The 72,089-nt window shown below is 35.5% G+C and overlaps 1 protein-coding gene across 1 annotated transcript; it reads right to left on the reverse strand.

The window, feature by feature from the left end:
• Window positions 1-5,750: 5,750 nt before the first annotated feature.
• Window positions 5,751-47,963, reverse strand: LOC145668812 (methylmalonyl-CoA mutase, mitochondrial-like). Its single transcript, XM_081736983.1, has 15 exons — window positions 47,783-47,963; window positions 40,646-40,821; window positions 39,496-39,690; window positions 38,907-39,090; window positions 36,843-36,977; window positions 36,231-36,428; window positions 35,013-35,144; window positions 33,800-33,976; window positions 28,618-28,807; window positions 24,516-24,625; window positions 22,311-22,463; window positions 18,607-18,702; window positions 13,554-13,700; window positions 6,736-6,952; window positions 5,751-6,063 (listed from the first exon to the last, which is right to left on the reverse strand). Exons 1-15 carry the CDS (start codon window positions 47,834-47,836, stop codon window positions 5,984-5,986), a joined length of 2,244 nt encoding a protein of 747 aa, XP_081593109.1. The 5' UTR covers window positions 47,837-47,963; the 3' UTR covers window positions 5,751-5,983.
• Between the last annotated feature and the right edge of the window lie 24,126 nt (window positions 47,964-72,089).

Consider the following 72,089-nt stretch of genomic DNA (forward strand, 5'->3'; position numbering starts at 1 on the left):
GTAACAAAATATATCGAATCCATACCCAGAGGTCCGCCGCATAATTTTTTGTATGGCTGTTTTATCGTGTATTCTTTCTATCCAAAATCGCTAGTTTTTCGCCCATAAAATTTAAAAAGATCGATCGTCCTGAGTTTCGAAATTTTGATTCTGTGTGTAACAAAATACATCGAATCCACATCCTGGAGTCCAATGCATTGGGGAGGGGGGGGGGGGGTTGTGTTATTATGTTTGTCAAGAGATTAACAATTCCAGCGCATATATCTCTGATTGAAAAGTAAAACTGCTTTTTAAAAATCTGATCTTTCCTACTAAAAAGTAGAGCATATTGATTATATGTATAAATTATGGAAGTGACAGCCGACAAGTCTCGCAGCAATGTAGCGTGTTCTGAGAGTTGGTTCAAGAGCTTTGTGGGTAGTTGGTCCCATTTCTTACGAAAAGCAGTGTTCAAGTCTGTAATTGTTTTTGGTGTTGCAGTTTGTTTCCCTGATGAATACTTTATCAGTCCGTGCAGCGAATAGCTTCACGTTCAAGAAATTGGTTAGCTCAATGCGGGCGTGAATTATCTATAGAAATCAAATTTAGATCGACTGCACCTTTGAAAAGCAGCCCATGCGGTTATTCACTTCATCCTTGGAAATTACCACCAGTAGTTTAGCTGTGTATCCATACACCCAGTAACCTGTGCCTTTTCACGCTATATCTTAATTTTCTTTTCACTAGATCAGTGATGGCCAAACAGCGGTCCATGAAAAAAATAAAAAGTGTATAAGTATTTTTTTAATTCTATGCGTAACAGGAAGAGTGTAGCTGGACACCATAATATACTTGAATCGAGATCTAATTTTTAATGGTTACCAAGCAATTCTGCAAGATAAGGTGGTTGGCAGGGATAAATTTTGCAAAAATACAATTTCATGGTCTTACTTTCAGATGTTCGTAGCTCAGCCCCTAATTGCCCTAGACACATGAAGCAAGAAGCAGGAAACCTAGAAAAGGAGAAAGGTTCAGAAATTGTATTAGTTGCATACATTCAGCAGTATCGCCTCAGGAGGAAACGGCACTCAAGTATGGTTCTTATTTTATCGTGGCCCGCAGTGTTATAAATTGGCCATCACTCTTTCAGAGTATTGTGTGACAAGAAATGGTTTGCAAACGAAATCTAGACTTTCTGTGAAGAGTGTATGTCTCCATTTGTTTAGAATCTAATTTCAATCTTTACTGGCTCCACTGTAAACGAGATTGGACGTTAGAGGAATACTACCACGTATTTCTGGATATCTAGCATTTGAACCTGCTCTCTGTCGTGAAACTTAATTCTTGAGATGATTGCAACTTCGAGAGAGAGTTGTGCAGTTAAGGACATATATCGGTCTTATAGCCAGCAGTGTTCTGCTAGGCTGCGATGAACATCAATCAAAGCATACGCCAAAACCTGAAGTAGCTGTATCACATTCATGGCTGTAAAACTTTTTTTTTTTTTTTTTTTTTTTACTCTTCCAGGTGTGTGTGTGTCCAAGAATTAAGTATAATCAGAAAAAAAGGAGGGGAGGGGGGAGTGGTGAATGCACGTATTCTAACTTTAACGTTTTGGTTCATATGTCTCTCATATTCAATTTTTAACGAGTTGTGTGCTCGTTTTCTTATACAAAGTATATAGTGTTACTTGTAATATTTGTATGTAATGTGTTAAATAGTATTTGTATATATGTTACATAAATTTATTGTCAAATTCCATGAAGCAAAACACGGTGCAAATCATGGAGATTCTTGTTCGTTGAAAATAAATTATATTGTTTAAAACGTTTTATTCATTCTTTTAAATAATTGTTTTACTTCAATTTTTATGACAGTTTGCCTTAAGACTTGTTTATGGCAGTATACACTAACACATTTCGTTTATTACTGATACATTAAATGTATGTCACTTTATGAAAAATGAAATGAAATTTTAGTTTAATGTCCTATGACTATGATCTGTAGGCTACAGGGGACGGGAAAGTAATGAAAGTGAATGGTGTGAAATTTCGTGTTCTTCCACCGAAAATTATACCCAAAGGCACACGCGCTAGCCACTAGACCAACAGAGCTGACTCTGTCACCTCATGGAACATACACTTTCAATATATTCAGTCTGCTATTGATACATTTTTATATTAACAAGCAAATCTCAAAAATTGCTGTTTTGAGTTAACCTGGTAACTTTTATGATTTTACGAGATCTATCTATCGCTCGGCTTTCTTTTAAACTCGTTATCTCAGGAATGAAGTCTCCGTCGTGTATGATTCTTACAGATCCTTACAGCAATCAGTAGATATCATAAGATCATATAATGTACAAGTGTTAATTAAAAATAGCAATTTTTGAGATTCGCTTATTGGTTATTCCGACGATGTCATTGTATTTGTTACTAACGGAATCAGAGAGTTCTTTTCAAGTCAGCATCACGTTGGTTTACGTGGATATACTGTACATGGTGGAATACCTGGAATAACAGGGTAAAAATTAACTTACATCTGTAATATCTGGCATGCGACATCTATTTACCTGAAACTTTAAAGTTAACTTAATAGCTTTTGAAAGTCTAACAACACCGAAAACGTTGGGGAGGTGATTCCTCACGCCAAGATAAGACAAAAAGTATAGACCAACCTGGGTGCACAAACGCTTCCTTTCCGAGTTATAGGCTGCCGAAAACATGAAAAAATGAACTTGTAAAGGCCCATTCATCCCAAAACTGTAAATTCGACACTGATAGTGGCCATTTTCCATCTTTATATATATTTCTCCCCCTCTCCCAAGTTGCGGGGTTGAATTTGAACGGGATCGAAAGTATCACTGTTCATTTAAGCGACCCAGAAAACTGTAAATTCGACACTGATAGTGGCCATTTTCCATCTTTATATACATTTCTCCCCCTCTCCCAAGTGGCGGGGCTGATTTTGGATTTAAACCAGATCGGAAATGTCACTGTTCATTTGAATGATCCCAAAAAGTATGGATTAGACAATAATATTGGTCATTTTCGATCATTATTATATATAGCTCCCCCAGCGTGCTGCGGCACACGGCATCATAATTACCACTGTTAATCTCAGCTACTCCTAAAACCATGGATTCGACACTAATATTAAGTCATTTTCGACCATTTTTAAATGTTTATTCCCCTCCCCAACTATCAGGGCTGAACTTGGATTGAAACAGCATCAGAAGTGTCACTGTTTCTCTCATCGACCCCGAAAACTATGGATTCAACACTAATATCGGTCATTTTTGATCGTTTTTAAATTTCTCTTCCCCTCCCCTATGTTGCATCATCAAAGTAATTTCTGACCCCAAAACTCATGTATGTTGAAAATTTGATTGAGATCTGTCGGGTAGTTCAAAAGTTATGAAATTACAAAAATAGTCACTTTCAGTCTTATATAAATTGATTTTTTTAATATATCTCCCCCTCCTTCTCCTCCCCTACGTTGTTCCTTCAAATTTAAATCTTAAAAACGATCCCAGGCCTGAACCTTATCTATGTGAAAAACTTGATCAAGATCGGTCGAGTGGTTCAGGAGTTAAGTTTTATTTATTTTTTATACGCCCTCCCCAGCTCTCAGTTCTACCATCAAAGTGAATAGCCTAAAATCAGCCCAGCCTCGATTCTCATCCATGTTACAAGTTTGATCGAGATCGGTCGGACGGTTCAGGAGCTGTAGTCACAAACATAGTGATTTTCAATTTTATATATATGTCAATGTCAAATACTCAAATGTCAGTGACATTATAATGAGAGCACTCATTTCAATAGGTATACCGACAATAAGGGAGCCAAATGGATGTAGTAGAACGGATGGTAAAAGACCAGATGGGATGACCTTAATACCTTGAAAGGGGCAAATCATTGATTTGGGATTTTACATGCAGATACTTTCGCCCCTTCCAACCTTCCTTTTCTCCTCACTTCAAGCGGGCAATGTAGCCAGTCGAAAGGAAACAAAAAAATACAGAACCTAACACACAAGTACCAATTTGTGCCCATTGCCATTGAATCCTGGGGCAAAGAAGGCCTCAGCTTTATAAAGGAAGTAGGTAAACGCATCACTCAATTATCTGGTGATGATAGAGCAAGCACCTTCCTAATTCAGAGAATAAGAATGGCAGTGTAGATAATTGAGTGATGCGTTTACCTACTTCCTGTATAAAGCTGAGGCCTTATTTGCCCCAGGATTCAATGGCAATGGGCACAAATTGGTACTTGTGTGTTAGGTTCTGTATTTTTTTAACAGCTGAGATTAACAGTGGTAATTATGATGCCGTGTGCCGCAGCACGCTGGGGGAGCTATATATAATAATGATCGAAAATGACCAATATTATTGTCTAATCCATATTTTTTGGGATCATTCAAATGAACAGTGACATTTCCGATCTGGTTTAAATCCAAAATCAGCCCCGCCACTTGGGAGAGGGGGAGAAATGTATATAAAGATGGAAAATGGCCACTATCAGTGTCGAATTTACAGTTTTCTGGGTCGCTTAAATGAACAGTGATACTTTCGATCCCGTTCAAATTCAACCCCGCAACTTGGGAGAGGGGGAGAAATATATATAAAGATGGAAAATGACCATTATCAGTGTCGAATTTACAGTTTTCTGGGTCGCTTAAATGAACAGTGGTACTTTCGATCCCGTTCAAATTCAACCCCGCAACTTGGGAGAGGGGGAGAAATATATATAAAGATGGAAAATGGCCACTATCAGTGTCGAATTTACAGTTTTCTGGGTCGCTTAAATGAACAGTGATACTTTCGATCCCGTTCAAATTCAACCCCGCAACTTGGGAGAGGGGGAGAAATATATATAAAGATGGAAAATGACCATTATCAGTGTCGAATTTACAGTTTTCTGGGTCGCTTAAATGAACAGTGGTACTTTCGATCCCGTTCAAATTCAACCCCGCAACTTGGGAGAGGGGGAGAAATATATATAAAGATGGAAAATGGCCACTATCAGTGTCGAATTTACAGTTATCTGGGTCGCCAAGATGATCAATGATCTTTCCGATGCCATTGAAAACGAAAACAGCATATTTCACGGGTACTAAACACATGAGATACGGAGTTGTGTATTTAAATTTTCAATTCAACCCAGCGAAGCGGGTAATATATGCTAGTATATATATATATATATATATATATATATATATATATATATATATATATATATATATATATATACGGTATTCTGTCAGGCTTAAGTAGTTTTGACCGTTTAGTGCTGCTTCAAAAATATCACAGTTACAGACACGATAAATATTTGAAAATACAAATATTACAATCTTTGATACATAAATATAACTTTTTGTGTACAGGTTTTATTATGGAATTATTTTTACCCATCTGAACTCATTTTATTTTATTTTATTTTAGTTATTAAGTTTCTATGCGATATCTCATTCTTATAGCGAGTAAAGAAGTTTTTTCTTTCTGCCTTAAGTTCACCCATAGAACGCGATCGATTTTTCCTTCAACCTTGACCATTACACTTTTTTAAAACAATATTATTCACACATAAAAATCTGATAAATATAGTTCGAAAGTATAACTGTCTAAAATTTTGTAACTGATTCTCTTACAACACCTGAATATCAAAACCGCACCTCGGGACACTTCATGATTTACTATTCCAGTATTTATAACTTTTTTTAATTTTCCGCATTGATTAGTGGGGTGTAAGCAGGTTTTTATAAAATAAATATTTATTTAGTTGTTATAGAAAAATATATTCATTTTAAGATATACACAAAATTTAACGTCATAATTTCATCATTCAAGCTATTCACAAATAAAATAAAATGTTAGGAGATTTATTATACATACATAAAATTGTATATATAATTGTTCACATACATGTACCAAAACAAGTATTTAAACCTGCAGAATGAGATTCCAGGTTTATGCCGTACATGCTTTCTTCAGATGATGATGTCTTTAAATTGCAGCTTGCTTTTTCTCCAAGGTATTAGTAATAAGATTTAATAATTCCAACGCAGCAACAGGGATTTTTGTTCCTGGAAAGATACATATTTTGCAAGATGAGTACTCTGTAGAATAACGTTGACTGCTATTTTTAAAAAAAATAGTAATTAATATAAATTTGACTTCTTGTTTGGAACTTTTATATTGCTCACAAGATAATCATACAAATAAATGTGTAGTTCAGAAACCACTGACCTCAATTATTTCTAGTTACTGGAGCAGAGAAAGACCTGAGTTAAAAGGTAATGTTAATAGCATCTAGAAACCGGGTCAAGTGATATCAAAGAGTTGAGATGGTGGCCAAAATGCTGGTAACAGAAAAAGATCCAATATGGAAAGGACAAGCAAAGATAATGTGATCACCGATATTGTAAGATGCTCTTTAGTTGTCAAACAGATAGTTCTCCCACATGTCGTAAGCTGGAAGTAGGGAGTATAGTCTATAGTAAGGCGAAATTTCTTGCAGTAATAACATGTCTGGCTGGAATATGTCTATCAGGGATCGTATCGTTAGCGCCATGTTACGAAAAATTGCTAGTTGGTGGATTAGTTCCTTCGTAAGATTGGTTTACCTTGCGTGCTTTCATATTGCAAGTTCAGTTTGGGTATGCTCAATATATATATTTTTTCTGGTTAAGTTCATTTGTACACAATCTACACACAATGTAGTAGTATTACTGCTAGGATTTATTTCTATGACGTACCTGGGCCAAAAATTGCGCTCACTCCAAAACCATAAAGAAGATCATAATCTTGAGGAGGAATAACTCCTCCACACACAACCAAAATGTCAGGTCTTCCCAATTCCTTTAAAGCTTTCAGCAGTTCAGGAACCAAAGTCCTGTGACCTGCTGCTAGTGAAGAAACGCCAACTGCATGTACGTCTGCATCAACAGCTTGCTGAGCCACTTCAGCAGGAGTCTAGGAACAAAGGAGTATGCAAGATTTAACGTTAACAGAAGCACTGAAATAAACACATTTGGTGAGATGTAATCTAATACATAAATCCCTCGTATTCTATTGAAGTGTACCTCATTGAACGAATACAAACTACTAACTTATTAGAGGAAACTGCAGCAAGAAAATACTAATTTCTGTTCAACCACGTCTACTTATAGACCAAATAAAAATCCATTAAAAGAAATACATCAGCAACATGCATACTTATGAAATGTTGATATTATATATATATATATATATATATATATATAGAGAGAGAGAGAGAGAGAGAGAGAGATCCATATTGATAATTCGAAACTTTGGAAATTCTTTGAGTCAGTTCTTACGGAAATGGAATAAAATTTCTTCCAAAATTTAAATAATATTTATCAATGGGTTAAGACATCAGTAAATCTATAATAAGTACCGGAAAAAAATTGTTCTTTGGTATCAATTAAGAAAATAAATAAAAATTATGTTGCAGTACTCTCCAAAGAATTGTTCGCGAAAACATATTAACATAGAATAAGATGTCTCACATCCTCAACGAACACTAAAGACACGGTGATTATAAATGATTCATCGGTTTTAAAAGATGTACAGCTCATATAATAACGAATGAAACATGAAAATATGCAGAAATTTTCAAGTTTCAGACATACTATTACAAATGTTAGGTGTAGCTTGCTTTCGTCACACGATACAAGTCTATGCGGTAGTCTAGTTCGCTCCACACGCGATCAAGCATATCTTTACTAACATGGGCGCCAGAAGGGGGATCCACCCCTCCCCTGGCCCACAAAAATGTATACGTAATATAGCAAACCACGTATATTAAATACCAGACGCAATAAAGCAACCATGGAGATGCCCCCCTCCCCTACAAAATTTTCTTCGGGTGCTTCTATTTACTAAGGATCATAAATGCAGTATAAATTCTGGAGCTCACCCCAAATTGTTGGAAGTCAAGGACAGTGGCGTAACTAACGGACCGGCAATCCGAAAGGAGGAGGGGGGCACGGCAAAAATGGACCCACTTCAGTTTCGAAGATTAACCTTTTGATTTTACGACGTTAAAATCCACTTTTAAGGTTTTATATTATTTCACGTTTCCTCAATATTATTGTATAATTTTATAATATTTTTAGACTAGTACTTAAAAAGCCGTTTAATTTACAGCGAACACACTGTACAGAAACAGGAAACATTCCGCAATATTTTAGCGTTTAACGGGAAAAAAAAATGTGAAGAGATCAATCCTATACCAGTCGAAAGATCTTAATGACAAGGACAAAAAACTAGTATAAGAGCTCATGTGTAGTTTTTGAGAAAATTAAGAGAAACAAAATAATTTGTAAAACTATAAATTGATGCTGAAGTATACCCTTATGAAACCTTTCATTCTGACGCTAGCAAAATGAGAAAACGTAGTATGCTTAACGAAATGTAACCCAAAACTATTATTAATTCTTCAACTCTATTCTTTATTTAACAGAAATATTCTCTAAAGATAACACATACGTCAATTGATAGATCACATTAAGCTTAACAAAATGACATACTTATGGATAAATTCTGATGCGTGCTTTCTGAGAAAATCAACAAAAAATGAACTTTTATGGTGCTACAAAGTTGTCATTTCCTGCCAATAATAATTACTAATTCTGCTGGAACACATTGTTTATAGCTATATTTATGTAATGTATACGTAAAAAAAAATGTTAAATATCAGATCGTGTCGTCTTCCAACACTGACATACAGACATTACTAACTGTGACATACACTCACACTCCTAACAGTTACGAACATGTTTAATATCTTGAAACATTTCATAATATTAAATCGATATTTTGTATCTTTTCCAAAACTAGAAAACAATGAATAAAAGTTTACAGTGTAATGAGAATTTTGAAATGTAGGTACTTAGAATTCCACAATACTCAGTATTTTGGTTAGTTCAAAAATACACAGCTTAAAATGTAATACTGTATAGGTATACTACAAAAATGACAACAAATTTCATAACCAGTGTATTCAAAGCAGGTTTGACAAAAACCATGGCTTTTATTGAAAAAAAAAAAAACTTTGGGGGGGGGGGGTTAAACCAGGTTTTTGGTTTACATAATTTGCTCTATGTATTTATATCACATATGGACAAAAATAAGTTTGTTTCGCCTTGGTGTTGTTAAAGCGGAATCCAAACCGCTTCTCGGCTTACATTCGAGAGAAATTGTCCTCCATTTGAACTCGGAACCGGGACTAATTGGCCACAAGTGCGATACGTCTGCCGACTCACTCACGAAGGACTCCTGATAAAAATATGTTGTACTGATCTTTACATACTTGTTAATATAATTGTCAAGAGTCATTTCAGGACAAAAGGATAAACAGTTGCACAAGTGAAACCATATACAGAATTACATATGGACAATTTCAAAATACTGCAGAGTACAGAAGAACTAATTTAGTCCAATTTAGTTCACTACGACTTTTATTAGTTCAAGTTAAAGAAATACAACGACCTAATTTGCATATCAGTAAGAAAAGTGAATAAAGATACGAATTATTTGAGTCCACTTTGGCTCTGACCCATTTACACATAAACAGATACCAAAGATACTTCTGATTTTAATAAATGTCTCTCGTGGGGTTTGTATGACCTCCTTCCCTTAAAAAAAAAAAAAAAGAAAGAAAAAAGAGAGAAAAGAAGAAAAGTACGTCATTTCGATGTATTTTATCAATAGTAAACATTATTAAAATGAAACAATATTTAGAATTTTTCTTTGATTGCAATTGCATAACAATAACAATAAACTATAACAAATCACAAAAGAAAGTTTCATAAACTTTAAAAAAAAACAAAAGTTGCTTTTGTAGTACAATAACGAATGGGAATTTAGGTCTGAACTGAACATAATACGAATAATATATGAGAGTGAAACTTGATAACCCACAAATATGTGTTTATCAAGATTTTACGAACACTTACACTTTTAGTAACATTTTTCGTTTTTTGGTTTAAACCAGCTGATAACCGATCACAATAGTTTACCATGTGTAAAAGTCAGAAATTAGACGCTTTATAGTGTATTTTTTATTCAATTACTCCAGTTTCTAAGCTGTACTGTAGAAATATTATTTTATTCTTTGAATCTGATTCACGAGATAAGTAATGACGAAGTGAGGTTTTTTCGGAATAGTTTACGACCCCTAACTGTTTGATACGGTATTTGAGCGAATATAGGCAGCACTATTTTTCCTAAATTTTGGCTTCAAAAATCACGGTGCGGCCTATAATCGAGATTTTCTTCCTCAGATCGTCAATTTTAAAACGACATGCACACGTATCTTGTGAGTTGAAATGAATACCATTTTAAGTTACTGCAGTACTTTTGTAAACTATCCATGACTTAAGAAGAAAATAGGAGAAAAATATATGTTGTTCACAAAAATTGCCACCTTCATTGGGTACGGTAACACCTTACACTGGCACAAAAATCATTTGTTCACTTAATACTTTTATTAACAGGAATACATATCTTTATTATAAGGTATATATAGTTACGGTAATTGCATGTACAGTACCTGTTCTTGAAAAAGAAAAAGCAACTTTGTTTCGCAAAATAGTGCCCTCTTGTTTGTACCCACCCAAATCAAGTACAATCACTTCCCATTATCTCAGCATCATCAGCGTCTGATTCTTCACCCTCGCTAGACGATCCAAAATGCTGCTCAGAATCACTATCACAAAGTAGGTCATCTCCACTCCCATCAAGACCATTGGAAATTCCATTTCTTTTCTTTTCTGTTTTCTTTCTCATAACAAGTTCTTCTGATATTGACCGCCAAGCAATCAAAATCCAATGGCACACTTCTGACATAAATGCACGTCGCAAACGATCTCCTTGAGTCAAAGTTGCTTTGTTCATGATGTAATTTCTATAGAACTGTCTTACACTAGCTTTGAATGGATGACTGATACACATATCCAGAACTGCAACACAAAACTTTCTTGTAAATTTAGTGTAGTGCGGCCTATATTCGAGATTTACTTTTTCCATAATCTTGTGTCAAATGTTTAGGTGCGGCCTATATTCACACGCGGCTTATACTCGCGCAAATACGGTATTTACAAGAAAAGGAAAATTCTGTGTTAATGAAACCATCGTACAGTTAGCAAGAAAACAAATTTCATTGACCTGAACATAATAATATGGGTGAGTATAAATCCTCATGCTTAGTTTTCGAGTTTTTTTTTTTTTTTTTTTCATAATACAAGACACGGGCCACCGTACTAAACTTTCTCGATCTAAATCATGTACTGCACTTATTAATGAAATATTTTCTTGTGAAATACGAACAAAATTATAAGGCGTTCGGAAAACTGAAAACTCATCCCTAAAAGTAAATTGCTTCTTGAAGATTTTTCCATAAGAAATGTCTTATGCCGTATGTTAAGGTTATTTATGAAATATCTGTTGAATAATATATGTATGAATAAAGTACCAAAATCGCATGAGTGATATTTTACTAAGTTCTCAAAAACAGCTCACCCCAAGACTAAACTATCACTACACACAAATTCTCATATTATAAGGTGAAACAAACGAGACAAATTACAGTATAATCTAGTACAAAATAAAGTCATTCAAATGAGACTAAATCGTGATGGAGACCCCAGGTTTACACAGTCTCCTGATTTTGTTTCTTTAATTTCTCATAGTGACCCCGCGTAGAGTAGTCGCTAACGCTCTCGCCTTCGGTGCGAGCGGCCCCGGGTTCGATTCCCGGTGCGAAAAAGTGTAAAAAGCTTTTTCAGGCCAGCCATCCTGAATGAGGTTTTCCTGGGTTCCCCTCATTCACACCAGGCAAATGCCGGGGTGATACCTAACTTATAGGTCCCAGGCCGCTTCCTTCCTTCCCTTTCCCCGGATAGTGTGCTCGCCGAGGGACGTCATCCCTCAAACGTGACGGGCTAAATGACCTTAGACGCCGAAAGCCCAGAAATCTAAAATCCTAAATCCTTAATTTCTCATAATCTAGTACGGTTCAAACAAAACTCATTGCAGCAGAATCCGGTACAAGTCAAATACTTACACATGATATACAAAAATTAATGTGTTATCAGGTGTACTGACACCCATTTTTAGGGTCTTCCTGAACTGGGCGCTCAGTTTGTTACGTAAAATTCTTATATTCTAAGGTGGTAGAAAGGAAACAAATTATGGTACTATTCGGTATAAACAAGTCTTTCAAATGTGCCAATTAAATCGTTTGTACGATGTAGTGGGTTTGCCAGGTTAATGCAGTCCCCCAATTTTGTTTTCTTAATTTCTCATAATCTAGTATGGTTCAAATAAAACTAATTACAGTACAATCCGGTGCAAACAAAAGTCTTTCAAATGAGCTGATTAAATTGTTTGCACAACGTGGTCGGGGAACAGGTTTACGCACCACCCCCTCTCCAATTTTGTTTTCTTAATTTCCCGTAATACAATATGGTTCAACTAAAACTAGTTGCGGTACAATCTGATACTAACCAAGTACTTACATATGATGTACAAAAGTCATGTGCTTGGTGTTTTAATACTTGATTTGAGTGTCTGCTTGAATTTCCCCCCTCCCCCAGTTTGTTCTGTTTATTTATCAATCTAAGGCGGTACAATAAACAAATTACGGTACAATCCGGTAGAAACAAGTCTTCCAAATGAGCCAACTGAATCGGTCGTACGACGTAGTGGTTGGGGGGGGAGGGAAGGCTGCGTGAACCTGCTACCCCACCTTTTTCTTAATTTCTCATACCATAATACAGTACAAACGAAAGTAATTGTGGTGCAAATCGGTATAGACGAAGCACTTTTTATTGATATGTGAAAATAGTTTGTATCGGTAAGTGTGTGTGTGGGGGGGGGGGAGGTTCAGAAATGTCTAAGTAGCGGTACTATCGTTCGTGAAAATCATCACTATAGATCGGAAACATCCTCTGTGTTCTTTCCATTGTTTATTTAGTTGGTTGAGGATCTTGAGCCTCATAGTCTGCTCTACGTATGCGACAGATATATATATATCTTGTTTACTAGCTTCAAGATCAAATATTGTAGTTCACATTTGTACTCTAGGTTCCATTCCCGGTGGGAGCTCACGTCATCCAAATCCCACATTACGCAGTAGGTCTACATCTCATAACTTCGGCGCTGAAGAGACACGCTAAACTTCAAAACTGTAACAATTTGTAATAAAAAAATTACGTTATAAAAGAAAAGTTAGTAAACAAATGGGTTAAAGCTATTATTAGTAGATGTGATCCTACAATTAGAAAACTGGACAGTAAAACACAGCACACAATACTTTTACAACAGAGGAAACTACGGACATTTAGAAAACAGTTTTAATTAAAATAATCTCTTCTAGTGGGAGGGGGGGGGTAGGTGATTAGGACTGTATTCACTGGACTACAGAAATGACATTTTTCTAATGGGAATTCTGATTGGTGATGATAATGTGCTTCTTTCCGACAAGTACTGTCATACCAGTGTATATTCTCATTTAACGTGAGATCAAGATTGTGTACGTTAGCCTTACCTGGAAAAGCGGGCCAATGTCAACATCGAATCCCAAGTCAGCAAAACCAGTTGCTATAACTTTGGCACCTCGATCATGGCCATCCTGCCCCATTTTAGCGACCAGAATTCGAGGCCTCCTGCCTTCAAGCTCAACGAATTCTTCGACCTGTAATTGAGGCATACGATAAAATCAATTGTGATAACACACTGATATAATGTTCATGAAAGTTGTTGAAAAGTATTATCATGAAACAGTGAAATAAAGGAATTTCGCAGATAGTAAGGATTATTCCAGCCATATTTTCACGATAGTCAATTAATTATCACCTTGTTATAGATCCAATCTACGGAATATTCATTTCATTGTTTTAACTTAAGTTTACAATAGAATAACCAGTCATTTGCGTTCTTAAATCTACTATAAACAGGAACTTGAAACTAAGTCGGGTTTTATCTTCATAATGCCCTTCTGTTCTTTTATTGCCCAATCGACAATGTGATTCTATACTATATCATTTCACTTAATTTTATTTTTCGGAATTTTCTTTTCCCAGTTTGCTGCAGTTTATCAAATACAAATATCCGTGTTCGTATCTGAAACTGACTAAGGAGTCGTCTCGTGATGTGTGGAAACCAAAGATTGTTTGTTTTTAGATAGATCGCGAAGAATCTTAAGGAGGGTTGTGCGATTGAATTATCGGACGTAATGTTTCAAAAGTCTGATCAATAGACTGTTGTTACATTTTTTTTGGAGAAATGAAGTTTAATATAGTGATCATTTTTTAACCTTGTGTAAGTTTACTGGTTGTTTTATACATATGTTTATATACAGGGTGTCCAGAATGGGATTGACGGTTTTTAAAAGTGTATAGTTTTAATATGGTCAGAGATACAGAAGAAAAAAACATTCATATTGAAGGAAAACTCAAAAAGTTTTGTTTAGAAGATTTTTCATACTTGAATTACCGGTGACGGCGCTAGTATCGCCGATAAACAGAAATGGCGTCGGCAGTCGAAAAGGCGCAATGCGTGTGGTGGTATGCAGAGACAAAAAGTGTTGTTCAAGTTCAACGAAACTTTCGACGTGTTTACCACAAGGAACCTCCATCATGCAACAGTATCTAGGCGTGGAAGGATCAATTTTTATCAACGAGGAGTGTAGTGAAACAACACAGCGGTGGTAAATCGCGTGTGTCAGAAGAAAATGTCGAAACAATAACGGAGTGCTTCTCACGTAGCCCGAGGAAGTCAATTTGCGCAGCGAGCACGCAATTGGCAATTCCAAAAATCAACAGTGCACGATGTGGTACGCAAACGATTACGTTTGTGCACGTACGAAGTGCAATTGTTGCAAGAAATTAAGCCCAACGATAAGCCACAGAGAGCAGCATTTGATACTGAAATTCTGGACAGGATTGATTATGACCATAATTTCCTATTGAACGTTATTTCCTCTGATGAGGCAACTTTTCACTTGTCTTGCTGTATTAACAGACACAATGTTAGGATATGGGGATCTGAGAATCCGCATGCGTACATAGAACATTCTAGAGACAGTCCCAAATTGAATGTTTGGTGTGCTTTAACACATAATGCAGTTATAGGCCCCTTCTTTTCACAAAGCAAACCATAACAGGAAATGTGTTCTTAGACATGCTTCAATACTTTGCTGTTCCCAGTTACATTTGCAACCTCAAGTGATATTCCAATTGGATGGTGTCCCTACAAGTGAGGGAGTACCTTGATACTGAATTTCCTGGCCGTTGGATAGGCCGTGATGTGCCAATTAGGTGGCCTCCACGCTCTCCTGAAGCTACCCCTAGACTTCTTCCTGTGAGGGTATGTGAAATACCTTGTGTATTCTGGTGAAAAGGTGTGTAACCTTGATGAACTGGAGAACCGTACTAGGAATGCGACTGCTTCAGTAACACCTCAGATGTTACAGAATACGTGGAGAGAGATTGAGTTCAGGCTAGATATTTTAAGAGTTACAAGTGGAGTTACGCTGAGTTAGAATGACTTGTAAGTAAGACCAAATAAACTTTTTGAGTTCTCCCTGTATCTCTGACCATATTAAAACTATACACTTTTAAAAACCGTCAATCCCATTCCAGACACCCTGTATATTAGACTTTGATGTACGTTTTGAGGGAAGAAAAGTTAAATATTGAAAAAAAAAAAGTGTCTGGAAGCTTTTGGAAGAAAGTTTAAAAGATAATTTAGCTATATTTGATCACGACCTGACATATTTTAAACATCTGTCAAAAGCTACAACTTTTCTTGATCTACCCCAACGATTTCAGCCACCTTTCTGTGGTCCTCGTCTCGCTTCGTGGAGATAAGTTGATATTTTGAATAGAAGATTTCTTCTCACATTATATAATATTAAAGAAGAATCCATTCTCTCTGAATCACCATTTTTAATCGGTAGAGACAAATATAATTACACAAAATGTCACTTCTATCTACAAATATTAAGTTATAATCATTTGTACACAATATAGTTTCCATCGCTTTTGCTTAAGGAAGTTCACTTTTTATGTAAGATCAATAATCGCGTTGTATCCGACCGGTGTATGTGACAATGTTGGAGCTTCGTTGTATTTGGTAACTTGAATCTAAAAGAAGATTTTGAAAATACCAAATAAAACGATCCTCAGTCTTTTCAAAGCACCTGAAAGATACCAAATATAGCATCGATAAATTGAAACTATAGAAATAATCTTCATCATTCACAAAAAGTGAAGCACAAAAGGTTATTATTATTATTATTATTATTATTATTATTATTATTATTATTATTATTATTATTATTATTATTATTATTATTCGGACGAGATCAAAAATAAATTCGAACATGGGCACTTTGGACAAGAGTTGGAATAACATCCTTGATACTTAAACATGAAGATTTAAGATGAGTATAGATGTAGATGTGAACCAGCAAAATATTTTTATTTACTAGTGTAAACATTTAATTCCCATACACCTTATTCCCACACAAAGCCTAAATAATGCTGATAAGTGTCTTGATAATGCTGATAGCAGTCAGTGCAAATTTGACTTTAAACGTTATTTTTGAAAATAATGTAAAACAAAATGATATATAAAGTGAAAGTGTTCATGTAAATATTGACTGTCTCAGTTGTGAATATCTTCTTATATCTACAACATGTTAATTATTAATATTTCCTATATAAAAAAGTGAAATGTAAAAATTATATAAAAAGCATCTTGTGTGGCTATAACTGATCCAAGTGACTATCACTAAATATTTGTAGATACAAGTAACATTTTGTGTAATTATATTTGTGTTTACCAATTACGAAATCGATCCTTCAATATTAAGATATGTAAAAAGAAGCCTTTTCTTCATCTTAGCTCCCAAGATGCAAAGCACACACACTGGTGACTGAAATCACTAAGCTGAATTAAGACGACTTGCACCTTCAAAAATAGGAACATGGATTGATTGAACTTACGAATGTCCATAGCACACATGTATTCCATGTGTACTATATCCCATTTAAAGTCTTACGTTTCTCGATCTACTGATATGTTCGAGCTGATACAGGTTTCTGCAACTCTGTTCTTAGGTAGTTCGAGAAAGATATGGAACGCAATACTCGTCGAATACAGGACGACGTAAAAGTCATTTTACCACTCCCCCTAACAGTAATTTTTTTTTTAATATGATTACACCGTGTGCTAAATGATATGTTGGAGCAGGGGCGGATCCAGGACCGAGTTCGGGGGGGGGGGCGGTGGGCTGTCATAATGCTACTTTTAAGGGCTCTAAACTCTGGGATGGATTTTATCTATATACATAAAACAAGAAAGTTTCCACTTCTGGGGGGAGCGATCGCCCCGATCGCCCCCCCCCCCTGGATCCGCCCCTGTGTTGGAGCAATGATGATTAGTTATATTGTCGTATGACCTTGGCAACAGTGAAGTTCACGCAAGTGTCTCGTTGTGTGACGTACTGAAAACTGCAATGGTACATAAATACAGAACAAGACAGTGTGTAAAAATGTTTCAATGTGGTGGAAACATAATAAAGATACTACCGAAGTCCAGAAAAGTTTTTTTGTGTAAATTTCTTAATGAGCCCTCACTAACACAACAACAATTGTGGTAGTTGTGGAAACTGAATAAAAAATCTGAAACAAAGGAAGTGTTGTAGATCCATCGAAATCTGAACGGCAAATAGTTGGTCGCCAAAGTATTTGTAAAAATTCTCTGTCTCGCAAAGAATTGAAGACAGTTGGAACAATACGACTGAAACTAGCAGTTTGTGTATGGATCCACAATGTAACTGACTTTTACAATTAGACCTGAATTTTGTGATACTCATCGCTGGTCTAGTGTTCAGTGCGCGCGCTTTTGGTGCACGGGGCCCCGGGTTCGATTTCCGGTGAAAAAGCCTTAAAATTTGAACGCATTATGGTACTTCGGATTCCACCTTAAACTGTAGGGTCCACGTCTTCTCCAATCCAATCAACTATTGACTGGATTATGAGTAAACTGACTTTTGCACCACCCTATATATTGATTACATTACACAAGTTTTTCTTGATTTCTGAAAAATTACTTTATATGAATAAGGCAAGTTTTGCATTCGGTGGACTTACTTTTGAATTTACGTTTATTTTATGCAAAGTTGCGACGCGCCCTGTTCATTTTGTTATTTTAAAAATCTTTAAGGAACTTAAAATGTTTATTGAAGAGAGAAAAACATGAAAATGAAATCTTTGTTTTACGTCCCACGGTTATGCCAGTTAGGCTAAAGGAGACGGTAATGATGAGAAATGGAGGAAATGGTGGAATGAAGAAATTGGGAGGAAACGGAAGAACCCCGACAAAACCCACGCACACGGTGTTTGTCCACCACAAAGTTCACTTGGTGCGAGCTGGAATCGAACCAAGGACCCCATGCACCAGAGGTGAACGCTCTATCACTGAGCCACCGCGGTCTCTATTGAACAGACGACTATTACTGGTAATCTGTATATATATATATATATATATATATATTGCATAACAGTTGATTTTATATTGACAGAAATCCTTACCTTACGAATCACAACCTCAAGTTCGTCTTGCTTTGCGTATTCTTTTTGGTAGGCTCCGGACACCATTTTATCTGAAGCGACGTGTCTTCCAAATACCTACAACATAAAATACGTTAGTACAATACATTATTCGTTACTACACCATAATGAAATAACGACTGTCTCCTAAAATCACTATCTAGTTTGAGTTTTCAAAGAAGATTACAAAAAAGTTCTGGCTCTATCCAATACCATTCTCTCCAAAGGACGTCATTCTTAAGATATGTAATAAATTATGGCTTCAAAGCCAGTTACTCACAAGGTGAAATTAAATTAATTTATTTAAGTTTTAAATAAAGCTTGTTTAGTCATTTTACACAAAATCAAATAATATGTACATGCACATATATATATATATATATTCTCAAAAATCAAGTATGCTACCAAACTTGCTCCACAAACTAGCATAGAAACTGTACACAACTTACCGTTACATAGACTTTTTTTATTACTTCTCTGTAACTATATCCTCTACATTACTTAAAAGTTTTAATCATTAATTAACTTCTCGCAATTAATCTATTTATTCTTTTTACCCATATCTTATGATCTTCTTGTAAAATCATAATGTCATTCTTTGTATATTTTGTTATGTCGATTGTCTTCTGTTAACACAAACTCTCTTCTTCCCAACCGCGCTAATGGCATGTGCATTTCATTACACTTTCAATCCGATTCATATCCTAACATATATATCGATCCCGGGTGTTCGGAAACAACACCTTTTCGGGAGTGAATCCTGACACCAAAATAAGACAAAAAGTATACACCAACCTAAGTGCAGAAGTGTCTTCTTTTGGCTCTATGGCCAGTGGAAAGTTTGTCGGAAAATGCGAAAAACGGAATGTCGTATTGAAGCCGGACAGAAAGAAATATTCATTATTTTTAGTCGAAGACATCATTAATGCACAACTGGATGTGGTGCAGGGTCGGTGTAAGGGTAGCCCCCAAAGAAATTAGGAAATTCCGGTATTCTACGAAAAGCGAATGCAGAAAGAGCACTCCCATCTATGAGAAGCCATATGAGGCTCAATTTTTGGCACGTACAGGAGCTGCTGTTTAGAGATAATATCATAGAACTTTGGAGAATAATTCCTTACACGAAGATATGGAAAAAAAAAAAAAGTACACAAAGACCATCATACGTACACAAAGTGCACAAGCGTAAAACCTAACCTCAAAGAAAAGAAAGAAATCTATGAAATCATTATCTTCAATGGGATCACCATTGGTGACCACTGCTGGATAACTGTGGATAATTTGCAGTGCATTAACGGATTCAGTACTGTAACGTTTCGGATCAGCATCATCATCATTTGTGGGTGGAGTGATGGTTTTGGGAGACGTCCTGTTAGTTGATCACGAACAATCACTGGCCAAACCATTTCAATTGCCGTAGCCGATCGATTTTTTCATCAAAAGTGACACTTCGATGCAGGAATCTTTGCTGGTTATTCCGTATACTCAGAAAACCGCGCACCTTCAAACGCCGATCCTTATTGGCGGGTGTAACTCATGTGGCGCCTATGAGTCCAACTATGTCACCTTATCAATTGCGCAGAGCCGCTGAACAACAGTGGTATGGTATATACCTAACTCGTCTGTAACTGCAAGAACAATTTTCCAAGTCATTAGAACATGCCGTTGGTTGGTGGCCACAGAGCTCATTTATCACTGTTGTGTCAACGAAACTAAATTTCACAAACCAACGAGGTATGATGCGTTTCATTCATTATTCACCACCGTATCATATATCCAGAATGTCCCAGATTGAACTCGTAAAGGAAACTGGCTAGCGATTGTGGTTCTCTATGCTATGCCTTCACACACCTTGTTAAAAAAAAAAAAAAAAAAAAACCTGCTTCCTGAGTTACTGGGCACCTCAATTGTTTTCTGAACGTGTAAGAAGTTGAAATTTATAAGCGCATCTCAGTCCATTCATTGGTTGCGTAAAGTCTTAATAGCTAAGGCTTCCTTTAGGTCTTAAGAGTAAGCGATCCTGGGTTCCAATTGTTATATTTTCCCGGAGTATTGATCAACTATAATTTCCGGAGTATTAATTTCAGTAATTTTCTGAACTACACAGTAAATAAGAAAACTGCTAACATAGTTTAACTTAAGAAGACACATTAAAATAAAAAAGAACTTTATTTCCCCGGTTTCTAAGAGTAAGTAAATATTGTTAAAAAAAATAATAAAAATATTTCAACTTAAAAAAAATATTCGTTGTTGGATATTAAAAAGGTAACACCAAGAAGGAGCAATTAGATTGACTCCATATTTGGAGAATGTGTAAAAGATGGGAAAAAAGAAAATAACTAGCAGTGTAGCTCCGCGACACATCACGTATATCGGCCACGCTCCCTGGAGAAAGCAAATGCAGACAGCGAGAGAGACACAATTTAGTACTGGCTGAGTGTTGGCGTAGCATGACGTAAGCGTGTCTGAGCGGTTGAATAATTCTTCGTTGTTGAATGTAGCAGCAATTCCATCTTTGATCGCAGAACTGTGGTGTTGTCCTTCCGCAATATATTAACAATGTTGGACGGAATGCAATATACAACGATGTAAGAGGATCTTAACAGCCGCGTTACACCACGTTCCGAGAGGATAGGTTTCTTGTGCGCGTGGCTATAGCAGATCGTAAAACCAATCTCAAATACTGGCACACTAATTTTGAGTTATTACCCAGCGACTAGTGTCCCCACGAACACTTTAACGTCGTCTGGCGAAGTGGGGCATATTTGCATAGCGCACATTGCTTCGACTCTCTTAGCACAGCACATCCATATGCGGCTGCAATGATGCCGTAAACATTGTGGATGGAGAGCAAAACGGCACAACTACCTTTTCTCGAATAAATCATTTCTATCTGCAGCATCACGATGGCCACACTTGTGAGTGGCGATCCTTAGCAACAGGCTGGGCGACGACTGCATGTTGCATCGCCATATCAGTCGAACACTGGATATTATTGTGTTGACTGCCATTAGATTCCATGCCTGCTTACGTCTAACAGTACTGACTTATCTTTAGCCAGCCAACAGTAAATCAATCGACTTGTGATTCTTTTACTGCATGTCCTGCATGGAACCACTTTGCAACCATAACACGTGACCGCATATAACATGCAACGTCTTACACTTCCTGGATATACATTATGCTCTACTGCTTCCTTGGTCGGCTCCTTCACCTGATCTCTCGCCGACTGTACACATTTGGTCCACGATTGAATAACGCCTGGCACACTAGAGATTACTCCCAGTTACAACTGATGAGCTTTGGGTACGTGTCGTAGACGCATGACTGGACATACCCAAGGAGGTCATCTAAGACCTTACTGTATTGTAACCGTTCAAGATGCTCATGGTGAATGCTGATTTCTAGGATTGCTGTTAGGCTCTGCCCGCGCTGTCACACTTCCCACAGTGATAAAAGTAACCATTTCACTCTTGTGTAACATTTATTATACATTTCTTCTTCAATTTGATAAAGTACAATACTTTAACATCAATATTCCCGACAACGGTTCATTAATTTACCTCTCCGCTACATTTGCGAATGCTACTCCTCTTCTCCCTCTTGGTGTTCACATTTTATGTCCAGCAATGTGCTTTTACTATTGCTTAAGCATTTAAATGTATTACAACAAATACATTTCTTACCTTCTCCATGGCTTGAGTAATTTCTCCCAATGTGCAACGTGCCTTTGCCGCACTAACCGCTAAATCTAATACGTTGCCCTCGCCTGTTTTAGCACAATGTGTAATCGCATCCAGTTTTACTTGTACAATATTATTATCTCGTGTTTCTTTGATCTGTCAAATAATATGGGATTACTCTAAATTTGCATATATAACCATACTATTATAGCACAATATGAAAACACTATTATGGAACATTAAAACAATTTTACATGATATACAAAGAGTAAAAAATGCAAGGCTGGGCAGGGAATCGGACCTCGGTCTCTGGCTTACCGCGCAGATGCGTTGTCTACTATGCTATCCAGTTCACACCTTCAACTATACATTCTATCACTCTTAAAGTCTGTGCTCAGACATTTAGACCACATGGACCGTGCTACAACTTCTCTTTTGTATAGACAACCCAGTGTCTATACTACATAACACCTCTGATGGTTGATGGATTGTTTAACTACAACAGAAGTTGTGCTACAGTTCATATGATCTTAGTAGCTGAGCACCGACATAAAGAGTGCCAGAATTGCTGTTCATGGAGTAGATGGATAGCATAGTGGTTAACGCATCAGTGCGGTAAGCTGGAGACCAGAATTCGATTCTCCGATCAGCCATGCATTTTTCACTCCTTATATACCTTTTAATTTACATCTATAGAGGAAAGATGTGATACAAAATCGGCTATTTCATCCATTTACCATATTCTTTTACATCCATTAATTTTGCCTTCATTCAATCCACGATTTCCCAGTTTTCGCAAAGTATTGTTGAATCTAATTTAGCGCTGAGTCTTATTTTTTATATATCATTAAAAGAAATAATTTCAATATCTTCGTAATTTTTTTTTATGAGTAACCATTATACAATAAGTCGTTGAATGACTTGGTAGTAATAAAACAATTTTTAAGAACACCTTGAGAAGTTTAAACAGAGATAAACAAGTATCAATTGAGATAATTTTTAGTCTGATTCGTATTTTATTTGATTTTACACTCATTCCGGTGTCTTTTGGGAAGCTTAACCGTCTTCGTAGCCGGACGTGTTAGTGATAAATTAAATTATTAAAATAATATATATGTTGACTGTTCGGATGATTAAATGATATTTACTGAAGTCAACATGTTTTAGACTGAATTCTAACAAGTTGTCATACTTTATGTATGTATATTCGGCACAAAATGTTTATGGAAGAGGCACTAAAGTTTTATATTAAATGTCAATGTTTAATTGACGAGATGCATCCAGAAGTAGCAGTCAGCTTTGTGATAACAACAATATTAAGATGAATAAATGGTAAAAGTTGTTATCATTGAGTCAGGCCTAAGCAGCATACAGTTAGAACGACTGCACCATGTGGATTGAAGATACATAGAAACTACTACCTCGTAATGTTTCATGTTGAAGAAATATACATATAATAAGTGATAACATATATATTCTGAGTATACATAGTTAAATAATTTTTACCTCAACATTATTATTACAACTATTATCTCAACAAAGAAATCCGTGACCCCGCTTAATGTAGTTACACGCTCTCGCTCTCGGGTTCAATTCCCGATAGGGACGCACGGTCGGAAAAATGTAAAAGCCTTTTCACACCAGCCATCCTGAGTGAGGTTTCTCCTAGGTTCTCCTAATTCACAGTAGGCAAATAGCGGGATAGTATCTAACATAAAGGTCCCAGCCCGCTTTCTTCATTTCCTTTTCCTTCCTTCTTTCCCCACTTCCCCAGGTAGTGTGAGGGACGTCATCCCTCATACGTGACGGGCTAAAATGGTCGTAGATGCCGAAAGCCCATGTTATATATATATAAATTCCTAACAAATAACTTCTAATATATCGGCTATGTCCTTTGTTGGTGTCAAAACATAACGAATGGAAGCAGTAAAAACACGAATGAAACTCGAAAACCATCTCAAATTGATACAAATCGTTAAATATATTTAATAACTATAGAGAATCCTCTTTCCATTATATTTCGTGAATATCCGGAATGTAAGTTTCAGCTTGCTATCATAATAGCAGTAAAGACAGATTTGTGCTTTTAAGTTGAAAATTGTTATCACTGTAAACAAATGAAACACTCTTTTAATGAAATCTTTAATATGGATTTTAAATCATGTCAGATCATATACTCTTTTAATATACGTACGTAACAATACTAACCTTGTTAATTTTCTGAATTTGCGAATTTCTTACTTCATTGTTGTCTATAATAAGAACATCCAGAGGGTCTTCTTTCTCAAGTTTATACTTATTCACTCCAACAATTATTTCTAAATAATTAAGCAAATAAATAAGTATAAACATCCACATTATTATGAAATTTTGTACAATCATAGTATATATATATATATATATATATATATATATATATATATATATATATATATATATATATATATTAGGGTGGTCCTTAATTTTCGATTTCCGAATTTCTTTGCTCCCAACCCCTAAATTGGTTCCATGTCGGACCAAATTAATCTGTGAAAAAAATGGGCTCAATCGAAGAATATTTAACCGACCCCCTAGCTACTTAAACATCTGAATGCATCTACAATGTATAGTATATGGCAAAAGTTTGTAATAAACTCTTGTAACTTAAAAATGGCTGAGGGAAAGAAATCATATCTTGGATAGAGGTTGTAGAAGTAGATCCATACCTGATACTGAGTAGTGACCGAGATGAGGCATATCTTTACGTCCACCATCTTGGATTCGGGCACAAAATTTTAAATAGAAATGACCTCGTATGATATATCATTTTGAGGTAGCTTTTTACGAGAAACAGGCGTCTGCCTTTATCTTCCACTTATCTCTGAACATGTAATAATTATCAACTATGAAAAATAAAAGCTCCGAAGTAATAAAACTTAATATTCTGTGAGTTTATATCTCTTTACGGGCTGCAGATTTATAAGATTGTTGAATACTTTCCCTTATTTGAATTAAACCATAAAGTAAAGAAAGAAATGCATATGCCCATCTACTTGGAAAGATGAAATGAACTTTCAACGTGGGTTGAATATATTGAAAAACTTGTGGTGGTGAATGATGTTGCAGAGAGAGGTGTGAAACTGATACAAGAATACGGGAACATTTTAACAAAGGACGAAAAAAAGAAACAATACATATTGCAGATAGTCTGTGAACACAGAAAACAGTATCCAGATGCTACAAAAATTGGCTTAATGATGCAGTAGAATTTGGCCAGTTATCCACAGCCTTCAGCTTTCTTTTATTATCATTTTAAATATTCATTATATTATTTATGTAATTTCATTTCATATAAATAATTTCAATATAGGCTGGTGTGTATTTCTACGGGATGTAATTATATAACAACATATATAATTATTTCCTTGTTATATGTATGTAATAGTTATTAATATTTCAGTAACCTATAAAGAAAAGAAAAACAATATTGAAAAATAATAAACTATTATTTCAAAGGTAAAAAGAATTAAATGACCAGAGATAAGTTGAAAATATAGGAAGATATGTTTTTATAATGAAAGGTTACCCAAAAACGATGTCACAAAACATAATTTCCATTTAAAATTTTGGGTCCAAATACAAAATTGCGAACTTCAAAATGGCCGCCATTATGCTATTCCTCAGGGTCAGATGTGGATTACTTCCAATCCCTGTATCCAAGATTTGGTCCCTTTCTCTTCAGCCACTTTAAAGTAAGAAGGGTTTATTTCAGACTTTTACTATTATTAACATATTGGATATGCATTCAAACTTTAGGTCGTTTGGGGGTCGGTTAAATATTCTTCGATTCAGCCCATTTTTTTCATGGATAAATTGGGTCTGACATGGAACCAATTTAAGGGTTGGGAGCAAAGAAGTTCGTAAAAAAAATCGCCTGTAATTAAGGACCACCCTAATATATATATATATATATATGTTTATGGGTACTTCCTTTTCCTGCCACACACAGCTATTGTAACTCTCTAAGATTTAATCATCCTCTTTTACAATAAATGTTACACAAAACAGGAACTAAAACTAAACTTAGACTTTATTTTGTGCCTAACCAATCCAATTTGGGTTGTTACTACTACATGCCTATGATTCTCCTGTATATTATCCTTTCACCTTCTTTTTGGTCTATCGGTCTACGCAAAAGTATCTTCGCTTAAGCTTCCCGACTACGATTACTCACATCCCACGATTATTTCTCATGCAAGAGACTTGTTCCGCTTATCTTTACCCTAACGTGGGACGTTAAACTAAAATTTAATTTCATTCATTCATTCATTGAAATATTATATATGCGGTGATTTCTTATCTATTCTGCAGTGAAGTTTCGTAGTAGTTAATGACATAATAAGATGCACATACTCAATAAATGAGTACTCAATACTCATAATAATAATAATGAATACTCAAAAAATTAGTATTCAGCAAAGAGCCCAAATAGCAAATTAATGCAAACGTTTCAACGAGTGGCGTCATCCTAAATGAGTATCCCTTTAGAAATACATGTCGCTTGAAGAAGTACATGTTTGAATCAATTTCCTCTACTGTAGAAGTAATTTCTATTGTTCTTGTTAAATTTCTTTATTTATATTTACGCTAACACCCTAATCCAGAATCTGGCCAAACAGACATCAAAAAAGTAGAGATAATATTGATGATAAATTAAAACACTCCTTTTAAGTTCATTGGATTTTGAATCTATGCAAAAGGAAATTAAATAATAATAATAATAATAATAATAATAATAATAATAATAATAATAATAATAATAATAATAATAATAATAGAAGAACCATCCGGGAATTGATTAAAATATGTAGTTCTTCAAATTATTTAAGATATCTAAAGGGATACGCACTGAGAATGACAACTAATCGCTGAAACATTTGCGTTGATTTGCTATTCAGGTGGTAGGTACGAATTTTCAGTAACATTTTAAATTCCCCTATATGTTCGTTTGTTAGGTTCACAAATATTTTTCTCAAAATTTTGACACCTTCCACACAAACGAGGTAATGTTCTAAGATAATTTCAAGACATATAAACAACTTAACTTTTATTATTATTTTAGATTGTAATTTCGGTTTCAGAATATATATATATATATATATATATATATATTGCATAACAGGATCGAATCGAAACAACGTAATCCTATTGTCTGTTCAAAATGTCGCTGATAGACTGACAGGACTTATTTTCGATTACACTACAGAATAATGTAGAGGTATCAATTTCTTCTCTTCTTATAACATAGTAGTAGTTTAAAGAGATTCTCGAAATCGGTATCTATTTTTTGAAACGGAGATAGTGATACGAAAATAATGACTCTAAGTTGATAGCGTCCTTGAATTATCACACTATTGCTGTTACTTTGTTTTCTTTCCAATCGAAAAACAGAATCATTCAATGGATAAATAAATTTTAAAAAAAAATGTTTAATATTTAGGAAAAAAAAAAAAACTTTCTTCTGAATATGCCTTACTTAATAATCCGCAACCGCTAGTTCGTTCTCAAATTTCGGTTTTATTTACATATTTGTTAATAAAAATGCTCCATATTCTTATCCTACAAAGGAAAACAATTATCAGTATATTTGTCTTGATTAATTTCGTGGTGGATTTCAACCCTTTTAAAAGTAATATTCTTCAACTTCTACATATCATCAAGCAAGCAATGAGTATTTCGCCCCATTTTGAGAAGATTTTGAGGAACTTCAAATTTAGTTTCATACGCAAAGGAAGTTCGAAAGACTGTTAATCTACAACTGATCTTCAACTAATTAATTCTTCAACTGATCAGTACAGCAAAAAATATAAGACAATATTTTTCTGGCATGAAATCTGAGGTAGGTTTGTAATACGAATCTCCAATCCCATAGAAGGAGAAAAGAGTACTTGCTGAAACTGTACGGGGTTTATCAAGTAAGACAAATTCACTTTAAAAATAAATAAATAAACATAACAACAGTTATATATAAAATATAAAATATTTCCGGAATCAACTGGAATATATCTCCATTACTCTCTGAAACTAACAAACTGCATCGAATATCATTTCGCAGTAGCATGTTACTTCTTTCAAATTTAGGACTTTCAACCAATCTTTCGTATCTATGAAGGTGATGGTGGTATTTCAGTAGATACTGTAAATACTGAAATCTGTTGTAGCCAGTGAATCAACCGCTTATTTATTGAGGCCACCCAACTAATAAACAAATGAATACATCCTACTACAGTATATCAATGCAAATCCTTGAAAAATATACGCCTTCCTTTACCTTTTCCACTATCTATCATTGCTTGTTTCCTAGCAGCACATTCCTCAATTTTGAGTTTAGGCCACCCCGAAGCAACGGCTTTTGCCATTCCTCCCATGTTTTCCACTTCTTCCACAATCTGCCGACCTTTCTTGTAAATCTGATCCGTTAGAGACTCCATCATGTACGACCCAGCCCACGGATCAATTACCTGAAAAAGAAAACACAAATACCACAGATCCTTGGGGAAAATGATTTGAAATCAAACGGTTTTTTTTTTTTTTTATTATTATTATTATTATGTTATAGGCCCTATAGCAGAACATCGCGGTCTGCGATGTGATCGCAGAAAATTTTCCGCGCCTGTGCAGAAAAATTGCCAGAGGAAAAAAATAAATAGCCAACAGAAAAGTATAAAAACATGCTTGCTATGTGTAGATGTCTAAACGCACAGACGACGCGCATAAATATATTTTGAACTTTTTTCTACGTCGCGTAAATCGTATTTTTATCAATCACAAGTGTTTCTTCTGCAGAATTCCTGCAGAAATTTTTCGACTTACAAAAAGCTCATCGCAGAAAGACAAAGAAAGTTCTGCCATCGGGGTTGTAGGTAATTCATAAAAAGACCATAATCTGCTAGTAAAATGAAATAGCTTATTATCTTTGAGAAGTGAACCACGTTAAAAATTTCTTGAATTAAACTGAAAAATCACGAGGAAAAAATGCATTTGTTTACTATAAAGCCTATTACATTGTTTTAACAATGTTGTATTAAAGTATTAGCCTCAAATAATGATTGTAAGTTTGCTTAAAAACGGACAGCCATTCCTAGATAATTTTTATTACATTTTGAATTAAAAATCTTTGTAACTAAATAGAAACTGAACATCAGATGTACACTCATGTCCAAAATGATTGTCGCATATCTATAAGTGTCTTCTTGTAAGAATATAATTTGATAATGATTGTGCAGGATACTTTTAATACTGACACCATGTGTATAATCGGGAATTGTATATTTGTGGTAAATTTCATAGGAAAAGAATTATAAATACGAAAAATAGAATGAGTAAAACAAAAAGTTGCTAGACGGACAAGAAAGTTTTATTTTCCTTTTATTGTTCTAATTTAGTGCTCTTTTGACATGAAATTTGCCACATAGACGTGTTTGCCGATTATACAGATACTAACGTTATAAGAAATACCAGGCGAATTCGTTATCAAATTATATTCCTATAACAACATATTTATAGACATGCGACAATAATTTTGGACATGAGTGTACATAAAGTGATTAGAACTATTCTACTACTTTTACACCAAAATGTACCGTAATATAATGGTCAAAGTTAACAGCTTTTAGTTGAATACAAGCATTAAACAATTATAAAATGACTTGACACCATTGTATGTAAGACTGCTCTGGTGTCTTAACATCTTCGAGAGAGCATCCTTTGAAGAACATACAATGAAAGAACAGAGAACGATTCTAACTGTACAGTGTCTTCCTATATCGGTCTAATATAACTAGGATAAAATAATCAGAATAGCTGCACTGACTAAGGCTTCTATCCACTTCATTTCTTCATTGTCTGAAGGATGGATATTGATGTTCGATTGATTGATTTCTATTTACGTCCTTTGTCAGCAGTGATATCTCAATAGGGCAAGATCTATAATTTGAAGTGGGTCTAAATCAATGCAGTGCGTCGTATGGTCTCCCACCGGGAATCGCACCCAAGACTTCGTGCACTAAAGACACTTGAGCTAATCACCTATACCAGCGAGGAGGGCGATAATGATGTGCACTACTGGTTCATACTACTTTTATATATACTGTTATTATTCTAATGGAATATATCGGAAATTAATGCTCAAGCACTGTAGACCAATTTTAATGAATTTTTCGCCAATGTCTCCATTGAAATCTCCGAAAAGTTATTCATTCCATTCATTCCAGTACCTATTATTCCACTGACAATCCAGATACCTGAGTAAGAGCGTGAAAACAGTACTAAGTTTATGACTACTACTGGAATCAGGAATTATTTTACCTTTAAATTAGGCTAAAACGGCTGAAGGTTGCTAGGTGTTAGTCTGACTTCATATCGATACCATACTCAATCTACTAGTTTTTACATATGAAACAATAATGCGAACGGAGAAATCCTCGATTCGAAGTATGTTCGAATTACGAGTGTTCAAAGTTCAAAATTGGACAGATTTTGCGAATAGTTTGAAGTTACCACTTTTTGAAATATATGCTTCATTTTGGTAACGGAGAGTTTTTTCTTGGGTACCCAATACAATAGTGAGGTAAAAATATACGCAGTTTGCAAGATAAGGACACTTATTGGGAAGGGGGTGAAGGTTAATAGCGTCTTACAACTTGCACATTGCCTCCTGTTCGGCACACAGTATCGACAAGCTAATAAAATGTATTTGCTACCCCATTCGACTGTATCGTCATTCAAATATCACTTTCCTGTGTGGCCACTTTCAAACTGAACAATGACATTTGTCTCCGAAACGTTTTGCCAGGCGTGCGAAATTCAATGAAGAACGTCATGGTATTCATAATTAATCTGGTGATAATCTACATTGTGATGTTCTTTCCCTTTTGTGGGTAGGAGTGAGACCAATAATTTCTTTAAATACTCCGTCACCAATGTGTTGTTTTGCCCAGATCAGCTGTCCAACAAAAATTTTGCAGCACTGGGACGCACAACACAGTATCATATGTGGAAAAAAAAAATCAATTTATTGTTAAAATGAAGTTAATCGAAATAAATTATCCAGCGGAGGCTGGTACTGACATTCGTATTCAATTTGCCGTATTTACACCATCGGCATTTCATTTGTAGTCAATCGCTTGGAATTGGTACCGTACTTCAAACTAATCGCGCTGCGCCAGAGCAGTCAGCTGCGAAACTATCCTGAGCGGTACTCTGAACTTTGTCGGGCTATGCTTTGGATTGCAGAAAAAAGACGGTGCTTCAATAATACATCATCGCTGCTTTTTTTTTTTTTTTTTTTTTTTTTAATTGAAGTGCCGATTATAGGAAAATATTGGTCGAACTCCAGGAAATATTTGAAGATATTCAGCGACAAAATAGGTCGAAAAATTGAAAAAGAAAATGACTAGCGGGAATGTGCGCTCAAGGCTGTGAAAAAGGTGGCTTTTATCCTGGAGAAAACCAATGTTTGCATACATTGTCGCTAGCCGATTTTTGTTTTTTGATCACATTTGGCCCATTTTCGTAAAATATTCCCTGGAGTTTGGTCACTATTTTCCAACAATTGCCATTCAAATCCGTTGACAATTTTTTTAAAAAATGCTAGCGATGAGATATTGAAACACAGTCCTTTACAGAAGACAACTGGGTTCGGAGTCTCGTTCACGTTAGTTCCGCGGCCAAACGCTTTGGAGACAAATGTCATTGTTCATTTGAAAGTGGTCATACAGGAAATTGGCATTTGAATGACAATACAGTCGAATAGGAGTGGCAAACACATTTTATCAGCCTATCGAGTCAGTGTGCCAAACAGAAGGCAATTTGCAAGTTGTAAAACACATTACCCTTCACCTCTTCGATAATAAGTGTCCTTATCTTGCAAAATGCGTACATACCCCTCTCCACTGTGCTGAACAGCCAAGAAAATCCCCCGATACCAAAAATTAAGCATGTATCTCAAAAAATAGGTACTTCATACCTTTTGCAAAATCTGTTCAATTTTGAACTTTGAACGCTTGTAAATCCAACACGCTTTCGATCGAGGATTTTTTCGTTTGCGAAATTATTTCATATGTAAAAATGAGTCGATTGAGCATAATATCAATATGAAGTCAAAATAACACCTCGCGATCTTCCCTACTCAGATTGATTAAATAATAGTAACATAATAAAGTTGTCAATATTCCTTTCAGCACAACACTAGATAAATAAAATGAAAATATTTATACACTTATATGAATCCTTTTTATACGTTTTGGAAATTTCACTCTCAGGGTGGGACAGAATTCAATATGGAGAACGCAGAAGAATGGAGGGAAGCTTTTTGTATATCGATTGACACCCAAATATGAAATCTGATATATGAAAGAGGTTGAAGAAGGGAGGGAAGTTTACTATTACTTTTGTTCTTTTCAATCATTGAACGTAGAGTCACGAAACCTGCCTGAAACATGGAACTATTTCATAAACACAACACCATTTCATTAAGTTGCATGAATTTTGGAAATTCCACCCCGATGAGTGGGGAAGTGAGGGTGAACTCAACGCGCACAGGAAAGGAAAAAAATATTTTTTGAAACGTTGGACTGAGGTATGACTGGGAGACTTTTAGTGAATTTTAAGTCGCGGTAACGAAATTTGAGGAGCCGGAGATTTGTATATGCTTCATATGTTTGCAATTATTCTTATCTATTACCAAGTGAAGAATGACTATTTCAGGTAGTAACTAACAGAAAGATATATATAATTATAATTTATTGCATCTGTTCATCGTCGTATAACAAAACTGGATATGTCAGTTATTTACATATATATATACACAATTATTATCATGGATTATTTTAGATTCACTAATTATATATTTAATTTTATGCATACGATTTATTTTGAACATATTCTTCAACAAAATAAAAGCATTGTTCTTTTACTCATGTGTCTATATAAGCATGTACAAAGAACGGAATGTGAGTCATATTACATTAGGAGCAACCATCCAACGCTAAACTTGTGCAAGGGTAACCTCGATAAAAGTTGCAACTATTGTATACAGCTTCATTCAAAAATCCGTCTAAACAACGTTAAATTGAACAGATATTTCGATTATTTCCAGAGATTACAAGATGAATAATTTTGTCTATGTGAGAAATCTGACAACTAAAGAGAAGTAAAGAAAGGTTAAGACTTCGCAATGTTCATTCGTTTTGCGCCTTCTATATACAGGGTGAGTCGAAAGCCCTTACCACCACTTATAAATTTAAAGCGAACGGACACGTTAGGCCGATGGGAAACCTTTATGGTGTGTGTTAGGTGAACGGCCGCCATTTTCCTGACCACCATTTTGAATCTCGCCCAAAAAGTTTAAATTGGAGGGGGTCATGTGATATATGAAACATGGCTAGTATTTTAAGAGTTACTGTTTTTGTAGAAGTTACCATTCTTGTTTGTTTACATTTAATTCCACCTACCTTTGGAATCCCTGTTTCCTCCTGTAAGATAATTTGGGTGTTCCTCGCAATCCTAGCAGAGAAAACAGAGGGCAGCGCTAGCGCTTCGTCAAACGAGTTTGTGTGCAAAGATTGTGTACCTCCAAACACAGCAGCCATGGCTTCAATTGTTGTTCTTACTATATTGTTATAAGGATCCTGTTTGAAATGATGCATAGGAAAGATATAATAAGTATAGCCAACACCTATCCTCCTCTCGATCATAATGAGGAGTAAGAAAGAAAAGGTTTCAATTAGTGGTTACTAATAGTTAATAGTTTTAATTAATGTTCTCTAATTGCAGAAATTCTGCATTTATCGTTACAATAGCAAAGAAATGTAAAATACGTTTGATTGTTTGAAATAATGTAAGAAATTATTGATCAACGATTAAAAGCAAATACTTCCAAAAAACATGTAACATCTTCCTTTCAAAATCTTATATATAAAAGAGAACGCACAAATCCTTTGTTCCCTCATCACGCTAATACGGCTGAACCAATTTCTTTCATTTTTGGGGGGTTATTAAGATTTGGACCCTAGATGGTTTTTATCATATCACTTTAATTTTCAATTACCAGTGTCTTGAGATAATTGACCATTCAAGTGTCCATAACGTAGAAATCCTTTGTTAGCTCATCATAGCTAAATCTAACCGTATTTATATGCAACCCACATGACCGTGTCACTCGGCGGGTTAACATAAATGACAGGCGATATAATGTTAACATTTACTGCAATCTTCTATGGTTTTTATCATATCACTTGAAAGCGAAAAAGTAAAAATTATCTAAGTAACAAAGTTTATTGCGTTCCGGGGTGACCCCAGCGAAGCGGGGTGAACGCTGCTAGTATATTATAATTCTCACTTTCCTAGAAGAAATACAATCGTATAAAGTTTAAATTATGTTAGTCGAATATACATACTCCTACACACTACTTATTATCGATTTATGTAATTTGGCCGTAAACACTGTTGTCAAAATGCTGAAGTCACCACTTTCATTCAACATTACACAAAGGAATTTCTTTTAAACAAATGTACCTTCCTCTAACTATGGGAGTATCCAGTTATAAAATAAACACACAAAATTGAGTATTATCTAAGTACGTATATTGCACAATCAAGGAACTCTGCAACGTATTACTACTCTTGCTAAACAAAATAGTTCTTCTTTGTATATTTTACAATTACCTGCTCAGTTAGCGACCATCCCGAAGTTTGAGAATGTGTTCGTAGCATCATGGACCTGGGATCTTTCGCTTGGAACATTTCTTTAATTAAATGAGCCCACAAACGGCGAGCAGCTCGCATCTTGGCTATTTCCTACAAAGAAACGTATATTAAAAAGCTAACTCTAAAATTATGAATTTTCATAGTAAGTGCAAATATCAGTGAATCCACGATTATTCTCTTAGGCTAAAGACGACGGATGATAAACGCACGTGAATGATTATATGGAAGAATTGATGAAATGAAAATGTAGAAGAAAAAAAAAAGTCCAACAAAGAAAACACTGATACGAGGTTGTTCAGGTCGAGTTGAGGTAGCGGGAAATCGAACCAAGGATCCCTCATATCAGAGTTTACGGCTCTCCATGACTGGATTAGCGAGTCACTTTTGAAAAGTTTGTTTTATCGTTTACTCGGACCAAAATATGTTCATCTGTGTACATTCTTTTGCCGAGAATGCCAGTAATCTGTTCTAAATTGTTAACGAAAATTGTCTAGAAAAGATCAGATTTTTTAATGCAACATACTAAACAGACTACTTTTAGTATATTGTAATAACTTGAATCATGGTATCAAGAGAAGTACAAGAAGCTATCTGGAAATTATTGTTCACCTTATATTTCTCCTTTAATATATAAATAAATTAAACAGTCATATTACAAAGTTTAAAAAGTAATAGACGAAAGATATTCTACTTCGTACATAATCTAAATGAGTAAATCAAATAGTATGAACAATAAACATACAAAAGTAAATGCAGACATAAAGGCAAGCAAAATTCTAGTATTAACGAAGTGTATACTCAACTGATATCGGATTCATATTATCCGACGATAGGGCTCTTATCCGTAAGCGTGAAGTTTCAGTTCATAATTTCTAACAAGGCACCTTTCGTATGCATGATCCCAAATTCGATTCACGCTAAGTTAATATATATATATATATGTTGCCCAGTATCGTTGAATTGGATACCTATCACAAGAATTTAAATATAATGAACTATAAACTCAGGCTTTCACAAATAATGTCGAAAAATCTCAATAAGATAATCATTCATTGTCCTAACTAAAAACTGTCTGAATTCCTACCAGTTATAGCAACATTCACGAACATGTATTATCTGGTGAACCTTAAATGGAAAGAAGAGATTAAGAAATTTTTATTACAAATTTCACTTTACCATATAAAAGTTCATTCCAATTCCCCAGAAGAACGAAAGTCTTGGAGCAAATTGATCGATTGTCATTCCCGCTTTCAATCCCGTACGACAATATTCCAACCCATCTGCAATAGTAAAAGCCATCTCCAAACTAGTAGTTGCTCCTGCTTCTTGCATATGGTATCCAGATATACTAATAGAGTTGAAACGTGGCATGTGCTGTAAGAAACAAACACTCATTCAATACTACTTATAACAAATAATAATAAGAATCTACTATAATCAAAATAACCAAAAATCATAATTAGTTTACTCTTCTTCGTGTCTTTCAGACTTCTTTTGTCATCTCAAAAATCAACAAAAGAAACAAACTTTATAAAAATAAAAAAAGTAGAAAATATACAAACGACAAACTTCTGTAAACATATTGCATATATGCAGGGCCGCTCATAAATATAATGCGCCCTCAAACGAATTTTCTCTGAACAAATTTGACAAAGTCACAATTGAACCACGAAAGCTTTTTAAAATGTGATTTGTGTGTGTGTGTGTCCCAACATTTGTCGGGCTTGCCCACACTTAAGAGTGGCCCGACATATACCAGACCTGTTTGATAACTGAAAAATTACTTACTTTGGCTGTATAGCTAAATATATCACCAATAATTCTCATTGACGGTTCTGGTGGGTATATGTATGTATTCCTGACCATAAATTCCTTCAATATATCATTCTGAATAGTTCCTGATAACTGACCTTTCTCCACACCCTGTAAGTACAAATTTTTTGTTAAAAAGAATATATTTTACAAAACAAAAAAGGAACTAACTATATATTTGACTTCACTTGTATTTTTGGTTTTCTTTATTCTATCACTGTTTTGCCGATCTGTTATGTCCTCTACAGTCACCATAAAAGAGTATACTCCAATTTTCTGCATTTTTTTTTTTTTTTTAATACCAATTTTGAACGAATAATCTATTTGAATGAAATTTTCAGTAACTTACAATTTACAGAGTGTTCTCTCTCCATCAAAGAAAATTATGATATAATTGATTTTTTATCTCTAAAGCTATTGTTAAGCAAACAAATTTGAGGAAGAGATGTGCATTTGTGCTACCAAATGTAGAAATCAATTTTCATCCAATCCTGTTAGGAGAGGAAAATCTCTGGAAAAAAAATCGAACGTTACAGGATTATTATTTGTATTTCCTTAAGGTAATTTTCTTATTTATTCTTATTATTTTTACTTCCCCTTGTTCTAATTTATCGCATTTATGTTCGAAATGAATTATCGAGTCAATTTGTTGTTAGAACTTAATATTAGAGTTGGCCCATCAAGACGTATCTGTGCGCAAGTAGTATATGCGCGTTCAGAAAAGAATCCTGGAAGCAGAATTCTTCTTTTTTATTTTTTGAAAGAAAAAACTAATTGAACATTAAAAAGTTAGTTCATCGTAAACTTTCCTGTTGTTAAGATATAAACAGATTTTAAAAATATCTGTAATTACATAATATATTTACATGTATGAAGTGGAAAATAGAGAATAACGTTGTCATTTTTGTAATTAATGTTTTAAAATTATGTTACGTGTTGTGGAAATGTGTAAGAAAATGCAGGAATAAGTAAAAGTCATCCAGCATTCAATCCTCCGGATCAAAATTCCGTTGAAGTAAAATAATAATAATAATAATAATAATAATAATAATAATAATAATAATAATAATAATAATAATAATAATAAATAAAAATAAAAATAAAATTAAAAAATGCCTATCAATCTGTTTCCTTCTGTTCTTTACATCTGTTTTATTCTTATATACATTACTCAGATGTTTAGCCAGATAATCGTGTATTTCAAGTATGTCAGTTAAGTTTGTATACATCCGTACCGCGGGTTTCATTTCGTTACATATGTACATGTTGTATGTTATGTGTAGCACGGAAAATTCGCTCACGTTGTTTTGAAATGATACTGACGAGGAACTGCCGCAGGAACACGCATGTTAAATCTGACGTTATGTTTGTTGTTTCTAAAATAAAACATTAATTTTGTGCTGGCTTAGTAGCATTATTAGAAAATAGTATAAATGAAAGATGACAATAAAAGCAGACGAAAGTGAATTCAAGTTGTACCATCTTTATTTGCATGCTGATAGCTATGCCTGACCAGGTTGCACTTCTTAAACAGGAGTATCTTGAAGCGGTTACATTCCACGAGCTGGCAATCTTCATAAACGAACAAGTGTTTGATTTCTGAAATACCTGTTCTGCTCGTGTCACACATACAAGTTCAGAACAGAAGAATCTCTCACAGAAGAGAAGGTTACACCATCTCCTTTAGCTTCAGCGCATAATCATGGGACGTTAAACTAAACAAAAATCTCCTCCTCTATTTTTGTATATCGTAGCATGGTGCTATAACGCAAATCGGATATTACATTTTTCTGTTAAATTTACTCCCACTGCTTCGCTTTTTAATCTGATAAAGAGTGAGTGAAAGGGCTTAACAAGCTTTCCTCTTTTATGTAAGTTTATACAAATATTCATATGACAAAAATCACGCTGAAGGTAGAACTGCAATTAAGAAACAAAAATCTATCCATAATTTATACAGAAGTAGTTATTAACAGTATATAGGGCTTATGCATTCTACTCTGTGCAAAGTAGAAAAAAGAAGAAACACTGCGCACAAACCTGTTCTTCAGCTGCAGCTATAAACATAGCAAGCACTGGAATTACAGCGCCGTTCATAGTCATTGATACAGACATTTTGTCCAAAGGAATTCCATCAAATAATACTTTCATATCCTCAATGGTATCTATGGCAACTCCTGCCATCCCAACATCTCCACGTACTCTAGGGTTATCAGAGTCATAGCTGTAGGAAGGAGAAGTTATAAAGGATCCTTCCGATAAAACACTTTCTCTTATGAATTTATTCATTTAGTTTTCAATTATAAATAGGATAAATTATAAATCGTTAACATAAGCACATCTATCACTCTTTCACTCATTGCTACTTTTATGTGGATTATTTTCTAAAAATATACAACAGTCTACCGTATACTTTTTCTGCACAACCTTCCAATATTATACGTACAATCAGTTGCAATGATATATATTATAGAAAAGGGGCAATTATTCAGATTTGTTTATGGGCATTTAATAAAACTGTTCCAGAATTTTCCTTTTTCAGAGGAGACAAATTGACAAATATTAAAGGGTAAATGAGCAAAATAATTATAAAAAAAGTGATAAAGATACAAATTAATATTATTCATACCCACAATGTGTAGCCAAATCAAAGGCCACACTTAATCCTTGCTGCCCAGCTTTGATATTTTCCTTGTAGAATCTATTACTCTCTTCGACAGTGCTGAACCCTGCATATTGACGAATTGTCCATGGTCTCTGAGCGTACATTGTTGGATATGGTCCTCGGGTGAAGGGAAATTTTCCAGGTAACTCATCTTCCAATCTTTAAAAGAATAATATTTTGTGCATCAATGTTAAATGAAGTGCAGGCTACAAACCAATTCAACAATGACATAGAAGAAATATACAGTGTTCCACTCGAAGGTAGCCCCGAAAAATGCTGATTTAAAAAAAATAAAATAAAATAATAATATATTTAGAAATTATTATTATTTAGAAAACTACAAAAGGAAATCAAACAATACAGTTGCATGACTGTATGTATAAGAAATAGAATACGGTTGTCAGAGAAAATGTTTGAGATGTCATCCCTGAGTATCTAAGCACAGTTGAAGACGACGTTGCATGTTTCTGAAGGTAGCTGCCAGAACCGGATCTCATACCGGATGTTCATAATTCATCAAGTGTGCGTGGTTTCTTCACGTACACAAGCCCTTTTAGATGACCTCATAGGAAAAAGATAGGACGTGTCAAAACTTATGACCTTGGAGACAAAAAACTAGGTATGTATCGATATCGTGAAATTACTCTATCTGGAGAAAATGATTCGACTTCTGTTATGGTATCGACATCAATATATGTTCACTACGATGTGAAAGCAAACTTGCGTAACCATTTGTTTTCGTGTTTCTACATCTGCTTTCCTATAGACTACCTTACATTCTGTAAAAATGTAAAAGAAATACACCTAGAATATTTAAACAGCAAACAAATATTATCGGTGCTTCTTTAGAATGGAACACGCTAATAGTTACACTAAGTTAAAAAAAAAAAAAGAATAATATAATAGTACACAATTATCATTTAAAGTCACAAAGAAGTTTTAGATTGGGATGAATTGTTACAGAATTTTGAATTTGAGACCAAAACTGAATGGACATTATTCTCATGTCTTCTCGTTAAAAAGAAATTTTTCCTTCTTCTGCACTAAGTTATAATTTTCATTGTTATAATAGAGTATAAGAATATAATATCATATATACTGAATAAGTACTAACCCTTCAACATCATCTTGTGTATAAATTGGTTTAACAGGTATCTCTTCGTGCGTATACCACATCAATTTTTCCTCGGGATTCTTTCCTTTCATTTGCTTCTTTGCAAGTTCTGTCCATTCTGCATGCAGTGGCTTCTGTTCCAGCTTTCGAACCTGCAGAGAGGATGGCAGTCCCACCTGCATAAATAAACATATGAATAATAACTTTCAGACTTTACTAGAAAAATAAATGAAAACGAATAAACTGTAGCTACATTTCATTTTATTCTGAAATAAACACACAACGTCTTTAGCAGCTGCCTCACAGAATTTTGCTGGCTGTCAATTCTTTTGTAAATCTCTGAGGAAAAAAAAAAAAAAAAAAAAGCCTTAAAACACTTACTTGTAAGACTACTGGATAATTCGCTACTCTGAAGTACTTATTTAATGCACTAAGGACCTCCTATCCTGTCTCTTACTATTTAACCTGGAGAAAGTGAGTGGCACGGTAGACTGATTAATAAACCATATTTTCCCCAAATAGTTCGTCGTATGTCCATCTTATGTACCTCTTTATCCACAAGGGAATAGGAATGATATATTTCCACTAATATTCTACTCAATTTTTCAATTCCAAGTTACCCAACGTTCAGCATTATCTACGCTACTTTAAATCTTGATTGACATACCAACAATGTCATCCGTGATTTCTTTTGCCTTCGCGGATGATAATATCTTCCTGCCCTGACACATCCAACAGAAGCCTACAAAGTTTAACAGGCCAATTTACTACTTGGTGTAGACGTCGGGAACTTACTCAAAACACAAGCCTTAGTAATTCTAGTACCGAAACTCGAAAAATGAGACCTTTAATTCAGCATCCCACGCTTATGGCCTTTAGGTTACAGAATATGGATGATTCATGAAAGTGAACCATTATGAAAGAACTGGTTTAAATGCGAATGTGGGAGATTCTCGAATAACCCCATGGGTATTATGATGTCCATCACAAACTCACGTAGCCTGGAGTTGAACCACGGACCCCTGGGACCAGGAGTGGGTGCTGTACCATTGGATCACCCTACTCCCACTAGTCTAGTAACAGTAGTAATATACAACAGGAGCCATATCCTTTTCAATGTTACGGTCTAAGGAGTTCAGATACGCTCAAACTCTACCATAAAATGTTTAGGAATTACCTTCCACAAAGCAACCATTTCAGGAGCTTCACACCACCAGGCGTCATCTTAGAAGTGCATTATTTTAATCAACAGAACTTAATAAGCTCAAATCTTTTACAAGCAATATTGAAAATCCTTCTTCCATAAAGCAACTATTTCAAGAACTGCATGCAGCTTTCTTAGATGTCACCTCGCAGCCTCCAGTTCCTTTGTGGAAGATTTTCAAAGATTGTCTACAGAAAATTTGAGCTTATTAAGTTTTGTAAATAGAATATACATATTAAGTAATTATTGGTTAAACTAGTGCACTATTTTTATCTTAATACGATCATTTGGAGCTTCACAAGAGCAAGTAGAAACCCCTCTCTCTATAGGAATTTTCTGTTACCGTAAATAGTATCGCTATCTGTAGATTTTCGTAATTGCTTTATTGTCACTGAAGTACTACATGAGAACACATTTACCATCAGTTTAACATGATTTAAGCTTTGAACCATCCTGATGAAAGGCAATCGAAATTTGTGCCTGAAATAAATATGAAAATTTGAAGATAATTTTAGTCTCACAGGAATACTTTCAGGTTAGTATTTACTTATATTAATATGTGTTCCTTAATGTTCAATCAACAATTATGAATCCACTATGTTTTATCAGTACAGATACAGTAACGTTATCTGTCGCAAACTATGTAATAATAAAAAAAAAAAAAAAAAAAAAACTCTACTTTTTGATACGTATGAAGAACTGGAATGTGTGAGTGAGTATGAAAGTACACTCGAAGAGAGTTAAACTTATACGCTGTCCAAAATGCACTAATTAAATTAAAATAAACAACTTTGAGGCAAAAATAATTGTACTTAATTTACTCATTTTTAATTCACATATATGAACAGGTATTGGACACAATAATGATAACATTTGTCAAAAGTGAGACATATTTTCAATGTACTTGGTAACACTCCACACTGCATAAATCAACTGTCTCTTGTTTGTTGCAAGTAACATGGATTGTGCACTACCATAGTGCTGCCAAAATTTCTTGATCCGTGGCAAAAATGTGAACTAAAACTCTCACCCGCTACACATCCACGTGCTGAATCAATAAGGGTTCAGTTGTTGCTAAGCGAGAGAGCCTTAGCGAAAGGGAGTGGAATTCCTTCAACCGATAGCAGCGCTTGGAATGGAAGATTAGGCGTCAAGTCAATGCGGTATATCTGTAATGGTTTTGAACGTTGTGAAGGTGCAGTGAGTAGCCAGCATGTCTAACCTGATAAATTTTAAAAAGGCCTAGTTGTTGGTACCCGTTTAGCTGGAGTATTGGTGAGCAAAACATATAGCACAAGTCACGGTCTCGAAACCTATGATCACATACACATTGGCGATAGAAAAGGATCAGCGAAGCATAATAGTGATCGAAAAACGAAGCTGCTGGACTTATTGTGACTATGCGGAAGAAAACCACAGCCGAGCAAATGCCCACAGAACTTAATCTGCACTTGAACGCCCAGAGTTATCTAAAATAATGAGGCAGAAACTGCATAAATTGGCGGGTTGGTGTTGCTCTCAGAAAAGCCCCCTAACCCATTGTCGATGGTCAGACTAAGCCCCTAATAAACTATATAAATGTGGAAACGCAACATGCATGGTACAGTGTCCGTAAAAGCTGCCAACGTTTTTATATTATTATTATTATTATTATTATTATTATTTTCTTTCTTGGATGAGTTACTCTTTACCCTCTTCCCCACTACTGGACGTATGTTTGTCTGGCGAACATCCTCTGAAGAATACGATGTGGACTATTTCCGTCCGACTACAAAACATGATAGCGTGTTTATTATGGTCTAGGGTGCTATATCATGAAATTCGGCAGCACTCTTTATCACATTGCACGGTAGGATCATAGGAGCAGTGTATAGAGAACTCTGGGTGACCAGGTCCAGCCAAAGGTACAAACTCTATTTCCAGACGGGAATGCCATATTACAGGATAATGGTCTTGAGGTGTGAGGAACAGGGTCACGTGAGGAAAACCAATGTCTGGTACACCTGTGTGTGTCATAGAGGACCCACTTTTCGTTACCAGTGAGCAAGCGATCGAAAAAAATGAAATGAAATCTTTGAGTTTAACGTCCCGACGGTTATGCCGGTTAGGCTAAAGGAAACGGTGATGATGAGTAATGCATGAAATGGTGGAATGAAGAAAGTGGGAGGAAACGGGAGAACCCCGAGAAAACCCACGCACACGGTGTTTGTCCACCACAAAGTTCACTTGGCGGGGGCTGGGATCGAACCCGAGACCCCAAGCACCAGAGGTGAACGCTCTACCACTGAGCCACCGCGGCCCCTAAGAGCAAGCGATCGAAGATGGGTGTGTTCAGGCGCCGAGTGAGCAAGGAAAAACAGGCTGTCACTGCTTGTTGCCTGCCGAGTGTGTGTGATACTCGGTAATTTGTATTACTTCTCTATTCCATTAGGTGCAGTCTGACTGTTTAAGCCCAAACATGGAACCTTTATGCAAATTCATTACACATTAAGCAACTGTCCTCCTCAATGACTGCTTTCAGGGACTCGTCATCCAACACATGTGGTTGCCCACTGTGAAGTTCATCCGAAAGGCTCACATCTCCCGGACAGAATTTCTGGAACAGAACATCTGGCAGTGCGTTCGTTTACGGCATTCTCCCCAAATGCCTGCCATATGCTGACAGGCCCACTTTAAAGTCATGTAACAAACACACGAATAAGCTGCTTCGATACCTGCATTTCTCTTCGACATCGGACGAGCTATGACTGCTGTATGTGGTCAACGTGCCTGTATTACTGACGGTCGATGGTCAGACTACCTCCCGAATACTTGGCAGGCACGTGTCATATTGTTTCCTCTCCGTTAGCGCATGATTAATGGGACTTCTAAAACGGCAAGAATTTATTTGGTTACCTCTACGCGAAACAGAATGTTTCCATAATGGTTTATAGACAAACTATACATGTAGGCCCATATAATACTAGATCGTGTGAACAAACTGACAAGCATACCTTAGACTACCTAAAATTAAAGAAAGCTATGTAAGTGTGGGTACAACATTTATGAACGCTACCAATCTACATGCATCATTTGCCTATGGATAAATTGAAAATAAATAATATAATGGTTTAAAACAAATAATACAATGCCTTTTTACAAAATAAGTGAATTCGTTTAATCTCAAAACTTATGTGCTCATTGATGATGAAATGAAATGAAATGAAATCTTTGAGTTTTACATCCAACGATTATGCCGGTTAGACTAAAGAAGACGGTGATGATGAAATAATGAAGAAATGGTGGAACAAAGAAAGTGGTAGGAAACGGGAGAACCCCGAGAAATCCCACGTACACGGTTTGTCCACCACAAAGCTCACTTGGCTCGAGCTGGGATCGAACCAGGGACCCCAAGCGCCAGAGGAGAACGAACTACCACTGAGCCACCGCGGCCCGTGTTCATTGGTGATGTAAACTGTATTGTTAACAAAATACTATGAGGCGTGTTATATAAATTCTAAGCCCACTCAAGTATTAAAACGAGACATGTAATACTTTTTGACCGTATTTAATGAACCTTCCTATGATGTCATACCATATTTGGTAATAATATCGATTTTTATTCTATTGTTACAGGTCCATAAAGACAGAAGAGTGAACAAAGTGTGACCAAATGGAGAAACTGAAGACAAGAGCTGTTACTGAATATCTCCACAAGAAAGGTTTAAGGTTAGTGTAAAGGGACAAGTTTTGCCGATAGATGTCACTACAGTCTTCATATCTCTTCCATGTATTTTTTACCTTTCACGAAATTTTACAATTTCTTTTACAAATTTCAACGTAGAAACTTCAAATTTTTAGAGAAGGAACTTCATAACCTATTAAAGGGAACAATCCGTGCCGATTTTTTATTTATAATCTTCTTCGTTGTTGAAACAATTTAATTGTTAAAGGTTTGAATATCCATTTCAACAATCAAAACATTTCAACAATGAAGAAAATTCTAAATAAAAAATCGGCACGGATTATTGCCTTCGATAGATTATGAAGTTACTTTTCTAAAAATTTGAAGTCTGTAGGTTGAAATTTGTCAGAGAAATCGTGAATTTTCGTGAAAGGTAAAAAATACATGGAAGAGATACGAAGATTGTACTGCCATCTATCGACAAAACTTGTCCCTTTAAACCAACCTTAAAGCCGCAGGAGATCTACACCGACACAGTTGCTACTTTAGGTGATACTGCCCCTTCATACGCATCAGTGAAGAAATGAGCAGCCGAATTTAAGAGGGGGAGAACCTCCATTGAAGACGACACTCGATCAGGAAGGCCCGTGGAAGCACTAACTCAGGAGAACATTGACAAAGTGCATGAAATCAAGAATAATCGGCGAATGTCCATCAGGGGAAGGACCGAATTATTACCCAGCACCTGAAAATGACCAAAGTTTCCGCGAGATGGGTGCCAAAACTTTTGACACCTGATCAAAAGCTCACAAGACTCAACATTTCAAGGAGACAATGTTCATTTCTTCCGGACAAATCCAAATGCTTTTCGCACTCGATTCATAACAGTAGAGGAGACCTGGGTCCACCATTACCAACCAGTGCAAACAAAATTTCAAACAGTTCCCAATACCACTCATCCATCCTTCTGAAGAAGGCCAAGTCAGTATCCTCAACTGGAAAAGTGATTGCCACAGTTTTCTGGGATTCGGATGGGATAGTGATAGTAGATTATCTCCCAAAGAGGCGAGCAGTGACTGGGGAGCACTATGCAGATCTTCTATGACAGCTGCGTTATAATATTCGGCAGAAACGTCGTGCGGCTACAGACTGGTCCCCCAACCACCTTGTTCGCTTGATTTGGTACCTTCTGATTTTCATCTCTTTCCAAAGCTCAAAAAGAAGTTGAAAGGTACTCATTTTGACACTGATGAAGACGTCATGTATGCCGTCGATGAAATTTTACACGCCTTCAACAATTCATTTTTTACTAGCAGCATTAACGCACTTGAACATAGATGGGCAAAATGTATTTATTTGTCAGGGAACTATGTTGAAAAGTAGCATCATCAATAAACTCTCTGCTATTGTATAAAGTATGATAATACAGTATATAGTGATTCACAAACCTATAAGTACCTTTCAATTGACAAATATTCCATTCAAAATAATGGCCTTAAGCCCCTCACGTCTACCGGTGAGCACACTACGCGGGAGAAAGAGGAAGCGGCCTGGGATCTGTGTCAGGTATTATCTCGGCATTTGCCTGGTGAATGAGGAAAACCCACGGAAAACCTCTGAAGACAGCTGGCCTGAGAAAGCTCTTACAGCTTGCCCACCGACTGTCCCACCGGGAATCGAATCCGGGACAAAAAGTAATTAATGAAAGAATTATAATTTTTCAAAAATTATTTCTAGTGATGTACCTAAACTTGACCTGTACGTGATGTCCAATAATTAATAAACACAATTCCCTGGTAGTGTTATATATCTGCACCCCCATAGCAGAACATGCCGCGATCTGCGATGATCGCAGAAAATCTCCGCGCCTGTGTAGAATAATTGCCATGTAAACGCTGTAGTAAAAACATGATAGTATCATCTTGATTTTTATTTTGGAATTCCTGCAGAAAATTTTTGACTTACAAAAGCTCATCGCAGAAAGACAAAGTTCTACCATCGGGATCTGCACATAGTTCTCTTCAGCAATAACAACATTGGATCTTCTAAGTTTTAATGACTTTCCTCTATCAACGAAAAACGGTAATTCTCACATTAACGTAATACAAGTGTTATTAACAGTTATTTTCAAAAGAAGTTCAACCATACATTCTCAACATGATTCAGAAACGTAAATAAGTATATTACTTCGCAACATGCTTATCTTTTACGGGTAATCGGCATGATCATGCAATTATGTATATACCATAAGCATAAAGTTACTACTTACTTTTCGAACATGCCTAGCTAGTACTACGGTTTCTTTAATATTAAATAGCTTCATTTTTATTTACGTCCAATGAAGACTTAATAAACTACATTTCACGCACAACACCGTCACCTACTACATCACATACGAATTACGCTTTGCTTTTGCTTTCCATTTTCAAAGCGAACTACAGCTGTTCTCGAACTCGATCAAGTTACGATTCATCGAAACATTGCAGATCGATTGAAACTTTTTTAATGTATGATTAAACTCCATTGGGCCTATGCAGAGTCGTTTTGGCGTATGATGCGTACCTGACTACTGCAGGAAACATATGGTAGTCGAACTCTTTAGTATGACATTAGTCACACGTCAGAACGACTCTGCATAAGGCCCCATTTATCTATCATGTTATATAGAGGCAGGATCATATTTACTGTCAGGCCAGGATTTTTCAATTAGCTAAAGTTATTGGCTAAAAGTTTATTCCATTGCATTGATTTAGTATATTGCTCCATTGCATCGCCGTCATACGACTGTCTCGGGAGAGTAATTCTAATTCATATAAGCGCTATTCGTGATTTATTTCGCAAGTAGCGGTATCTTCCAGTCATGTCACATTTTCAAACCCAAATTTGTTTATTCTACTCTGGAGTGCATTCCGCACCAGCCATAGCAAAAATTGTAGATGTAACGGAACGCAAAGTGATGTAAAACGTAAAACTCAATTATACCTGCTATGGATATATATCCCACGCAAAATCTGCGTTTTAGTTTGCGATAGCATGCATAACAGTTATAATTTTATTCTTGAATTATTTGCGTTGCTTAATACTCCTTCATTGGCGAAAATTAAGGGGATGAGGGTACATGTCCCCTCCAATCCTGGACCTGGGGGACTGTCCCTTAATAATTCGATTTAAAATGTGTTTTTTGGGGAGGGAATGTGATGATTTCAGCGATGTGCGTCTACGCGTAAAAAACGATAGTTTACGTTTACGTGTCAACTATGCGTAGACAATGTAAACAACGTAGACTATGTAGAATATGTTAACAACACGTAATTTAATATGGCATCGCGGACAATAAAGGAGCTTTATTTTGTCGTTACCTTGCGAAATTGCGTACAAAATAAAATGCCTAAACCAGCGAATAGTAACTTTCGAATTCTTAGTTTCGTCTTGACGAAGGAAAATGAAAAATATTATTCATTTTGTAAAATATGCAAGAAAAAATTGGCAAATTCAGCATATTCAAGACTGAAAGCTCACAGGTTAGAATTAGTTCTGTAAATTTCATTAAAAAAGCAGTGCTCGAAGTGGAAAATCTAAGGAAGTGGTATGTGCAGAGCAGAGTAAACATACAGATTAGATAATTCCCTCTAATTTTTATGTGTTACTCGTTTCCCTAATCTTTCGCTGCACGCATATTTGCGGATCCCAAACGTTTCAGATATCCTCTGATCTGATTGGTCCATACAGATACGATATCACAAGACATGATTTACATATAGCACAAAGTAAACGTTAAATGGTGTCGGCTCTGGTAAGCCGAGTGGGCTAACGCAACATGCTAGTAAAGAAAATGCCTTTGGCGTGGGTTCAGATCCTGCCTACGGACAGTTTTTTTTACTACTTTTAAAAATTTTTATAACACTTCTTTCGTTAAAATAAGACTAAAAATAATATTCAAAAAGTGATTTAACGATCATTTTTTTAAAAAAATTCATTAAACTTGTTTCATTAAAATAAGTTTGCCCTTGTACTATATAGATCCACAGCAAATCTAGTAGTAGTACGTTGCCCTTGTACTATATAGCAGTGATGTGCCGTAAACTATAATTTTACGTCTACACGATTGTCTACTGTAATCTATACGTAATCTACATTACACCTTTTTCCGTGTAGACTATGTAGACAACCACTATCAAATGTAAGGAACAATTTCGTTGCTCATTTGTTCATAATTCCTCATTCAGTTGTTTTGCTTCAGTGCAGCGAAAGATTAGAGAAACGACTAACATATAAAAAGTAGAGGGAATTATCAAATCTGTGTTTACTCTGCTCTGCGCATACCACTTCCTTAGATTTTGCACTTCGAGCACTGCTTTTATAATGAAATTTACAAAACTAATTCTCACCTGTGGGCTTTCAGTCTTGAATCTGCTGTATTTGACAATTTTGTCTTGCATATTTTACAGAATGCATAATATTTTTCATTTTCCTTCATCAAGACGAAACTAAGTATTCGAAAGTTACTATTCGCAGGTCTAGGCATTTTATTTTGTACGCAATTTCGCAAGGTAACGACAAAATAAAGCTCCTTTATTGTCCACGATGCCATATTAAATTACGTGTTGTTGACATATTCTACATAGTCTACGTTGGTCAATTGTCTACGCATAGTTGACACGTAAACGTAAACTATCGTTTTTTACGCGTAGACGCACATCTCTGCTATATAGATCCACAGCTAATGTAGTAGTAGTTGTAGTAGTAGTAGTAGTAGGAACGGATTAGATGCCCCGCAGGGGTTGTTTGGGTTCTGTTCTCGACATCAAATTGGCAAGAATGCTGAAACGTTTGGGATCGGCAAAAATGCTCGCTGCACCGAAGCGAAACAACTGAAGGAGGAAATATGAACAAACGAGCAACGAAATTTTTCCTTACATTTGATAGTGGTTGTCTACATAGTCTGCACGGGAAAAGGTGTAATGTAGATTACGTATAGATTACAGCAGACAATCGCGTAGACGTAAAATTATAGTTTACGGCACATCACTGGATGATTTATGTCCGTCTGTCAAAAAGGAAAGTAAGATGAAATTGATGTCCCCCCAGAATAAGCCTCAAATCTGCCCGCCTCCCAATGTTCAAGACAACTCCGCTTTCCTGATCCTCCAGAGCATTGTTTTTCGACTTCATAAATATTTTGAACATAGCTTAGAAAGAGAAAAAGATTATGGGAACGGTCGCACTTATCCCTCCAAGGGAGTTCTTATGTTGACATAACGAGAGCAACAGCACATGATGTCACTTAATGACGTCACTAACCTGGAGCGCTTCATGCGCAGTGTATCCATAAGCAAGCCAGCTCTGTTCACAGCATTAGGGCTGATAATATGCCAAGGTGGATTATAATTTAAGCCATACCTGGAATTTGTTCGTATACTGGTGGACAATAAAAGTCATTATATTGTTACAGCCGTTGTGTGAGTTGCGTTTTACATTCAGCAAACGAACAAGATTATACACAAACAATGCACTGAATAATGCGTAAATAATTGCAGCTTGTCCTATCAAAGGCGAAAAGAACGCCGGGATTTTTTTTTTTTTAATCTCATTTCGTGTTGCGCACTAATACATGTATCAAGATTAAAATTTCAGGTTTCCTCAGTTATATTCTTTTTTGTAAATGTACTGACATTCATGATATATCAATTTCTTTTAGCACCAAATGAACTCTTGTAGGTTTAGTAAGTGTTTTGGAGTGGCAGAAACGGGATTAAGAATATGTGGACATTTTTTAAATTACAATTTACAGGTAAAAGGTGTTAATTCAGAACAGAAAACAAATGTTTAAGGAATTAAGGCGAAGAACATGTAAGTCATCTATGAACAAGCAATAAGATGTTGCTTTCATTTCTATGAAACTCTCCATAAGGGGCATTATTGCAGGGCTGCAAGCTAATGCACAAGGGACTTGACATATGACTATTTCGCTGCCTGAACCTACCGTAATCTAACCCGAACTACTGTTACTCTTCTACTACTAGTAGTATATTATTATTACTACTACTACTCAACTACTACCACTACTGCCTTACTATACTACTACTACTACTACTACTACTACTACTACTACTAGCCTTTAACTATACTATTAGGCCCGAAACCAGATACAAAGGTTTAGGGGACCGCGAATATGTTAGGGGGGGCCAAGTCATTATAAGTAATTATCTTATAAATATCTAAATTGTGTTCTTTGTATTAATAATAAAATTTTGTATTGAAGTCTAGAGGGGCAACAAAAAGTTTAGCGGGGCCTGGTCCCCCTAGTCCCTCTGGTTTCGGCCTGGCTACTACTTAACTAGTACCCTACTACTACTACACTATCATTACTACTATTACTACTACTAAGTGTGCACCCATAAATGTATTTTTTGAACAATTACGAGTATCTCTTGTAGCGCTCCTGAATTTTAGACCGACCTGTTCCTGGTGGATTACTGGCACATGTCAACACATGTAGAGTCTAGAAGGCGTGATGCCACTATTTTCATCAAGATGTGTGAGTTTCAAAGTAAAATGAATTTGTACCTACACGTATTCTTGATCTGAACTGCGGAAACTACATTATCTCAATTTAAGGATGCATATTAACACTGATGTAATAAAGTAATTATGCAGCTTGTACCTAAGCTACACGAGGTTTACGTTTACGCACCCACTGGCTCAACTTTTGAAGTATTTCGTTTTATTAGCTTATCGACGTCGGCCATACCCTAGACGCCGCATGGACAATGTCGCACATAATACCAACTATTCGCAAAATCAAAGTAGATGAATCACTTATCGACAATTTTCGCATTTATTACTGCCTTAAAATGGGAAGGTCATTAAGTGACATGAATTTCCACCTATATCTGTATTCTGTTGTGGGATTACATGCACAAGATTTAATGGATTTATCAAGAAATACTGAACCCACAGGTTCAGCACCCACGTAACTGCATTCTTATGAACTGCACACTGAGAAAAATCCGTTCTTCGGACAGCGGTATATTCAGTGGTGCCCACCCCCCCTTATGTCTATGACGCACCCCCCCCAATTGTCTATCCGTAGGTGTTCTTCCATGAAAAAATCTTCTTTTCGATTAATTTTACCCCCCTTCATCAACCATATTTATATAGATTTTAACCCCCCCAAATATTTCAATGACGCAGTTTGCGTCATAGCCCCCCCTTGTGGGCACCCCTGGTATATTGTATATACAAATATACGAAATCCTCTTCCTTACTACAGAAATCAGTATCGAGCATACGTTATCCATGTGCTACATACGCACTGTCCATAGATGTTACATCATGCCATTGCAGGATGTTTGACACGTAACAGTTTTCGTATATCACATGCATATGCCTATGTTACATTCTTCAGCTATATGTTATATACGTCCATTTGTATGTGAGATCCTGACCGCCTATATTGTTTCATTGTTTCATATGAATAGATGGAACACTTATACGGAACATGCGTAAACATACCACTGACGCGTTTTCAGTTATACGTCTGCTGTACGTTAAGTCCAAACACTACAGGAATTACGCATGTAATCTACCTTTTTAAGTACGTTACCTACAATTTTTTCTCAGTGTGTGCTTTGAAAACTAGCCATATGTCGGATTACGGGGAGAAAGCATTTTTTGTTGAAAATCATTGCTGTTTTCTTAAATATTTGTGAGGTTAATCTACCTTAAGCAAAACATACCACTGACTAAAGAGTTTCAGACAGTATTGATGAACTTGAATAGTCGCTAATGCTCTCGCCTTTGGTCCTGGGCTCGATTTCCGGCAGGGTCAGTCGGTCGAAAAGGTGTAACAGCTTTTTCAGGCCAGCTATCCTAAATGAGGTTTTTTCCTAGGATTTCCTCATTCACACCAAGTAAATGCCGGGATGGTATCTAATTTACAGGCCCCAGGCCGCTAATTTCCTTATCCGTTTCTTATATCCCTCCCTGTACCGTGATTGTGCGCTCGCCGAGGGTGTCACCCTTCTAACGTGACGTGCTTAAGGCCATAGATGCCGATAATGGCCATGACTTATATCAATAAATAAATAAATCAGTATTGACGAGCGAGCGCTAGCAAGCGAGGTCGGGTTAGAGCGCCGCAGTGCACGTTGTATTGGTCCATTATAATTAATAGCAAATAGCAATTGCAAAGTTTTCCATTCCGCACACGGCATTTCCAGGCTACTCAGTTCACAAATTACTTACATATCAATATCAATTATCTTTCTGCAACTTGAACTCATTCCACCTATTAACATTCTGTTTTTTACTAAGTATTGGTATCCCGTAATCCTAGAGAACCCGAGAAATATATTACATACTTCTTTCGTAAATTTTGCAAATTCAAACTCATAAAATAGGACAGCACCATCGTTTTCTACATACAGTAAACGTTATATAATTTTTAAAAATTAGTAGTACAGTCCTTTTTCACACGCAGTCATTCATTTTAATCATAAAATTACAGTTTTTGTGTTTATGTATTCTATACCTGCATCCACTTATCCAGCGCCGTAATTTAGATTTTTTTCTTGGGAAGGGGGGGGGGTAAGCATTAATAAGCGCATTTGGTGCTCCTAGAAAAAGTTGAATTTCTAATTCTTGGGCTTCCTCTTTCCATCTTTCTCTTCCTCTTTATGCCCCCCCCCCCGGAGCCTATGGGCCCTCCGCACGGCAAGGTCTGCGGGGTCGTTAGTTATACCTCTGGTCCCGTTCCATACATGAGAAATGGATTAAGGGGACATTATTGACAAATATCAAAACCATACGAATAAACATTATTTCTAGGGTCCCTAATAGTAGACTTATTTTAACTGAAATGGGCCCACGACTCATTTTTGTTTTATTACCTTTTGTGTGTTGTTTTGTTTATATAATATAGTGGACCTGTTCGATGCTTCGTTTCTAACTTCATGTTCATATCGTATATGGAGTAAGAAAATTTTGTCTTAAAATGGGCCCCTTCGAACGGCGGGGAGCTTTCCTGGGGAAGCAGTTGCCCCCTCCCTTCTCAAGTTACGGTCCTGTCACTTATCAAATACCAAGCCGGTAGCCAGCCCAAAAATGTAGGGGGAGCCCGATAGAAGATAGAGGGTCCCAATCGAAACGTATTATAGTTAATCATCATATTATAGTTCACTTGCAAGCCTACAGTGAAAAGTTTTAGGGTCCAGTAAAAATTTAGAGCGGGCCCGTCCCCCCTGGACACGGGCCTGTCACATACTAATATGATGTAGGCCTATCATTAATTTTTATGTCAATTATATATTGTGAATCTCCAAATCTTTGGTGGCAACAAATCTTTCGCGGAGTACAGCATCAAATTTCGCGTGTGGAGATACTATGTTTTCATACAAGTATACAAATATCTCTTTAAGTATATTATTTCATTAATAGATAATCATTTTTTAACATAGTTTCTTTACCGGTCTGTTATTCTAGTATAAAATTAATAAGTTGGCCAAATCAGTTGCAAACACTGCTCAACTTACTATCATATTTAGTGACGTCATATTGTGTGGTGCTCTGGTTTTGTCAACCTAAGGTCTCCCATCCCTCCAATGTGGAAGATAGATTTACGCCGTTTTACTCTTCATTGTTTACGAAGGCAGGACGGAATTACACCCTACGACATTAATTTACCACTATTTTTTCGGTTATGGAAGTTGTGTTTGTGAAGTGTGTGTTTGTTAGTACTTTCATGTGGTTTATAATACTTTTTTCTAATCTAATCTTAACATAGATCATCTCATTAACAATCAATATGGTGGCTCCATGTAGTTGTGCGTGGTTGCTAACACTTTCGCCTTAAGTGCCAGCGGTCCCGGGTTCAAATCTCGGCACTGGTTAAAAAATGTAGAAATTCAGTGGGCACAAGCAACAAGCATCATCTGCACTTGACACTTCTTGCGTGTATCAATAAAATTGTGTTTTTTTTTTTTTTTCGTGGAAAATTCTGACGACACTTTGCTTAATATCTTCAAATATCCATAAGTGTTTCAACAAATATTTTAAGGAATATTTTTGTAACGATGATTTAAATTTGTTTATGGATTAAACTCTAAAATCGGTACTTTAGTGGAAATCCTTACTCTTGGCCACTCAGAGAACTTATGGGCAGGGATAGAAGCAGGCCCGTATCCAGGGGGTCTAAGGGGGCCGCCCTCCCCTAAATTTTTGCTGGCCCCCTAAAAGTTTTACTGTAGGCTTACAAAAGATCTATAATATGGTGATGAACTATCATATGGTTGGATCGGGCCCCCCTAACTTCAGCCGGCACCCCCCTAAGTTTTTGGATTGGCTACGGGCCTGGATAAAAGTGGATCTGAAAAGGTAGGGGGACGCATAACGTCAAGCCGTCCCCCTTGCCTATCTTTGCCCATTGTAATTTTTTTTAGAAAGCGGGGAACGCCACAAATATTTTCTACAAGTTGGGGACGATGTCCCTCCTCATTCCCCCGCACTTTTACACCTGCTTACGGGTGCAAAAAAGTGTATTTGAAGCAGTGGTGATTGCATTATCTCTTAATATACTACGAGAGCTCCAGATTAGATGGAAGTTAAATGACTAACGACATAATAGCCATTTAGGGAGTATATGGGAAGCGTTTTGGTCATTTTGATTGGTTAATTGTCTGTTTCAACGTTCTTCATTGGCCATTCCATTGTGGATTGCGGAATGAGTTGTCATTACTCGTGCAATTTCCATTTAGTTTACAAGCGCTCTGCAATCTACAGACATCTGGTGAGTAGATGTGAAACTACAAGAACTTCTAGAAAGAAGTTCACGGTCGGTACTTTTTTCAATAAATCCAGTATAGGCTGCTAAAGAAAGTCGCACCGATAAATAATTAAATTTTAGTACTGCAAATAGGGAGAAAAGACTCATAGGCCTACAGTCTCACGAAATTGTAATATAGGTATTTATATTAGTATATATTACGTAAACTTTCTTCCCTTAGATTTTAGCGATAAAATTTAGATACTTATCGATATGACCCCTTCTGCAATTTCAGATACAGTATTGCATTCTCAAATCTTCAGTAATAATAATAACCTTACTAATTTATATTTATCTCCAGCAAAATTTATGCAAAACATTAAAGTGCGGTATTGTTTTTTACCAACTTTGTTTTTAATGAAACCACGTTTTTTTTTTTTTTTTTTTTTTTTAATCAATAACCACTTCATGTTTCTACTAGGATTGCCAACTGGCCGGTTTTTCACCGGCCTGGTCGGAAACATTGCTGGTATTTTGATTAAAGCCGCTGACCGCTACAAACTTTTTACCAGCCCCTTTATGACCGGCTTTTTCAAATTTGTACTTCGTGCGAAGCAATTTCATCTAGCTCAAAGTATAGATCTAAAAAGCAACTTTCATTCTGTAAACCCAAAACTGTCACCTTTCACTATCTATCAACGATTAATATATTTTGTTCGTCAGTTTAGACAATTTTAGAGATATGACAGGGACTGTATCAGGGAAAATTTAAATTTACTTGTAAGGAATTTTATACATTTTATTGAGAGTGAAAAAGGATTTTTAAAGCAATTTCCTGTAGTTGAAGTATAAGTTTAAAGAATAAATTTTATTTTTTTCAAATCCCAAATTGTCACTTAAAAATTAATATACTTTAGTTCATCTGTTTCGATAATTTTAAAGAAGTGGCAATTACTGATAAAAATACAATAATATGTGCTAAGGACATACAGAATACAGGTGGTAAAGCAATTTTGTTCACTATAGTAGACCTACATTTACTTGCCATGAATGGGTCCGCACAGAGATAGTCCTACTCAGTGGCGTAGTTACCACCTTGTTTCGGAGAGGGCTTTGCTAACTTTATTCCTGAAAATGTGAAAATTCTGCAAAATATTTCATTTATTTTAAAATAGTAGGGCTAAATAAAATTTCGGGGGGAGCTTAAGTCCGAAATTTCCCCTTAAACACGCCACTGGCCCTACTTCACACTTAGACCTATATCATAGAGAATTTTGAGGGGTACCGTTTTTTTTTTTTTTTTTTTTTCAGAGTTGACAACCCTAGTTTCTACGGTATTTAACTTAACGCCTCTTTGTTACGTAATGACCAAAAGTGAGACCCACATTAGTTAATAGATCTTATGGTGGTAGTAGTGTGAGGGGGGAGTAGAGTCCTAGTAAGATGGCGGCTCATTCTTGTGTAACAGAATTTTATACTCACCTTTAATTCATATTTTATACTTTTGTGCAAATTTACTGTAGATATTATGGGCCTTATGAAGAGTCGTTCTGATGCATGATTAGTGCCGATAGTCAGAGCTCGACTAACATATTATTATTATTATTATTTACTAGTTACAGCACATACTGTAACTGAAGTCACAGTAGTTATTCCTTTAGTGTGATGGTAATCCTACGTCAAAACGACTCTGCATAAGGCCCTATATGTTTTGTTAAGATTTTCAACAAACTTAAGGAGTTCGTTACTGAATTCTCTATCTCTGTCTTTGTGTGTGTGTGTGTTATTTGCGATTTTTTTTTTTTTTTTTTAATTTAGAGCCCTCCATTCGATAGAACATCAAAAGCTAGCCTATCTAAGGAAGTGATGAAATTTTTCGCGTCACTCGTGCCGTTTCCGAGATATTGGCTAAAATGTGCCGACTTTGGGACATTTAAGGAGCCATGTCTCGGGAACCGTAAGTGACATGATATTGGTATTGATCAATATCTAAGAGGATTGTGAACATTTTGGTACCAAATAGTAGCCGATGGGCACTGGTTACATCTGCATTTTCAGTATATATATACGGTGATAAAAAGTGACCGCTCAATATAGCTAATTCAATAGATCCCCTAATACGCAGTTTCCAAATATGTAAGTGTACTATCTATTGAATTTAATCAAATAAATGTGATAGATATACAATTTCATACAAATTTCAAAAATATTATTTCTTTTTGAGTTCGTTCTGGCAATGCTCTTGGAACATTCTGAATTGGTTTATAATATGTAGTTTAAGTAAAATATAACAAACGCCAATATCGGGCCTTCTTGTAACTATTTAAGGATTTAAACATCATTTGAAAACGTACAATCTCGGACCCATGTTCTTGCCACTTCAGTTACAGTATGTGCTGTAACTAGTAAATAATAATAATAATAATAATAATAATAATAATAATAATAATAATAATAATAATAATAATAATAATAAATGATATAATTAAAATTTAATGCAGGTTGTTTGGACTTACGTTTGCAGTCATATCGTTATACCTCATGTGTAACAAATGTAAATGAAAATCGAATTTTATTGTGCTAAAGAAAATGATATATGAGACGTTCAGAAGCCAAACCGATTTTTTTTTTTTTTTTTTTTTTTTTTTTTTGTCTACATGTTTTTGACTTGGAAAAGATACATTCTTTCCAGAGGCAAACTGGATAACCTCCATATTTTAGCAATTTGCCAATAGAACGCGTAAACGTTCTGATCACTCTGATTTAAATACATTGTATCTAAGTTACCAAAATGTTCTCCGCTAAATTTGATGGATTTAATTGGTTTGACATCTGAACGGCTCATATGTGGGTGTGAAAGCTTGTGTATAATAATAATTTTTGAGAAAAAGGAGAAAACCGAATTTCTTCATAAACCTAAAAATTGATACTGTGCGAGAACCATGCCACTTATTGAGATGAAATTGATATGGAACTATACCATCATTAAGTTTTTTTTTTTCTTTTTGACGACACTAGAAAGATGACAGTAAATAGTACAATTGATGAGATATACCCTACGATTGTCAGTAACTGCTAAATTTTAATTTCGCTTTAACTAAGATATTCCAATTTATGTTAGTCGATAGATCATATGCGCAGTTTTCGAGAAAATCAAAATGAAGGGACTTTTATGGCTCTAAAATGTATGACATTCAACGCCAATAATGATAATTTAGTTTTCATTTTCTTGATAAAAGATATATATTTATTGATCAAGCCACCACATACCAGTTTAACGTCCCACAATTATGCGCCGAGGCTAGGGGAGACGGTGATTATGAGAAATGAATGAAGAAAGTAGAAGGAAACGGGAAATCCCCAAGAAAACCCATGCACACGTTGTTTGTCCACCAAAAAAGCTCACATGGCGCAAGCTGGGATCGAACCAGGGACCCATGCACCACAGGTGAACGCTTTACCAACCAGTGAGCCGGTACTTGTGCAAGACTCTTGTGCAAGAATCTTGGTCTTGGTCTTGATCTTGGTCTTGGTCTTGCATGCAAGACTCTTGCACAAACTGCAAGACCAAAACTCTTGCGCTCATCACTATTGATGATTAACAATTAACGTTTAACTGATTGACATTCAACGTCAAATTATTGTCTAACAAGTTCGTTTCATTTTATTTCTCCAATTCTTGTTCTAAGTAATAATTAGAGAAATCTACAAAGCTAAGTATTTTATTTGTATACTAAGCAACTCAAGGTCTACCTACATGCCGAAATTAGTTAAGATTGGATAAGTTCTGTAGATTTTTTTACTATATTATCTTTATTTTATTTATTTATTTTCTAAATGAAAGAAGATAAATCCTAAAATATTTGCATAGTAATCTAAATGAAACTGTGTTGTCCTTTCAAATTTATTGGCTACGGGTAAAGTTTTATTATTTTTACTTTTATGTTTGTATATACAGAAGGTAGATGGGTTTATATCTGATTTGGCAACACCCCTGTTGCCTGCGTAGTTGCACCAGTAACGTGGAAGCCCATTTGCGGTTGCGAACGAAAGTGTGACATGGGACAGAGATTAAATGTGGCGCGTACTGAGAGGGTACGGTTACAAAGAGAAGCTGAAGGTGGACAAAAACGTGAAGCTGAATTCTGTCTATTTCCAGAATCCATCATGACAGTAATCTATCAGTGAGACATCTCTCGTTTGTATAAAGTAACAAGAATAAAGATCCTTATGGACAAAGCGTCCTCCCATACCCTCTGGTTTTATGATGACATGAAGCAGGACGTGGAATTCCATGTTATTCCCCTTCATGACACTCCTGCAAAAAATCTTGACACTAGCCCAACAAATTTCTGCACACTTGGTCTGTTAAAACATCGTCTACAAAATCCCACTCACGGTCAATAGAGAACCTACAACGAGGAATAGAATGAATTTCTATTGCCATACTTCAAAGTGGTTTGTTGCAGTGGAAATTGCGATGTCAGGTGATAGTCCATAGTGTTGGTGATCCGATAGAACATACTGGCAATGGTGATGCCGTTTTTCATATGGTAAGTATACTTTGAAAATCGGTCTGATAAATTATAATACGTTCAACCTTCTATATATTTTAATGAATCGAGGCATTAATAGGCCAATGGTCTCGTGATCACCAACTGCTACCGTGACCCCTTTTCTTGAAAAAATGCTGGGTACAGGTGGATAGCAACTATCAATATTCAATTGTTCATAACCCAATGTTTGAAAATAAGTAGGCTATAGATGTAGGTTTCATCAACGTATAAAATAAATTAAAAAAGAAAGCAAAAAATTATGCAATGCTTGACAATTCAATTTGGTTCGTTCTGTCTCTATCCAGCTTTTCTTTTCTTTTATATCTTAATATACAGGAAGAAGAAAAGAAAAATGATTTCAAGTGATAAATTTGTTCCTTCCTTTTTAAATTCTATTGCTAGTGTTAAGAATCATTTTCTTCGGCTGTTTTCAAGAGATTCCGTAATGAGCCGCTGATGTATGACGTGTCGTACTTCAAGTTGAAGATCGAGTTGCGCAAAGTGAAACATGTTCTGAGGATTCAAAAGGCAAATGGAAGAAGAGAGGGATGGAAAAGAAAATACGTACGAGAGGGCGAGATGAGCGGCAACAGCTGTCTGTGTACAAGGATTTTGAAATGAATCCAAACGTCGGCAGGAGATGGTTAGGCGTTTAGGCTTACTCCCGAAAGACACATCTATGCAGCGACCACTAGAGAAAAAGAAAGAGAATGGGCGGAAAGTATTAAATGATGTAGAAGAGATTATTATTTCTAATAGATTTCTTACAGAATTCTTTAGAAGAAGTATCATTTTATTTCTTAGAGAAAGAGTCAATTAATTTCATAACAAAGGATTGTTCATTTATGTATTTATTTAATGTAGATATTCATTAAGAGCAATCTGTTGAAGATTAAATGATGAAACAATCCTTTTCTGAGGATACGAACCAAACGGTACAGAATGTTCATCAGGTGCGGCTGCTGCTGTAGGTTCCATGCTTGCATAACTTCCTGTTTGCACTACCAAAAATGATTTTGAAGTAAAGAGAAAATTGGCATTGTATAGGAATTTCTACATAAAATCTGGAAGAAAGAAAACATTTTATGCCTACGATTGTACGGACACTATAACTAAATCGAGGAATTAGTCCCAGAAGCGACAGTCCTATTAGCGACAGGAACTGTTATCTGTCCTATGAGTGACCGATTCATTTACATTGAGATGATGGAAGATGATATGATTTCATTTCGTAAAATATGTTTGCCTATGGCGTTATTAGCGCCCGAACAACCTTGGTATGAAATACGTACGTGCCAGTGATACTGTTCGTCAAATATATATTTTTCTCTACTGTGAGTGCAAATAAAACTTATTTTAATTTTGAGTTAGATTTGACATAAAACATATCAAATAACTTAACGAGACAACAAGGATATTTCCATGAAAAGTATATTCCTATTTAATTATTGAAAATCCAGTTGTAATATCCCCCTTTCTTCAAAAGCTCTGTTTTTTTGCACTTAATTTGATTCAAATCTAATTACTCACTAAGCACAGTAATATATTTTATTTTGAAAAACTTAAACGTGTAACAGTTTCGCCAACTATTTACTTTTTAGACTTCCTAAGACTCGATGAATAAAATGAAAAAAAATGTCAATGATAAAAGACAGCTTTTGAGATCCCTTACATCTGATTGGCTATTCTCAACCAATTCCACCAATTACAATGCAGTTCACTCTAAACAATCCAAAAGGTAAACAAACTATTTAAACTACCTTTCCCCCTATTCTAAGCTAGTAAAAAGTAAACTAATTGCTTAATTTGCCTTCCTCCCTTGTTTTGACTTATACATAAAAGCTTGTCGTGTAGCAATCTGAAATAATCGCTTGTAACTAGACGAACTGTTAAGTTCTACGAGAGATTTGTAACTTGTGTAATAATTTCTTCGAATGCACCGTGCTTTTAGATTTCTTTGATATTCTCAAATGGTGAACATCTTTTTTCCATGGGCGCCCGATGGGAAGGCAGGGGTCGCCCCCCCTGGCTCACAAAAATGTATACGTAATATAGCAAACCACGTATATTAAATACCAGATATACCAGACGTGATACAGCAACCATGGAGATGCCCCTCCCTAGAAAATTTTCTTCGGGCGCCCCTACCTCTTTCTGATTTCTTTCTTATGCCATAAACATATTCAATCTAAACTTATGCTCCGTATCATTTTAACATGAAGTTTTTAATTATATTAGAATCATAGGCAAAGGCGGAGCTACTCTAAATAGTTAGTTAGTTTTCCCCTTGATAGAATCAATGTATTCATAGAAATTAATTCAAAAATATAATACAGTATTAGGAAAAACGTATAAAAGATTGTTAATGAAATGAGAGCATTCTCACGTATTAAATTCAGGTAGAGCGAAATTTTTCATAGTACATTTTGTTAGGTTGTAAATCACTTTAACATTAAACAAGTTAAAGAAGAGAGAACCTTATCTTCTTCCATTATCTTAGTATGAACGAATCGGTAACTCATAGGACAATTAACAGATCGAATCGGTCGCTCATAGGACAGTTAATAGTTCCTGTCGCTAATAGGACTGTCGCAAGTGGGAAGACACCAAATCGAGTAACATTGGGTATATGGCAGGGAATAATAGTAATTATTATATACCTCGGTCAAAATATTTTTTGTTCGGGAACCTAGTATATTAAAAAAAAATTAAAGAATAGCCTAAGTGTTCGGATAATTGGACATTTTTGGTACTCGTAATACAGAAGAAACACTGTCAACGTAAACCTTAAATATGGAGAGATTAAGATTCTTTTCTTTCCAAACTAGTAAATGTCGTACATGCACCTATATTATGATCTATGTGATATTATGATATATGATTAAAAGATCTAAAATTTTATCACTACTATGATGCCCTTTTTACTAGTATTCTCACATTTCGAATCACTTATATACACTGATATTTATTTCACAAATGGGAGGGAATATGATTACGAAGTCGCTGATATAGGGGTATTGATGATTATCCAACACTGTGATGAATTCCACTTCTTGCCATGATGATTCTACTAGCCCTCCAAGCGGCTTGAAGATAAAGTGGCTGTACTACCGCAATTGTCTTAAGAACTCGACAGAGATCTCACAACTGACGAACAACGCAGGAAATGATTCAACTTCCCGCTGCAATAGAAAACCATTAACTCCCATTTTAGTGCATTTTTTATTGTATTATTCGTATAAAATATAAAACGTTGAACAACACTGCACTATATTTCATATCTGAAGAACAACCAAACGAGGATCATATACTGAAGTACACTGATGCATTGTCAGTGAGAAATACAGTCTCTCAGTGTTGGATTTAGCGTTATCAGTAAAAGTGGAAAATCCCGGTATCGGTAGTAGCCTGAATAAGATGTTACTAGTAGACGTATGAAAATCCATATATGAATGTATGGTAATTACTCCTAGGCTTATATGCTCAGTTCGAGCAACACCGATAGTCACTCTGAACTTTAACTCCTTTAGAATATAGCAAACAAATATTTTTCATGGTTCACAATCTTCTGTAAATATTTCCAACTAACTTCAGTGGAAAATGTAGGGAGTTGATAAATGTTTTAGATTAAAGATACACAAAAAACAATTAGAATAATAATAATAAATTGGAAATTCTGAATGTGTTATCGTTCGTTTGGCTTTCTGCCTAGTTATGCTTTAACACAACAGACTTGTTCTTACGCACTTTTGTGTCTTATCGAAAGGTGCAAAAGCACCTGGCTGGTCTCTTGAACTTAAAAAAAAGTAGGGTCTATAATGTTCGTTGCGAAAATTAAAAAAAAAAAAAATGATTTCAGGGTGTTTCAACTTTTGCGTTTCTCACAGAAAATGAGAAATGAGACTAAGAAATAAATGCTGGTTAAAATGGATTATACTTTCGGATAAAAGTCATGGTAGCGTAGATCTGTTATAAAATCGTAGATTTCCAATCGTGGACATACAGAGATAAAAATCGAATTGAAAAGATACTTAATTGATTCTGAAAGACCGCTTCTCCATTTTTTTTTTTTTTAATGTCACTTCTATTACAGTTTTCGTTCTATGCCGATCAATTTTGAAACCGAAAATGATTTATCTCTACCACTTCCAGTTTGTATAGGAGGTTAACAGAGGAGGTGGAACCTATTCTTTGGACCCTGAATCAATTAAAAAAAAAAAAAAAAAAAAAAAAAAAACCTTCTCTGTCGTCAGACGGATAGAGCCGTCCTATAAGACTTGCGATACTTATATGTATAGCACAGTAATGATGAGACAGATAATTTTAGAGTTCATGTTTACACTGTATATTGAGAAAAATACTATATTTATATAAATGTTATTCTTTCTTTGAGTTTAACGTCGACGCTATAGTCTATGGTTAAGGAAGATGGTGATAATGAAATGGGTGATAATGATGGAACAAAGAAAATGGGAGAAAACAGAAGAACCTCGAGAAAATCCATACACACGGTGTTCGTCCATCACAAACCCACTTGGCAAAAAAAAAAAAAAAAAAAAAAAAAAAAAAAATATGATACAAATTGCCTTCATCCCCTTTAGGAGTTGAATTTCTGAAAGTGATGGGATACGTGACTACCTATTTTTGATAAGAGAATACGAGATTAAGAGATTCGAGATTGTTGTGCCTATGTTTCAGTAGGTGGCGTGGTTCATGAACAGCATCAATTTTGGGGGTTTTCAAAACCAATATTTTTTTTCGAAAACTACGCATGAGCGTTTATATTTTTCATATATATATAAAATTTTGATCTGCTCAAAGAGATCTATTGGGTGGTATACGTTTTCTTTGGACATTTTATCGTTAAATGGTAATAATATTGTGTAATTTAAATTAACTATTAATTAATTAAAAATTGGATGCATAATTAATTTCTTCAACGAAATAGTGGAGTTACTTAACTAACGTTACTTGATAATACATTTTCTCTGAAAGAGTGTTACTCAGATTACTAGTATGGGGGACAGCTGAGGACACTTTGGACTTTGACCCCGGGACAGGGACTATGGGTCCTCGAGCAGGAACCCAGGGGTACAGGAGTCAAAATCCAAAGTGTCCTCAGTTGTCTCTCATATTACTATTGGGGGCACCTGATTGAACTTTTTGGACCTTTGTATATGCCCATATAACCATATAAGGTAATAAAACCTCATCAAAGGAAATAAATTGGGTCAAAAACCTCCGAAATTTGAATTCTTGGCAATTTTTTATCCATTAAAGAAAACGAGACGGATACCCAAAACATACAGAGGTATATATCAACTATCATTCCAAATTTTTAGTTTTAGCAATTTTCAAAATTTAAGGGGTTGGTCCTACCAAAACGTAGAGAGGATGGTCCTAAGTACCCCTAAGTCATTGACCTGGGCGCCCGGGCGCCGCAATCCAGGAGCCCAAAAAGAGCGATCAGGTGCCCCAATACTACTCTCAAATACACAATTTAGCTTCCTTTCTCTAATTAGGTATGCTAATTAAGAGTTTATAATTGAATAAAATGGCGTCTTTAAAGATGGTGTTTTCAATGCTTACATTGTCTTAATTAGATCTACTGGATTTCCAATATACTTGTACCTATCGAAGGTTTAGATATCTTGAGAAACTTACGTAATCTCTCTTAAATTTGCTGATCAGTCCCTTGAAGTTCGTGTTTATACAGAGCTGGAATTTGACTTTCCAATTTCTCGTCTCCGTTTTGCCTTCTGTTAAATTAAAGTAGATTTTTAGATTAGAAACGAAAACATTTGTTTCTACTTCGACACAATTAATAGTATCCGTTTGTCATACAGTATTTGATATCTGGAATACCAATCGCATCTTTTAAAATGTCGAAAAATTTACACATTAAGATATTTCGAGCAACTAAAGAAAGAATTCATTTACATTCAAAACTTCTGAACTGATGATAAATCGTTTTCGAACAACAAAAACGTCGTGATAGTTGTTGATTGAGACACTGATCTTAACGACTTGAGGATGAGTCGTAACCAATTCTCGGAAATTTGTTCTTGAAAAATTCGGATAAAGAAGACGATGATGATGAGAAATTAATGAAATGGTGGAATGAAAAAGTGGAAGGAAAGGAGAGAACCCGAGGGAAACCCACGCACAAGGTGTTTGTCCACCACAAAGCTCACTTGGTACGAGCTGGTGTTTGTGCAACATTGTAGAGTTATTAATGGCATATAAACAAAATCGCTTGAGTCGTTTCTATAAGAAAAACTCACCTGCAAGAACAAATTACCCCTTGTGATTTTTTTCAGGGCAAATGAGTTATGCCATATTGTTAGTTTATTAATGAAGCATCTAAGAAACATGAACAATTTTGAGAAAATTATCCGGGAAAAATTCACGCCCAATTCAAAACCCCTTTGATTTTTTTCGAGACAAATAAGTTATGCCATATTGTCAGGTCATTAATGAAATATTTCTTTGCGAAATATGAACAAAATTGTCGTTTCTGAGAACATTTTCCGAAAAACTCACTCCCAAGAATAAACTATATCTTCCGGATATTTCCTAGAAAAACAACAGGAACATTGTTAATGAAATGTGAACGAAGTCATCACAGCTGTTTTTAAGAAAATCGCAAATTTTAATTTCTCATCCTTTAGTGAACTACTCTTATAGGGGTAGGAAGAAAGTTTAACAGAAACAAATTCCTAGGAAACCTTATGGAAACTTTGTTTTAAATTTGTTCTGGATATGTTGAATGGTATGGCCTCTAGACGACTGAACATCTTTACATCGGAAAGAACGGACTAATGATCAGGCATCCAAAAATGCGTTTTTCGACATGTTGAGGCCATGAAACGTGTGAATCAACTCAAATCTCGAATTTCATTTTTTTCACGATCGCTATACTTTCTTCTATCCTATCATGGTTTTAAAGTAAAAATGGTAAAAATAGAGAAAAATCGAAGAAAATATAATATCACTCTCAGATTGTTATGCAATAGTACAGTAGGTCAATAAAATAGCCACTATATGCACCTATTTAGGTAAATGAGAATAACAAAGTAGATGATTAATCAGTATCAATGGCGTAAGCACGGAGGCTGACTCGGCACAAATCTTCCCCCTTTACTACAATGATACCGAAACGAATCCCGCTTTCATATAGGGCCTACTATGTTCCATGTGTGTACGATTCTTTTATGTAGGTAATTTGTCACGAAAAACAAGCGTTACACAGAAATATTTAAAGAAAAATTTACTTCCTATAAACTCTATTCTTAACTCTGTACAAGATTTCACCGTTATACACTGTGTTCTTATAGTTATATACTGCCTGTATTCTTAATGTTTTTCAACTCTTTTTCTTTACCTAGGCATCAAAATTTACCATATGCGGGTAGTAAGAGAGAGCATTAAAAAAGAAAAGTGAATGTTTAAATTTTATGTTTTATTATTATTATTTTGCTCCGGTTTAACCGAATAGTTAGCGTGCGTGACCTCGGTGTGCATGGTCACTGGTTGTAATCTCGATGAGAGTACTAAAATTTTCTGGTATTGATCCAGCATCATAAGGCAATTGGGGAGCTACCTGAATTAAAAGAATTTAAAAAAAAAAAAAACTCCGAGCCAGAATTGCAGAAATAATGGCGCCTCCGATGTGCTGCCATTCATCACCCAGTTGAACATGAGCTATCTGATTGGTAGTAGTATTTCATGGCTGTAGCGCCAGGGAGTTTAATTTATTACCTGTTAGCAAATTTCGTGTAATTAAAGAAAACTGAAAAAGAATTAACTTCTTTCTTATATGTTTCACCTGCAATTCGCCTCATCTCTATATGCTGAAATAAAATGATAAACTTCGTGTCATAAAAATCCATGAAGTACTCTGGCCAACCATATGGCCTACATTTCAATCGGTGAAGCCACATAATGCTTGGTGTATGTGTATGTATGTATAACCGTATTTATTCGTTAGGACAATTATTAGTGCTTTCCATGATATATTTTTGGCTATATCACTTACTAGTATCAATATTGCACCAATTATTGAGTTGAGTTGATTTTGAATTTAACGTCCCTTTCAGCAGCGAGGCTACATGAGACGGGACCTGCTTATTAAAATGAAATCCGAACCACATGAGCTCCCGCCGGAAATCGAACCCGGATCTCCCATGCCAAAGGCGCATACGTTAACCGCTTAGCCACGAAAGAGCTCAGTAATTATTCCATTTAGGGCATTCGTAATTATTATGTGTTGATGCTGTTTAGAGTTTTTTTCTTATCAGATCTATACTGTTATATATAACTGACTCAGTCATCAACACAAAGACCATCCTACTATAGCTAGAAACAAAATTTGGACAGGAAACTCTCTTGGCTTGAAAACAAATTAGAAAAAAGTTTAAAATACACACACACACACACACACACACACATGTAGTATGTATAAGTATAATATAGTACGTATGTATAATGAAGTATCCCACATTAGGGAAATAAAACTTGGGGTATGAGCTTTCCATTAAGAATAACTGAACTTGTGTTTCAGCATTTCTAGAAAATTTCGCTCTTAAATGGGGAAAAGGGAGCAATTTCTATCTTACAAATTTCGACGCTTTATTGCAAAACTGCCAAAGTTGAGGATTCACTCAAATTAGAGGAGTCGAATCCGGTATTTAAACTCTTAATTAAAAATAAGAGAATACATGTTTCGATAATTCCGCTTTTAATGTGGAAAGGGAACAATTTCTATAATCTTCAAATTTCCGATTCTTTATCCAGACAAACTTTATGTGAGTATTGTTTAAGTTGGATGTAAGAGGTCTGGGTTATATACTTCTAATTGCAATCGAGATCGAAAATATGTTTCAGCCTTTTCAAAACTTCGGCTTCTAAAAGAGACAGTTTCCAGTATTAAAATTTTCGATTCTTTCTTCAGAAAATGTTTAATGTGAGTATTCTCTTAAGTTGGAGACGTGAAATTTGATAAACGTTTATAAACGATAATCAAGAATGAGTAAACATGTATTGCAGCGGTTCTAAAAGGGAAAACAGGTACAATTTTTACAAGTTTCAAATTTTCGGTTTTCTATTTATTTAAATCTTATTCTTCCCGTGTCAGTAATGGGTGCTTCTATTTGTTCTATTATAAACATTAATTTGCTTTAGTAACCATTTAAAAATAAACACCTAACAGTCGAACTCCATTTGAGGGCCCGGACCCCATTTATCCCCCCCCCCCTCTGTGAGTACACCTCTCCAGTATAGTTATTTGGAATGTAACAATACTTGTGCAATGCTACTTCCTAAGAATGTTTCGATTTTGAGCCTGCATCAGTTTCTTCTGATGCAAGCCTAACAAAATTGAGAATTGGAGAGCTTGTTTTCGCGTTGAGTGCCAAAGATATCATCTATCAAAGTAGTTTCATCACCAATTTACTTAAGAAGTTGTGAGGACAAAATTCTCACTATTTTATGACTTCATTTCTCTTTGTATTATTCTATCAAGTACTTAAACACTACTAACTTATATTTCACATACTAACTTACTAACTTATAAAGGTTACGAAATATATTTCGACACTTTAAACTGGGTTTTATTTCATACCACTTTAATTTTTTTGAGATAAAAAAATTCTTATTAAAGTCATTACATCTCGTTTCTTTTAGTACTTGATTTCCTCTTTCTATAATTAACAGCATTTCTGTTTTCGAAAGGAGAACATAAAGGTATATTTATTCTTTAATCGAAATAAATACACAGTATATAAATATATATATATATATATATATATATATATATATATATATATATATATATATATATATTGTTGATACATGTGATTGATATTATTTAGGAATATATTATTTTGGGAAAGGAAACATATTTAATTATTGAATGTTATGTCAGAATAAAGAAACTCAATGTTGTCATATAACGTAAACACGTGTGTGTGTTTATGTGTTTACATCAATGTTTTGTATATGTGATGAATGTTATGTTTTGCTACGGCTAGACGCTAAGTCGTCAGTTCGTATGCTATTGTAATTTGTAATTTGTAATGTTTTGATTCAGGAATGAATTGTCATCAAGTTGTAATACTATAACATTGACACACTTTGACTGTGGCATAATCGTTGAGTTTGCAGAAATTTGTGAGTCTGAGAATTTGATCACGATGTAATTCGGGTGAAACCAATGTTTTACCAATAGCTGAGATATACAGAAAGTCAACAACAATGAATTCCAGGATGTCTGGAAACCTAGTATAAAAACTCATGGTCCTAGAGGATTGGGATCAGACGACGATCAGAAGTGGATCATCATACGTTGAGTATTCACATCGAGAACCACTGATACTTTATCACAGTTGTCATTTAGCTGTGATTCCAGTCTACGATTAGATCAGGAGATCTACCAATTTCTAGTAAACCATTAAAGTGGATTATGGTTTACCAATAGTCAGCTACTATAGACTATTTACGGCGAGACATTCATCTTCCAGAACATCGACATCAGTTCCAGGCATCATCTACTCGAAGGTACGTGTATCTCAGCTATGTTCGAGTTATTCGTGGTTAACTTCTTAGATGCTTAAAGATATGTGATCTGGCGTTTATACACAGTCTACGATCAGTTACAGTAATACACGATATTTATGGAAATACAAAGATTTCATTCAAAGTTAATTAATGTGATTTACTTCTGTCATCCTTAACCTACTCATTCTAGATGGTGAGTAGCAGCGATCTTCGACCGTCAATTATCATTTCATCCCCATGCAATCTAGGCACGACGGTGGAAGGTTGTTAATATATATATATATATATATATATATATATATATATATATATATATATATATATATATATGTATCCCACATTGGGAAAATTAATAAGTAATATGTGGGATATATATTATTTATTAATTTAACAAATTTTTCGATACAAACAGGGAGGCCTTTATAATGGGATAATATAATATAATGGGAATGATCAACAAAAATTGAAAAGGAAGTGGGAAGAGGCGGGACATGACTTATATTCAAAGGGAAGATCCTGGTATTCACCTGGTGGAGCTGAGTAAAAACCCTGGAAAAATTCAGTGAGGATGGGCTTCAAGCGAATTCCAATCTGGAATCCCCTGATTACGAGTGACAACGCTACCTTTTTGAACTTTCATTAAATAATAATAATAATAATAATAATAATAATAATAATAATAATAATAATAATAATAATAA

This window comes from Thermobia domestica, chromosome 13 (assembly GCF_964235325.1).
Source record: "Thermobia domestica chromosome 13, izTheDome1.hap1.1, whole genome shotgun sequence".
NCBI classification, from domain to species: domain Eukaryota; kingdom Metazoa; phylum Arthropoda; class Insecta; order Zygentoma; family Lepismatidae; genus Thermobia; species Thermobia domestica.

Bases quoted from the DNA above. Each gene is read 5' to 3' on its own strand.
- LOC145668812 (XM_081736983.1), bottom strand. From the start codon at position 47,836: ATGAAGCTATTTAATATTAAAGAAACCGTAGTACTAGCTAGGCATGTT. The intron at 40,822-47,782 runs GTAAGTAGTAAC...TTATTTATGCAG, and splicing joins TAGCTAGGCATGTTCGAAAA to GTGGGACTGCCATCCTCTCT. The intron at 36,429-36,842 runs GTAAGTAATTTT...TGTTTCTTACAG, and splicing joins TATTTAGCTATACAGCCAAA to CACATGCCACGTTTCAACTC.